At 45.5% G+C, this 70,654-nt stretch overlaps 5 protein-coding genes and 3 non-coding genes across 8 annotated transcripts; 3 read left to right on the plus strand and 5 right to left on the minus strand.

Moving 5' to 3' along the window:
- Positions 1–942: 942 nt before the first annotated feature.
- LOC4345777 (zinc finger protein 8) lies at positions 943–2,336 on the plus strand. Its single transcript, XM_015794870.3, has one exon. The coding sequence runs from the start codon at positions 1,163–1,165 to the stop codon at positions 2,063–2,065; it is 903 nt and encodes a 300-aa protein (XP_015650356.1). The 5' UTR covers positions 943–1,162; the 3' UTR covers positions 2,066–2,336.
- Positions 2,337–8,158: 5,822 nt separating this feature from the next.
- Positions 8,159–12,645, minus strand: LOC136351598 (uncharacterized). The gene is made up of 2 exons (XM_066303785.1): positions 11,848–12,645; positions 8,159–8,374 (listed from the first exon to the last, which is right to left on the minus strand). Exons 1-2 carry the CDS (start codon positions 12,643–12,645, stop codon positions 8,159–8,161), a joined length of 1,014 nt encoding a protein of 337 aa, XP_066159882.1.
- Positions 12,646–19,145: 6,500 nt separating this feature from the next.
- LOC4345779 (protein PHOTOSYSTEM I ASSEMBLY 2, chloroplastic-like) lies at positions 19,146–21,229 on the plus strand. The gene is made up of 5 exons (XM_015794871.3): positions 19,146–19,311; positions 19,551–19,630; positions 20,282–20,450; positions 20,727–20,819; positions 20,939–21,229. Exons 1-5 carry the CDS (start codon positions 19,221–19,223, stop codon positions 21,067–21,069), a joined length of 564 nt encoding a protein of 187 aa, XP_015650357.1. The 5' UTR covers positions 19,146–19,220; the 3' UTR covers positions 21,070–21,229.
- A 361-nt stretch (positions 21,230–21,590) lies between these two features.
- LOC112936235 (small nucleolar RNA U31b) lies at positions 21,591–21,676 on the minus strand. The gene has a single exon (XR_003238363.1). It is a non-coding gene; the product is annotated as a small nucleolar RNA U31b (small nucleolar RNA).
- Positions 21,677–22,073: 397 nt separating this feature from the next.
- LOC112936238 (small nucleolar RNA snoR117) lies at positions 22,074–22,156 on the minus strand. Its single transcript, XR_003238365.1, has one exon. It is a non-coding gene; the product is annotated as a small nucleolar RNA snoR117 (small nucleolar RNA).
- Positions 22,157–23,318: 1,162 nt separating this feature from the next.
- LOC4345780 (uncharacterized) lies at positions 23,319–27,290 on the minus strand. The gene is made up of 3 exons (XM_015794872.3): positions 26,372–27,290; positions 23,722–23,801; positions 23,319–23,627 (listed from the first exon to the last, which is right to left on the minus strand). Exons 1-3 carry the CDS (start codon positions 27,266–27,268, stop codon positions 23,534–23,536), a joined length of 1,071 nt encoding a protein of 356 aa, XP_015650358.1. The 5' UTR covers positions 27,269–27,290; the 3' UTR covers positions 23,319–23,533.
- Positions 27,291–40,853: 13,563 nt separating this feature from the next.
- Positions 40,854–40,935, minus strand: TRNAS-GCU (transfer RNA serine (anticodon GCU)). Its single transcript has one exon. It is a non-coding gene; the product is annotated as a tRNA-Ser (tRNA).
- A 13,917-nt stretch (positions 40,936–54,852) lies between these two features.
- On the plus strand, positions 54,853–60,583 carry LOC4345782 (E3 ubiquitin-protein ligase SIRP1-like). The gene is made up of 2 exons (XM_015795468.3): positions 54,853–55,902; positions 60,236–60,583. Exon 1 carries the CDS (start codon positions 54,947–54,949, stop codon positions 55,880–55,882), a length of 936 nt encoding a protein of 311 aa, XP_015650954.1. The 5' UTR covers positions 54,853–54,946; the 3' UTR covers positions 55,883–55,902; positions 60,236–60,583.
- The last annotated feature ends 10,071 nt before the right edge of the window (positions 60,584–70,654 follow it).

Genomic DNA, 70,654 nt, shown 5'->3' on the forward strand with positions numbered 1-70,654 from the left:
TATCACATTTGTCTAAGCTTAGTTATGATAAACACCCCTAGCATCATAGATAAAAGGTACATTGTATTCGCGGTAATGCAGTCACAAATGTATGCATTAGCGGTTTGCGATGGGAGGTATCGCCTAAGGATAAGACGCTATCGACTTTATCCGGTATCGACTAAAGATATAACAGTATTTAACTTTATTCGGATGGACCATCAATAGTTTTATAAATAATGCAAAACCTAGTTGGTTAGATTTCTTAAAGTGAAACTTGCCCACCCAAATTCAAGTCCTAGATTTAGCATTGGTGATCATATTTACGGATAATTTTTCAATCTCTCGGTGATAGATGGCATACCCATTAGCGATGTGTTGTGGTGACTTCATTAATATTAAGATATGAACGTATGCTTTTGTACCATGTTTGAAAAAATGTTTTCTAAATATTTAGTTTGAAAATTTTAAAAATCATATGAATATTTTTTATATGTAATTTTTACAATGTTATAATTTTATTATATATGTTATAATTTAGTATATTTTAATAGGAAAAAATGGTCAAAGTTGCTAAGCAAACTTTAAGAGTCCTATATAATTTAGTATATTTTTGAAGACCAACCTTTTTTACTAAGCAAACTTTAGAGCCCTATATATAGGCAATTAAAGCAGATATCTCAATAATCAATTGGGCTGATTTTCGGGGATGGATAACATAGAATTATTTGAAATTTGAAGCATACCCCCCAGATGCGCAAAATTAACACGCCCTACATGCTACGCATAAGTACATGGCAAACACCGAAACTGACGCAAGTGAATAGGCCCAAGAAACAAACACCTTCCTTGTCAACCCTACATCCCAAAAACAGCTGGTCCCAATTACACGTCCCCACTGCCCACATCCAAAGTTAAACCGCTTCAGCTCCAATACATCACGCTGCGTTTGCTCCATATCCCATTCTACTCTAACCCTTACTGCCATCATCACATCACAAGCGCATAACCAAAAGAAAGAAAGAAAAATCTTCAATAGTGGAGAGAGAGAGAGAGAGAGAGAGAGAGCGCTTCTCCTCCTCTCTTCTCTTCTCTTCTCCCCCTTCGCTTCTCTTTCCCCCCACTCAATCAAACCCTAACCCTACTGCGTACGCCGCGCCATCGACGACGACGCGCTCGCGCGATGAGCGTTGAGCGAGATGGGCGCGACCAGCCCAACATCGACTCGTTCTCGCAGCTGCCGTTCATCCGCCAGGCGGCCCGCGAGAAGCCGCCGTCGTCGTCGTCCGGCGGCTCCGTCGTCGTCCCTCCTGCGCCCATCCGGCTGTTCGGCTTCGACGTGCCGCCGGACGCGTCCACCACCGCCGATGTGCTAGGAGAGAACAAGGAGAGCGCCGCCGCCGTCGTCGCCGCTGAGGGGAGTAAACAAACGGCGTCCGGTCTGGACGCAATCGGCGGCGGCGGCGGGAGCCGGAAGTTCGAGTGCCACTACTGCTGCCGGAACTTCCCGACGTCGCAGGCGCTGGGCGGGCACCAGAACGCGCACAAGCGGGAGCGGCAGCGCGCGAAGCACGCGCAGTTCCAGACGGCCATGGCCATGCACCACGGCCACGGTCAGTACTACCCGCTCCCGGACCCCTACGCGGCGGCGTTCGCGGCGTACCCCGGCCACCACCACCACCACCGCTTCGCCGCCACCGCCGCCGCCGCCATGCCTCCGCCGCCGCACTACCCGTCGTGGGCTGCAGGCTCCAGGTACTACAGCGGTCCAGGATCCATCTCGCAGCCGATCAACGGGAGCCCGGTGGCGCCGGCCGGGATGTGGCGGCTCCCTGCCGCCGCCAGCTGCGTCGGCTTGGCGACGACGACGACTACGGCGGCGCCGCTGCCCGCGCGGCGCCAAGAGCGGCCGGCGGCGACAATTCCTTCGCTGCTCGGAGGCGGCGAGGAGCCCGTGGTGCTGGGAGGAGCTGGCTCCACCTCGTTCTCGCCGTCGACGTCCTCCTCCTCGTCGTCGGCGTCGCCGCACGAGCGGCGCGCGCAGCCAGCGCGTAAAGAGAATGTGAGTTTGGATCTGAGCTTGTAGCAGCGGAGGAATGATGGCCGGTGTCAGCCTCATAATTGTTTCTTAATTACAAAACAAAATCAAGTGCCTTTTCATTTCACGTTTGGATTTATTTTCAGCTCGTTGAGCTAATACCAATGGTACTAGAGATCAGCTACTAATTAAGATAGTAGTATCATCTCTTTCTCTGCCCTTCCATTTGACTGCAACTCCTAAATTTGTTCGAATTCTTCAAATTTTGCTCGAACAATTATGTTAATTTGTTTCTGGAATTTCTTTAGTTTTGGTGAAAGGAATTGTAGATAGTTTTTAAATCTGTTGTTCTTACTCTTTTTATATCATTTTTCTTTCTCAAAGTGTTCAAATTTGCGGTCAATTTGCTCAGTTTTAGTTTTTCAATTTTTGCAAGGCAATGGATTTGGCGTTCTTCTATATTTTTCTTGAAAGGGAATTAATTTTATGTGTGTACCGTGTCTCCTGTTCCCCAAAATTCCTCTCTCCTTCTCTACATGCAGTATAGAATGTTAACCAAGCTTTTGTTAGTGTCTTTTAGAATCCCTTTTATTTGTATAATTGCCTCCTTCCAAAATTGTGTAAACTTTAGGGAACCAAATTAAATTGTACACCATCATATCTAACCGCATATTAACTTATTGCTTCTATCACAGCAAAATTGCAGTGCATAAATCCTTTTCTAGTTGGATGATTTCGAAAGTACTACTAACTAGCGTTTTGCAGCATCACAAATTAATATCAAAGAATTAATCAGCTTCTTTTCTAGAGATAATCGTAGACCCATTAATTAATTCGCAGTGTACTAGTATTCTGCATTTTAAATATGCATGTAAAGATTTCCAAAGTTCATTCATGTATTCAAATTTGAAAAAAAAAATCATGGCTTTGGGATTGGTTCTGATCAATATGTAGGTGGTTCTTTCTACTAGCACTAGTACTTTGTAGTAGCATGTACTATATATCTAACACTTGCATCTCTCAAAAATGCATTTAACGCAGACTGTACGCTCACCCTGCCAATGCCAGCCGTTTGTATCATTCCCTGTATTCTTATGTTATCGATCTCTCTGCTGGTCATGTTAACCATTCAGATGAGAGCCCACCCCCATAATTGCCTATATTTTCCTTCCTAGTTATTTTTTGATTCATTATATATAAGCAACTCTAATATAATATACTGCTAGCTTCAGTTAACTGCCACTTCCTGAGGATCTGGACATTTTTCTTTGTTTCCACTTTATTTCTTCCAAAATGTGCTAAAAATAATCTGATTGATTATCTTCTGGATGGAAATAAAGGGGACCACACTGATGAAAAATGTACATAAATATGAAGGATAATGCATGCGTGCATTCTACAGATCTGTTTTTTTCCTGATGCATTATTTTGGTGACCACCAGCTAGCTAGGAACATTAACTGTTGGCATACCGGCCTGCTAAAATGCACAAAGCAACCGGCCTGCTAAAATTGTCAGCAGTACTGTTTTTCATAAGCTAATTTAATTTTCTAGTAATGTGTCAACCGGCCTAACCATTTTTCTCTAATTAAAATACTTATTTCCCATTTAAATTGGATATATACTCAATTTGAATACACACACATACATACATACTTTTTCCTTGTAGTCCTTTTATGGATTAACTTAATTTGTCAACTTCTCTGACTCTGTTGTCCAAACGTACTCCAAAGTGTATTTTTAGAGGTTCTGCAAAGTATTGAAGAGAAATCGCAAAGTTATTCTCCCTGTTTAATCATGAAATGAAGAACCTTTACACATGGGAAAATATACATATATACATGCTGCAATGCATATAGCAACAAAAACTGCAATCTGACTTTTAATAGGAAAAGGCTGGAAAGCTGTTCTTCAATAATTGCATATTCCTTAAAAAAAGTGTGTGTGGTACTACTATAGTAGAATAATCATACCATCCATCATTATAAAAAGGTTAGGGAGACAACTTTAAAGTGATTTGAAATCATAATACTGTATGTTAGTACATCATACTAGGTATCAACTACTTAAACAATTATATCTATTTATTCCATAATTTATACAGAATTCTAGCAAGCTATAGCTAGGAGGGACATGCACTTTGGATCAATTTGTTTTTAATTTGTTTTCAATTTCTAGTGTACTGATTGCTTCAATCTGTCCAGAGAGATGAGATTATTAGGTCAGGTTTAACAGTAAAACTAACTACTAATCTTAAGCCCATCAGAAAATGGTATTAGAACTAACATACATGTACAATAAATAAGCTATATAAGGTCGACTCCACCTTTTTCTCCTCCCTCCATTTATATTAGAGCATATGTAAAACTATCTCTGCAATTAGAGCCAACAGTCCTTTGCCTCTCACTTTTATGTGTGCTTGTAGCCGGTTTATAGTTTGTTATTGTACTTGCTATTAGAGTTTGTTAATTATAAATAGATGGGATTCGTGATGCATAGAACAGCTGGCTGATTCTAATCGGTATACAGGAAAAATAGTGGTACTAATTAACTACTCCCTCCGTCCTATAATATAAGGGATTTTGACATCTCGCTTGCACTGTATGACCACTCATCTTATTCAAAAAATTTGTACAGATATAAAAAACGAAAAGTTGTGCTTAAAGTACTTTGGATAATAAAGTAAATCAAAAAAAATAAATAATAATTCTAATTCTTTTTAATAAGATGAATGGTCAAACATGACAAGCAAAATATCAAAATCACTTATATTAGGGGACGGAGGGAGTACATAGTTAGAAATACTTATATTTTAGAATGAAGAAAGTATTTATATACATAGTAACGGTTTGTTAATTGTTGTTGAGCTACTCCAGTTTGGATGCAAAAATATGGAAGTAGAAGAGATAATTTATGAGGAAAAGGGAAGAATTAATCTCTTCTAATATTCATCAAGATATTCATTTTTATGTTGAGCCTCCATGCACTGGCATACAGTCCTGTCTTAGCTTATAGCTAGTGTATGCAAATTGCAAAGGTGGACAATAATTCTGGTACAGGAGGGACCTACACTGTCATTCATGGATCAACTCTAGCCCCTCACCCTGCCTGCTAGCACGCCAATCTATTAAGGCCGAGTTTAGATATAAAGTTTTTCTTCAAACTTTTAACTTTTTCATTACATCAAAACTTTTCTACACACACAAACTTTCAACTTTTCCGTTACATCGTTCCAACTTTAACCAAACTTCTAATTTTAGCGTGAACTAAACAACCCTAATCCAGTTAGAACTTCCCTGCTTATAATCGTACGTCCATCTTTTGTAACCGAGTTATATGGCCCATTTAGACAGGGTCACAGGGAATGAATGCCTTTTCCGATCGATCTCAACAAGAAACCCGATCATATATAGCACTTGCATCTCGATCAATAATTCGATATGTAAATCTGTGTTTGTGTTAATGCGAAAGAGAAAAGACTCTCTCTGAGCTGAGTCATCAGCTCTGCACCGTCACGCTGCTAGCTATAGCTAGTTCTGCATGATGATGGCATGCAGGAATCGCCCATGCAAACCACCAAAAGTTGTTGAAACATATGCACACGCAGACACACAGAGCTAGCCTTACTCAGCTCATCAGCTGCATGCTAGCTAGACTGCTGCTACTACTAGTCGCATACTACGGCCTTAGATAAAAAAATTTTGGCAAAAAACGTCACATCAAATATTTAATATATGCATCGGTATTAAATATAGGAAAAAAATAATTATACAGTTTGCATGTAAATTGCGAAACGAATTTTTTAAGTCTAATTACACCATAATTTGATAATATGATGCTACAGTAAATATTTGCTAATGACAAATTAATTAGGCTTAATAAATTCATCTCTCAGTTTACAGGCGGAATCTATAATTTGTTCTGTTATTAGTTATATTTAATACTTTAAATGTGTTGATATACTTAAAAAAAACTTTACACAAAAAAAACTAATCACACCCTACCACTCCGGTCAGAAACGGCAGCAAGCATCGTTAGCACCGCGCACACAGTACCGCGAGCTCAATGACCGAAGTAGCACTGTACATGGTAGCTCTACTGCTCTAGCAAATATACTCCGTCCGTCTAAAATAATAATAAAAAAACCAACCTAAGAAGGGACTTAACCCTTCACAGTAAAACGAATCTAAGACTGTCCAGATTCGTTTTACTAGAAATGGCCACATCTCCTCTTAATTTGGCTTTGTTTGGGATGGATGGAATATACTCCTACATGCCATTATTTTTCTATATATGTATTTGTTCATATTTTTAAGAGGAAAACTATTTTGATTTCTCGAGAGGATGTCCTATCATTTGCTTTAAAACCATCTAAATAGTTATGATAAATTCTAGAAAAATTTGACAACATATCTATACCCCACAACATCTTAAATCTAAATTCAACTCACACATCGAGATATAAAAAGGACAAATTAAACATATAAATAGTAACGTACTATTCATATATAAATTTGTCTTTATTTTGTTTCTCGATTTGTAGGTCAAATTTAAACTTAATTTTTGGTAAACTAGTAGATATCACTATACTCTACGTTGTTATATTTTAAAATATTTTATAACTATTTACATCAAACTTAAAAGAAAAAGATACACAATAAAATATTCTCTCCAGAGATTTGAATCTACTGAAAAAAAGTTGGAGGAGTCGTATGCGTGGACTGGCAGTGCCTGCAGTATCTTGCTGCCATATGTCTCCTGCAGGGCTCGGCTGTGCTGCAACTGCACATCACTGCTGTGTCTTTGCTGCCTGCATCGGCCGCATGCACGCATGCATGGCAGGGGCAACCGGGCAAACGGATCGGTGGAATCGTCAGGGATGTGCTTCTGTAGGGGACTTATCCACACATCAGCGTGTGCAGCATCCTTTATATATTCGCTAGTCGCTGCGAGTGATTTACAAGAGCTGTTCGTATATACGAATGCAGGGCAGCGGCCGGGCTTTGGAAAGGGAGCTTGAAAATATTGGGAATAAGTTCACTTTAGGTCCCTCTATTTATCGCTCAGTCTGATTTTCGTCCTTAAACCGCAAAACCGGGTACCGTCCCCCAACTTACGAAAAACGGGCAAAGGAGGTCCCTCGGCTGTTTTGATAGCGGTTTTGGCTGACGTGGCGCCTACGTGGCTAATTTGACTCGGTCGTCATCTGACGTGGCATTGACGTGGCGCTTACGTGGTAATTCGAACCGGAAAAATAATAAAAAACGATGGGACCCACGTGGGCCCCACATGCCATCTTCACACCTCCCTTCTTCCCTCTTCCCTCTCCCCTCTCTCTCTCTCATCTTCTTCTTCCCTCTCCCTCTCTTCATCTCCTCTTCCGCAAGCGAGCGCCGAGCGAAGCGGAGGAGCGACGACGCCGTGTGCCGCGACTGGCGCTGCTTGGCCACCTTCCTCGACTTCCTCCTCGCCCACCACCGCCACCAGCTGCCGCACCTGCTCATCTTCGGCTGCACGAGGTGGAGGAGCAACGCCGCCGCCGCCACCGATGCCGCCGTGGATTCCGTCGACCTCGGCCACCACCTTGATAAGCTAGTGCGTGACGGGGACCTCGCCGACGGGGGATGGACCACCGGAGGAGCGGTACCGCGGGCGGTCATCATCGCCAGAGTTGGCGCGGTAGAGCTTCTTGATGAGCTCTTCTTCTTCTCCTTCCCGCCGGAGCTGGAGACGACGGCGTACCTCTCCATCTTGCACGCGAACAGCCCCATGAAGGCGTGCTCCACCGGCCTGTCCCAGTACTCCGTCTTCTCCCCCATCAGCGCCGGCGACGTCGCCACGCACCGAAAGCCGCAGGACGCGAGCACAGCGCCACCACTGGTGCCAACAGCAATGCCGCCGCCATTGTCGTCCTAGCACAGCTCAGCCTCATGCCCTCAGCTACGACGATGCACGTCCAAATGCGGCACCTCCTTCTCCCCCAACTCGCCACCGCTGCCGCCTTGGTCTGGTGTTCCTACTCCACTAATTCCTTTACCATCACAAACAACCGAATGAAGTCAATTGAACAAAGAGAAAAACCGGTCATAGTACTAATCAATCCCTCAAAACAAGCGATTTAGAGTGGAACTACGAACTAAAACTACCATTCATCAATCACCCAGACCGAAATCAGAGAAAGGGGGAAAGGTGGGACCTGGACGGGGAGGGCGTCCATGTCAGTGCGGAGCGCGACGATGGGGGGAAGGCTGGAGCCGACGTTGGCGATGACGCCGATGCCGGCGACCGCGCGGGCGGTGAGGCCGAGCCGCTCCAGCTCGTGGCGGACGAGGGCGCTGGTTGTAACGTCCCGCCTTTCCTAGGCCGAGCCCGCTTACATCTGGCAGCTTTCATAGGTCATAGACTGCCCTCACAGACCAACACAAGTCTTTTCTGCACACTTTGTCCTCACTCGTGTGCACCCAGGAAGAATTTTCCGATCGGTCACCCATCACAAATTGCTCCAGGCCAAGCACGCTTAACCCTGGAGTTCTTTGGACATCGGCTTACGGAAAAGAAGTTGCAACTTGTTTAATCCTATTAAGCCCTGGGCCGGGATGTTACACCCTCACCCCCTTAAGAGAGATCGACGCCCCTGTCGATCAACCCCAAGCCAGGAACGTCCCCTCTTGGCCACGTCCGTGTGTCCAGTGCCAGCGCATGTGCCATGCTGTGTGACCACTCCCGGTTCACACCAGCCATGCGCACCATGCCTGCACAACTGCAAAAAAAAAGAGGATTTTCAAGGGATTATTTATTGCGGTTTAATTTTTTTAATTGGTTAAAATAATTTATTGAGCTCTGAAAATTCCACTAAAAATCCTGTTAGCATATTTTGACATGTAGAATCCAACAAAAATTTCACATGCCGATTCTGATTATTATTTGCATTTATTAATTTAGGGATTCATCTCTAGGTTAACTTAAACAATTTCTTTGGGCGATTTATTTAACAAATTTTAAAGCAAGGAGGGGAACTTCAGGGCGTGACAAACCTACCCCCTTAAACGGAATCTCGACCCCGAGATTCGGAAGAGCCGGCAAAGAGGTGCGGATGGGCGGCCTTCAACTCATCTTCCCTTTCCCATGTTGCTTCTTCGTCAGAGTGATGGCTCCACTGAACTTTGCAAAACCTGATCACCTTGTTTCTGGTCCTTCTCTCACTGGTTTCGAGGATACAAATCGGCTTCTCCACATATGTCAGATCCTCTTGAATGTCGATGTGCTTTGAGCTAGCTTGTTCCTCAGGTACCCTCAAACACTTCTTCAGTTGAGACACGTGAAACACATCATGAATACCAGCCATATTGGATAGAAGCTCAAGCTGGTATGCAACTTCACCTCTGCGTTCCAAGATTCTGTATGGTCCCACAAAACGTGGTGCCAACTTGCCTTTCGTCTGGAAGCGGTGTACTCCCCGGAGCGGAGTGACACGAAGGTACACATAATCTCCTGCTTCGAAAGTGAGCTCCCTTCGGCAGTTATCAGCATAACTCTTCTGCCGAGACTGGGCGATTCGCAGTCTTTCCCTGACGGTCCTAACTTTCTCCTATGCTTCGGTTAGCACTTCTGTCCCAAATAGTTGACGTTCTCCGGTTTGATCCCAGAAGAGCGGAATGCGGCACTTCCGTCTGTACAATGCTTCAAACGATGCCATTTGCAAACTGGCCTGATAACTGTTGTTGTAAGAGAATTCCGCATAAGGCAGACTTTTATCCCAAGCTCCGCCAAAGTCAAGTGCACACGCTCGCAACATATCTTCCAATATTTGATCGACTCGCTCGGTCTGACCATCAGTTTGCGGATGATAAGCCGTGCTGAAATTCAAACGAGTCCCCAATTCTTCTTGCAGTTTCTGCCAGAACTTTGAAGTAATCTGACTCCCTCGATCAGATACAATCTTTTTAGGTACCCCATGCAAACACATGATTCTTGAAAGGTAGAGTTCTGCCAATCTTTTCCCAGTATAGGTAGTGTGCACTGGAATGAAATGAGCAACTTTCGTGAGGCGATCCACAACTACCCAAATTGAATCATGCCCTGATGAAGTCCTGGGCAGACCAATGATGAAATCCATTCCGATTTCTTCCCATTTCCATTCTGGGATCTGAAGGGGCTGGAGCAATCCAGCGGGTCGCTATGTTCTGCTTTGACTCGCTGACAAACATCTCAGAGTGCGACGAATTCGGCTATTTCTCTTCTCATGCTGGCCCACCAGAATTTCTCTTTGAGGTCCTGGTACATTTTGGTACTGCCGGGATGAATTGAATACTGAGTTTGATGAGTTTCGGTGAGTATCAGATCCTTCAGTTCTTTGTCGTCAGGTACACACAATCTTTCTCCCAACCAGATTGTGCCATGCTCATCCTCATGAAAATCTCGGGCTTTTCCAACCCTCATATTCTTTTTCAGCTCAGCTATATCAGGATCATTTACCTGAGCTGCTCTGACTTGATCCACGAGTGTAGGCCGTGACTCTAGGGTAGCTACGTACCCGTGTTCCACGATGCCCAAATTTAGGTGCTCAAGATCTTGCTGCAATTTGTCACATATGCCTTCAGTACATACTAAATTGCAATAGCTCTTTCTGCTCAGAGCGTCTGCCACCACATTTGCTTTGCCTGGATGATAATGTATCCCCATGTCATAATCTTTTATCAACTCCAGCCACCTTCGCTGTCGGAGATTCAAGTCAGGCTGGGTGAAGATATACTTCAGGCTCTTGTGATCAGTGTAGACTTCACAGCGGTTGCCAATAAGATAGTGCCGCCAGATTTTCAGAGCGTGAACCACTGCTGCCAACTCAAGATCATGAGTAGGGTAATTGGTCTCGTGTGGACGCAACTGTCGCGAAGCATATGCGACCACTCTGCCTTCCTGCATCAGTACACATCCCAGCCCTTGGCGAGATGCATCACAATAGACCTGGAAGTCTTTCATCTGGTCGGGCAGAATTAGAACGGGTGCAGATACTAGCTTCTTCTTAAGTTCTTCAAAACTTTGGTTGCACTCAGCTGACCACTTGAACTTTTCATCTTTCTTAAGCAACTGAGTCATGGGTCTGGCAATCTTAGAGAAGTTTTCAATGAACTGACGGTAATAACCCGCAAGTCCAAGAAAACTCCGGATCTGAGAAATTGTCTTAGGTGGGGTCCACTTGGTAACTGACTCCACATTCGATGGATCCACTGCCACACCTTGAGCAGTAATGACGTGACCAAGAAACTTGACTTCCGACAACCAGAAGTCACACTTGCTAAACTTGGCATATAACTGGTGCTCCTTCAATTTCTCGAGTACCAGACAAAGATGTTGCTCATGTTGTTCTTCAGACTTTGAATAGATAAGTATGTCGTCAATGAACACCACGACAAACTTGTCAAGAAACTCCATAAACACTTTGTTCATCAAGTTCATGAAGAAGGCCGGTGCATTGGTGAGTCCGAATGACATAACCGTGCACTCAAACAACCCATACCGAGTGGTGAAGGCTGTCTTGGGAAGATCCTCTTCCTGAATTCTCAACTGGTGATAGCTTGATCGCAGATCTATCTTGGAAAACACTTTAGCTCCCTTTAACTGATCAAACAGGTCATCAATCCTTGGCAAGGGATACTTGTTCTTGATAGTGACCTCATTGAGGGCGCGATAATCAACGCACATCCTCTTAGTCTTGTCTTTCTTCTCCACAAAGATGACCGGAGCACCCCAAGGTGAAGTACTCGGTCGGATGTATCCTTTCTGCAGCTGTTCATCAACTTGCTTCTTGACCTCTGCTAGCTCATTAGTTGCCATTCTGTACGGCCTCTTGTAAATTGGAGCGGTTCCGGGTGCCAAATCAATCCGGAACTCGATTTCTCTCTTTGGTGGCATTGTAGTGAGGTCTTCAGGAAACACCTTAGGATACTCTTGTACTTTAGGAATATCCTCCAATTCCTTTAGACTTTTCTTCACTATTTCTGTCTGATCCTCAATAGCAGCCTGATTCAGACTTACTACGGACTTCTGCGACACTGGAGAACGGAAGGTGATCTTCTCCCCTTTGTCGTTGGTGAGGGTGATGGTGCGACTTGCGCAGTCAATCACTCCCTTGTGCCTGGTCAACCAATCCATTCCGAGAATGACGTCTAGGTCTTTGGATTCAAGAAGGATGAGGTTGGATAGAAACTGTGATCTCTTGATCTCTATAGTCACTGAGGGACAATAGTGTGCTGTCTTCATGTTATTTCCAGGGGTATGAACCCGCATCGGTATTTTAAGTTCCACTACTGATAATCCATGTGTCCCAGCAAATCTCTTGGAAATGAAAGAATGCGAGGCACCCGAATCAAAAAGTACTGTTGCCAGATATGAGTTCACTGGAAACGTGCCCAGCACGACCTCTGGTGCTGCCTGTGCCTCCTCTGCAGACGCATGATTGACGCGGGCCTGGATGAACCTAGGTCCAGCGCGCTTCAGCTTCGGACACTTGCCAGCAAAGTGGCCGTGCTTGCCACAGCTGAAGCAGGGTCCTGGCTTTCCTGCAGACTCCTTCTTGAGCTGTTCTGACTGAGCTAACACAGCTGGTAAATCTAACTGAGCTGGTGCCATTAGTGGCGGTAGAGTTGAGTTGTGGTTGTGCTGCTCAGTACTGTTGTGACTGACACTGTTGTTGTCGTTGTTGAAGTTACTCGGGTGGTAGGGACGGTGCTAACGGACGATCAGGGTGGAAGGCCCACCTTGTTGTCCCGTCATGAAGCGAGGCTTCTGATTGTTCCCCTGAGGAGCCCTGAATTGAGTTGCCTTTCTTTTACGGTCCATTTTGTTGTGTTGCTCTTCCTGGCAGATAGCCTTGTCCACAAGCTTCTCAAAGTCCTCATAGACTCCCGAGATTAGCTGGTTGGTCAACTCATCATCAAGACCAAACAAAAACTTCTCCTGCTTCTCAGCATCGGTGCGCACGTCCTCAGGAGCGTAGCGCGCAAGGCGGTTGAACTCATGCAGGTATTCTGTAACTGACATGGTTCCTTGTTGGAGTGCACGGAACTCTCTCTTCCTTTGTGCCATAATCCCCTCGGGAATTTGTGCCTTCCTGAAGCTTTGACAAAACTCTGCCCAAGTAACTTCCGTTGCATCTGGACGGGTTACCACATAGTTGTCCCACCAGGTAGAAGCGGGACCTTGCAACTGATGTGTAGCAAAAGCAACCTTCTCCTGGTCGTTGCATTGCAGAAGGTTCAGCTTCTTCTCAATAGCACGGAGCCAGTCGTTGGCCTCCATTGGATTGGTGGTGCTTGAGAAAGTGGGTGGCTTGATGCGGAGAAAGTCTAACAGTTTGGACAAGTGGGATGGTGGGGGACCAAACTGTTGGTTCTGTTGCGCCTGCTGCAACATTTGATGGTAATGTTGCTGCATCTGTTGCATCATCATTGTCATCATCTGAGTGACCGTTGGGTTCTCGGGCAGTGGAGATGGAATGTTGCTAGATGCACCACTGGTATGAGCTCCATCGATCTGCTCTTCGCTGCCACTGGCGTCATTGGAGTCACGGGGATCATTCCTTGTCTTCACCATCTAGATGAGGATAGGTAGAAATAAGAGAAAGGAAGAAAACAGATGGCTCGGAAACTAATATTTCGTATAAATTAAAGTGCAATTATCTTAATCTTGATTAAAACACTTAAAAGGAAGCAAACAACTCCTAATTAAGGCAGCCATACCACTAACACATGATATCGACCGCCGATTAACCCACAAGCAACAAACCTAAACATAGAAACTAGCAAGCAAACAAGCTAAGAAGACGATAAAGCTAAGGGCGGCGACTCAGAAGCTTGGAGCGACGCTTGCGATCGGAGAACAGGTCTGACACCCAAGGTAGACAAGGGATAGGAACCAATACGTGCTCAAATCCAAATTAAACAAAGCAACAAATGACTCAAGTAACTAGCCAAGCATGATGATTTTTATGCACGGAACACTTTTCATGGACCCAAACAAAAGATACTAATGACACTGACTAAGCAATAACTTAATGCATAAAATAGATGCATAGTCATAATGATACGCATAAAATCTCCCCATCGAACCTAGACACGACTTAGTGCATATCACCCAACAATTCCCGACTGACTGCCGAATAAATTTCGAATAAACTTTTACTAAAAACCCTAGACTGCCTCTAGCCGAGAAATCCGATTAAATAGCGATCAAGACTTTTCCCACAAATCAAAAGAGCAAACCCCAAAATTTTCCCGAAACAAATCCAAGTGCAAAAGGCATATGCAGATGAAACGGTTTCAGAGGGCTCTTAGGGTTTCCAGTTGGCTTGTCCTACGGTCAAGGTCGGCTCTGATATCAACTTGTCATGCCCAGAAATTCACGAACCAGAATTTCTAAGCCGAATGTGCATTAAACCCCTGTCCAGGACCAGCCAGGGTACACAAACGACAATTGCTGACATACAGATCCACGTCTTACAAAAATATAAAAGATTACAAATGCAGCGGAAAAAGATAAAAGTGAGCTAAGCCTAAAGACTTGACTCCTGCAGCCGGGAGATTCCACTCCACAGGCATCCTTGACGGCAGCGACGAAACCAACTTCTTCGAGACATCTTCAACTGAAATGAACTTCAACTCTGGTGTGGGGGAAAAGAGAGCAAGACTGAGTACTACCCACTGTACTCAGCAAGTCATACCGGAAGAGGAGGTATGATGCAGGATATATCCAAGGGAGGCTAAAGGCTCATTTGCATAAAGCTAGCATTTAACAGCAGTAGTTGAAAGCAGTAAAACAGGGTAGTAATTAATCAATATTAACCAATCACTGTCCAACGCTACACCACGTTGCAACAGGCCCAACCAACCACCTGAACTACACCAGTTCATTAGCTAACTAGGGTGAGACTAATCACGGTGAATCTGGTCGACCGCCCATAACCGCGGGCACGGCTATTCGAATAGTTTTACTCTGATCAGAGGTGTACAACTGTACCCACAAGACACAGCCCCACGACACGTTATCGTGCGCCGACATGCCACCATGACAAACCGGAAAGAGGCCGTGACAGGACCCTTCGCATAACCCCCTCTAACCGATCGCACCACACCTTAGGGTTCGCCCTCGTCCCCAGCAAGCAACGGGCAGCCCCCCTTTCGTGCCGCGGTGAATCCGGAAGCCGATCAACCGGACACCTCGGCCGACCCAACTCCATCACGCCCACCCTCGCCTGGGTACGTCGGTTAGAGTAAAGCTACACTACAAGCTCAGTCGTTGCCCACGCTGACTTGTGGTAGCCGTTGCCCACGCTGACTTGTGGTAAGTACGATAAATTCTTCCAGGGCATCCCGCGAACCGGTCCTTAATCGCCATGGGGACGACTAGAAAAACCATGCACCCACAGCCCACCATGTAGTGTATTTTAATTAACTAACACCCTTGCGGTGGCACTAATCCAAAGCTATTGCCAATAATCAAAGTCTATGCATTAATGTGATTCCCCCATTGTGTACTAGTTGAACTAAGCATGGCTAAGCATTCCCAAAACCAACATCTAAGCATTTTAATACCCAAATTATCAATGGCATAAGGTAAACAAGATATGGCTGAGTAGTAGGACCCATCCCACATGATATTGTAAAACAATGCAATATTTAATAGAAATGCGGGACATTTGTAAATTGGGTACAATATGATCAATCGTAATGCATGACTTGCCTTGCTCTCACACTGATGAGACCACAGCAACGTCTTCGAGGAACCGCGGATCGACGAAACGGCCGAAATCTACGCAACAAACAAAGCACACAAGCAAAACACACTATAAGTCAACTGTAACAGGAAACAAAACCATTTTAATGGATTTTAAGCATTTTTATGAATTTATTGAGATTTGAATGGACTTAATCGGAGCTCGGATGAATTAGATATGATTTTTAAAAGATTCTCTATGTTTTTACTATTAAAAAAAGTCCTTAATGAATTATTGCGCAATAAAGCATCCCAGGGCTGACGTCATCAGGGGGGGCGCCGACAAGCGGGCCCCACTCGGCAGCGGCTCAAGGGACCGGTCCACCGCAAGGGACCGGTCCACCGCCGGTCCACGGGACCGACGGCCCAGATCGGCCCCGAGCCGATTGGGCGGTGGCGATAGAAGCGGCCGCCGGGCGCGGCTCGGCTCCAAAGCCGGCCGGCCGGCCATAGCTAGCGGCGGCTGCATGCGGTCGCCGGCGACGGCAACCGGCGGCGCGGGAGGCTGCAGCGGCGGCCGAAGGCGACGGCGCACGGCCGAAGCGGTGGCTCGGCCCGGTTCGGCGCTAGGAAGGAGAGGAAGGGGAAAAGAGGGGAGGAGTGCCTCACCGCGAGTTGGCCGGCGTGGGGGAAGACGACGGCGAACGGCAACGGCAAGCGACCGGGGAACGGCGACGATGGGCGGACGAGCTCCGAGACCTCCTAGGGAACAAGATGGGAGGGATTAGAGGGAGAGGGGTGGTCCATGGCGGGCGGAAACCATGGCCGAAGGCGGCGGTAGTGGTGCTCACCGGCGCGAGGTGGACAGTGATCTCCGGCGATGGATTGCGATGGGCGAGGGGTTGACGAGGCGGACCTCGGCCGCGCGAACCCGATGACGACGGCGGCGTGGTGCGGCGGTGGCCCTAGCGACTGCTAGAGGCGGCCGGAACGGTGGAGATGGCGATGGCGAGTGGGCGCACGGTGCGGGCGCGGTGGAGAGCTCGGGAGCGGTCGATGGAAAAAGGAAAAAGGAGGAGAATACGGGGATAGTTTATATGGGCTCGGGAGGGGTGGACGAGGCCGGGAGGCGGTCGGATTTCTCGCCGACGTGGGGGAGGTGGGAGAGAGTGTGGGGAGAGGATTCGAATCGAATCCTACCCCTTCTCTGGTGCGCGCGACGGCGGGAAACGGCGGGACGTGGGCGGCGACGTGGGGAGAGGCGTGCGGCGCGGAGTGGGCGCGGGAGGAGCGGGGAAAGCGGCGGCGGCGCGGCGGTTTCGGCGGCGGTTGCCACCGCCGGCTGGAGGTGGAAGAAGGGGCCGATAGGTGGGCCCCACCTGTCGGTGACCCGGAGAAAGGAGGGAGGGAGTGGGCCGGCCCAGCAAGGAGGAAGGGCGCGGGAAGAAGTGGGCCGACGGCCCAACAAGAGGAAAAAGGGAGGAAAAAGGAAGAAAAAGAAGAGAAAAGGAAAAAAAAAGGATTTTCCAGGATTATTTATTGCGGTTTAATGTTTTTAATTGGTTAAAATTATTTATTGAGCTCTGAAAATTCCACTAAAAATCCTGTTAGCATATTTTGACATGTAGAATCCAAGAAAAATTCCACATGCCGATTCTGATTATTATTTGCATTTATTAATTTAGGGATTCATCTCTTGGTTAATTTAAACAATTTCTTCGGGCGATTTATTTAACAAATTTTAAAGCAAGGAGGGAAACTTCAGGGCGTGACACTGGTGCGGTGCTCCTGGAGGTGGATGCGGCGCCGGAGGTGGAGCGCCTCTCCCTCCCACCCGCTTCTCCTCTCCCGTCGGCCGGCCCGACAAGCTCGCGTTGGTCGCCCTCTCCACCGGCGCGGCGCTCTCGCCGGCCGCCGGATGCCATCTACAGAAGCAAAAGAAGAAAAAGAATGAAAAAGAAAAGAAAACGATAGATAGAGAGAAGAGAGTAGGGAGGGTGACATGTGGGGCCACGTGGGTCCCACCATTTATTTTTTTAACTGACGTGGGTCCCACGTATTTTATTATTATTTTATTGAATTGCCATGTAAGCGCCACGTCAGTGCCACGTGGGATAAAGACATAGTCAATAGAGTGCCACGTAGGCGCCACATCAGCCAAAACCGGAGACAATACTGCCGAGGGACTTTGTTTATACGGTTTTGTAAGTTGAAGGATGGGTCGTATCTGGTTTTGCGGTTCAGGGAAGAAAATCAGACTGGGCGACAAATAGAGGGACCTAAAGTGAACTTATTCCAAAATATTGCGTGTCGACCGGTATGGGCCGCACTGTCAGGTTCGAGAAAGCCTGAACGTTGGCAGGCCCTGGGTGTCGTTCTATCTCTACATTAACGGGCCGATTTATGTGGGCCAGGTCAATTTGGACAAGGCCGGTCCTGGAGTTTTGGGGCCCCAGGGCAAAAACTTATATGGAGGCCCTTATTAACATGAGCGTGGCTATTGGCGAGCCACGATTTGCCGTGTCCACTTGCCGTTTCCATTAACGAGACACCGAGAAGGCGCCGCGAGCGCATGAGCAGCGAGTGGCGTAATGTGATCGAGGCGGCACGACACGAGTGGCGTGATGTGATCGAGACGAAGCGACGGGAGTCAGATGAATATCGCTTCGGCTTCGCTGAAACATGCCTGGCGATGGACTAAAATTCATTTTCTGAATTGGGCTATTCAGCTGTCTAACTTAATATAGGCACATGGCCCATAGATTAAAATTATACAGTACGTAGTATATATATACTATATGTGGTGCCCATGGATTAAAATTATATAATATGTAGTATGGCCTCGGGCGGCCGCACGGCCTGACCCCCCTAGGGCCGGCCCTGAATTTGGATCGCTACCAGACGGATCCGGTTCATGCGCCGCAGCTAGTGTGACTGCAAGTTAAAAAAGATACAAATATTAGGGAATGATCTAATATCAAATAATTAGAAGATGTGAGGCTTCGAACTCAGGACGTCTAGCCCACCACCTTGTGAAGCTAGCTGAAAAACCCTAAGCTTTTCTCATATGACTGCAAGTTAAGCGGTCACATGGTTATACCAGCACCACTAAATTCGAAACGAATGACGCAGATGCATCGAATACTCTAGCAAAATACCGTAGCACTTACGGTAAAACAAGTAAAGGTTCGAATTCACTGTAGCAAGCAATTTTGGCCGCAACTGCACTGGATCTCAATCCCTATCAGACTATCAAGCCGCACCAGTTGATGGCGCAATTTGATCAAGGGAGAGACAATAGACTTATCCCTTTCCTCTCTGCTACATTTCGTGGGCCGTTTTATCCGTACTCCAGTGGGCCAGTATGCGCAGCAAATGGCCAGATAGATATTTCTGGCTAACCCCAATCTCCCAAAAGCACACGGAGCCGGGTGTCGCCTCGCTCCCCCTCCTCTCGTCCTCACAAGTCGCGAGGAGTCGAGAGGTGAGCGGCAATGGCGGGCGTCGGCTGCCACTTCCTCCTCTCCCTCTCCCCGCCGCTCTACTCCATACGCCGTCCCGCCGCCGCCCACCGCCCGGCCAAAGGTGAGTTCGTTCTTCTCCAACTCCGAGCTTATAATTAGTTAGTTCCAGCGATGCCCCTTTCGTGATGAGGGAAGTTCGCGAGCTTCAGCATCGTCCTTCCTCGTGCCGTGCTCTTTGTTCGGATTCACAAAGAGTCGAGCTCAATTTTGTGATGGATTTCTTGGAGAAACTGTCTCCCTGGGATTTGGGCCAGTGAGCTAATTTACCCTCTTTCTGCTTGGTGTGTGGCTATGTTTCAGCGCGATCCCATATCAGCTGTTGCTCGAGGCACGACGACGCAGAGGCATGTTCAACAAGCAAGCCCTTGACCAATGGCAAGGTTGTCATATTACCTGCTCTTTCCGAATCCAACTCTCCTCATTGCACAATTGAGCATACAGTATTCATTCTTTTTGCACTAGCGAGCACGGTGCATTCATACAGCTGTTTACCTTCGATTCTGGCGGTATGGTGACTGTGGTATCATGTTGAGCTCGTTGGTAGTGGTAGATACTAGCTGGATGAGAGTGTGATCTCTTTTTTAGCTGGATGAGAGTGGTAGATACTAGCTCGTTGGTAGGCAATAGACAGTGTTGTGACATCCTTTCTAATCTGGTTGTCTTAGCTTTTCTTGCAGGGAAAAAATATGATGGAAGAGTAGAAATCTATATATGATTGCTGATGAATTATACAGAAAAAGAAAAGCACTGAAATATTTGTTGTGCAAATGTTAAACTTTCAGAAGGCTTAAAACTTGGCTGCCCTATATCATAATGTCACTGTTGGACTAGCGATGGTCATTACTTTGCCTTTTAGTTGTGAGAAACGACATTTTAGTGAGATATTGATAGTTTTCTAATCTTGAAACGAAATCTTCGAGCTAGTAGGTGCATGATAACTAGAGTAGCAATTTTGTGTTGTGACACTTGGAAACAATCTTTCATTAGTACATTTTGCTTCCATGTGTTCTGATTCATCGTTTCTCAAGCAGGAAGAAGAAAAAACCACTCCTTCCAGACGAAAATGCCTTGCTTGCCTATGTGCTGTGACATTAATCAGTGCATCAGGTCCAACAATGCTTACACCAAACGGACTCGCTTCGGATATGATGAGCAAGCCTGCTGTATGCCGGAATTGCAACGGTAGCGGTGCTGTATTATGTAAGAATTTTGCTCGGCTCGTTTTTCTTGCCATGTCTTTGTTACAATGTGCAATGGTTTTCACCCGTCTTAAGAACTCATGGGATATAAGTGATTTGAAAATGGACAACCGTCTAGCTGATTTTTACTCAATTATGACCAGTTATCGATGTCTGATTAGGTTTGATTTGTCATTTACTAACATTCATAGTAAATCAGAAGATATTAGTAGTAGTGCAGCATAGTGCTGCATCTTTCAACATCTTGGAGCCATAATTCAACTCCAGCTCGATATAGGTGACATGTGCGGCGGCACTGGAAAATGGAAGGCCCTCAACCGAAAGAGAGCAAAAGATGTCTATCTATTCACAGAGTGCCCAAACTGCTACGGTAAAGCTTTTCACTGATGTTCTGCGATGATATATCTATCAATCGAACTTCCATTCCCACTTTCATAGCAGAGCTTTGTTTTTCAATGTCACGCTTCTGATCATCTAATGCCAATGCAGGCCGAGGGAAATTGGTGTGTCCAGTTTGTCTAGGAACAGGACTGCCAAACAACAAGGGGCTTCTCCGGCGACCAGACGCCAAGAAGCTGCTCGACAAGATGTACAACGGCAAGATATTGCCAGACTCGTAGATCGTCTCTACAGAATACATGTGAGATATAGTAATTGATAGGATTCGTATGAGATATATAGTCAGGCTCGGGATGTTGCTCAACATTCTCTCCTTTCTCCTGTAGTTCAAATCAACGTTCTAAACTTAATAGATTCATCACAGGAGCATTACATTATTTATTATTTCATCTCAATCATAAGAGCATTGTAGCAATTTTGCACGTTTCAGCAACATAATAACCGTTCTGAAGTCGTTCAAAACATCTCTCCTGCAGTCCAAACTTCACAGATTTGTCGTAAGAGCATTATTGTGATTGTGCAGCTTTCTACAATAGCTCTGAAGTTTTTCAATGTTGGAACAGTAGATATAATCAGTTTTTATATATTTTTAGGTTACAGTATTAAGTTGTGCAAATATTTGTCCAACTCTGGGTAGAACAGTGCTACGGCCTCAGTCGAAATAGCAGAGAATAACAAGCAAAAAAGAATCAAAACGAAAGCAAATCAAAACAAAAACGAAGATTTGATAACATTGCTCATGGAGTCAGATTTGATAACATGTCAATCAGCACAGATCCGTAATTCGGATCCTAAGACTGGGGCGACAAAATCATACTCATCATGCTCCAACGCAGTGCACGGCATGTTTCGTTTCCTGAACTGCTATTAGATGAATTCGGCTTAATTTTTTTGATACCGTAAGAACTGCGACTGTCTCGAGCAAAAAAACATAAAAAAAGATAAAGATTTAACGGAGGAAGTGTAGGACATCGGGATGCACACGCCGCACATGAAACGGCGGATGCATGATAACTTATTCCGGGATCGTTCTCGGCAACGTACAGCGCTGAAGACGCTACGGGATTTAGCGCATCAGAGACTCTAATTTGTTGCCTGAAATCTCATCTCTATCACAGCATTATTATTAGCTAGCGCAATCAAAACCAAACCAAAAAGAAAAAAAAACAGAGAGAAACAGTTCGAAATCAGGACAAAAAGAACGGGATAAAGAACACCAAATCGAGGGCCTCATAGATAAATAATTTGGCAATTGTGAAACATCAAGAGTATCAGATGGTACGGACAATTGATCTCAAATCACAGGCCCCAAAAGAGCAAAGAGATGGAAACCATGCGGCGCAGGGAAGAACAACCTCGATCGATCTCACCTCGCTTAGCATGGCGGCGGCTGATGGAGTTGGAGGGGCGGATGGGAAGCCAGGTGTGGATGGACCGGGATTTATATAGGGGTGGCCTCTAACCCTAGGTCTCCCCCGTCTGTGGGCTTTCTGGGAAGGAGGCCCAGGTGGCCACAAATAGGACATCAAAGGCACAAAGCCCAGTCAGCCCACAGATAGAATCAACGGGATATATGCATATCACTGTACTTGATTTTTCCAACGGGATATAGTATAAGTTTGTGTTTCAACATAAAAAATCAACGCGATATACATATCATTATACTTGATTTTTTTTCAAAGATAAAATCAGCGGGATATACATATCATTGTGGAGTGATAAAATCAACTGGATTACACATCACTGAAGTGATTTTTCAACGGGATATAAGCTTGTGTTTCATGATATCCGAAAAAAATATCAACGGGATGTATTCTGTGTTTCATGACATACCGACAGTCATACTGCCTTTTTAACGGGGAAAGCTGAGATGATTATACTAAGCTTTTCTTAGGCACTGTTTGATTCAGCTTAGCATTATTATAATCTAGCTTATTAGGAGTAAGCTAAAACAAACAAGTAGATTATTATAGCAGATTATTATAATCTATAAGCCAGATTATTATAATCTAATAAGCTGCTCTAGAAGAGTTTTTTTCAGATTATTGAGTGGCTAAAGACCCACTACCCCTACATACTTGAAAAAAATTACCCACCTACGCCATCAACCAAACAGATAGCTAAGGGCATTATAGACTTTAGCCTTTCAAACCAAATAATCCATGCCTCCAATAATCCAGACAAACAAACAACTCACAGATTATTTTATTTTATGTCAGTTTATTATAATCCAACTTATAATAATCTGGTTTAATAATCTAGATTATAATAATTATAAGCCGAAACAAACAGAGCCTTAAACGAGAAAAGCAAACAAATTTTCCTGAAGCAAGTGCGAGTTTTAGGGCAGCACAGTGCGGCTGCACGGATGAAAACTTTGCGTAATTTGGTCTCATCAACCGCAGCAAGACAACACTTAAAAGTTCAGGAAATTGCAGAACAATCAACGATCAACCAACACAACACAAGGTTACTCAACCATCAGTTGCAGATTAACACTTGGCAAACATTGCAGACGCATTCCAGCGTGATGAATAACAGATGTTTTTTCCGACTTCCCCGTAATATGCAAAGTTTCTGTCTAACATCGAATAAACTGCGACAGCAAAGACAGGGATAACTGTGACATGGTAACGCTCGACTTCCTGAAAAGCAGAAATCCAGCTCAAGAGTCAAAGTACTGCTTTAGATCCCAAAACCAAACACTCCGCGTATCCTCTGGAAGATGAGTTCTCTCCAGCCTCGCTCCGTGTTCTCCACCACAGTTGAATTTCCATATCTGAAGTCAAGAGATGACCACACATATTTAGTTAGGTGCCTGAGCCAAAATTATGGTTTAATTAACAGGAAGTTCGTAGGATGAGATAGAATACCTGTCTTCCTCTGGCACATCAGTTTGTTTGAGGCTTATGACTGTAACTCCCGACTCAGGCTCATCAAATACCAACCTAACCTGCACAGTTCGATTTTCGCATTTTTGAGGACCTTATTCAACATTTATATATAAGCAGTACCTACAAATTACAGACGTTGACTTCACATGGCTAGATGAGTATATCTATCTCTCAAGTAACTTACTACAGAAACTCACTGGAAGCAGAAAATTAACAAGATGCAAATACCACATAGCTAATCACATTAGGCTGCCAGGAATGACAGTGGTCTGATTAATCACCAGAGTTACTATAGCAAGGAAATAAATATGCACATGACTTGGGCCTCCAAAAACATGTCAAAATTAAAAGCCAGGATCTTATTTGGTCAAGGGATTGTTTGCAAAACACAAAAAACTCATTGTACTGTGAAGACATTCTGCTAGCTAGAACTAGGGGTGATAATGAATTGGACTGAGATGGGTGGAAGGGGTCAGATTTAAGAGCGCGTCCTAAACTACGCTTCAACTTGCTTCTTCAATTTTGGTTAGCACGCTTTTTAACCTGTTAAACGGTGTGTTTTGCACGAAAACTTTCAATATATAAGTTGCTTTAAAAATAAAAAAAATCATTTTTCAAGTTTTTAATAATTAATACTCAATTAATCATATGTAATCATGTTTCTCGTTTTGTGTGCAGCTAATCATCCATTTCAAACCATACTTTAGAACAGGCCCTAAGAATGTATTTGTTTTGGGTGGGTTCAAATGTTTGATAATTGGAGTGGACTGGTTTGGGTATGTAAGTGAGAAGGTTTGGGTTGGATTGGTTTTGGGCAGGAGTTTCCTTGGTTTTAAATGAACGAACCCAATCCATTTCCTTGACCATGGTAGGACCATTGGTTCCTCTTCCACGCACTGCATCCAGGCAGCTGCAGGAGGCGCCACCGCAGCCACACTGGGTATGTCAAGCAGCGATCAACTGCTTCATCTTGGATCCGTGCACAAGCAGCAAGATGGCAAGAAGCATCAAGCTGCTGCCCCTTGATTCCTGCCCTGCCTTCACCTTGGGCAACACCGCTGGTGCAGTGAAAGCAGCGAGTTGCTGCTACGGATCTACTCCTTGCTCAGGCAGTTAGGCAAGACGGAGAGGTCATGCAGTGAGAGCTTGAAGGACACCTCGCCGCTATGAGCGCGGAGGAGAGGGAGGCGCAGAGAGAGGCGGCATTCACAGACACCACCGACAGGAGCAGCTCCAGCTCCAACGCCGTCCATCGACAAGTGGCAAGTGAAAATGGAGCCACCCAAGAAGACGGTGGCATAGTGCCATGTTCCCGGTGCAGAGTCACCGACCATGAAAACAGCGCCCCACTGCCGTGTTCCCAATGCAGAGGTGGTGCATGCTGCCACCGTGCCACCCCCACAAGGTCAATTTGCACGGATTTGTCCATTGGCACCCCTAGCTAGAATTTATAATCTAACTAGATCTCAGTTCGCCCAAGGATTACATGGGCAAAAATACCCGCATCCAGGTAAAACTTGTGTCCGACAACAAGTAGAGTAATACTCCCTACGTTTCATTTTATAACTCATTTTGGGTTTATCCTAAGCCAAACTTATAGTCTGAATAAGCTTACAGAAAAATATAGCTACATTTTCAACATTTAATGAAACTGATTGGGGTTACAATGTTGTTACATTTTTCTATAAACTTGGTCAAGCTTAAAGTAGTTTGATTAAGAACAAACCTAAAATGACTTGTAACATGGAATGGAGGGAGAAAGTCGTATTCACTTGATCAGACACAACATATGGATATGGCTAGCAGTCTAATTGGGTAACAAGGTGGGAAGCAATTCCTTAAATGGACTCTGCACTTGTACCAGTTTTTAGAACAAGGGATAGAACTGTGAAGGTCAGTCTTATAGCTCCATGCTACCAAATGAAAATACTGGTACCAGCCTAGAACTACAATCACATGCTTCCATAGATATAACCCGCTGCCTGAAATGCTGCAAAATCACAGCAACCTCCAAATGCTAAATCAGGGATGACATGGTCAGAAAGGGAATTTGACGAAGTCAGTTCCAACCTCTGATGTTTCAAATTTTAGAGTTCAAATGGAATCAGGAAGAGAACTAACAAATTCACCCCCTAAAAATTTCATATTGTAAGAGTTCAAATGGAATTAGGAAGAGAACTAACAAATCCACTGCCTATGAATTATAATTTTGGGATAGGACTCTCAAGGGAGGAATTAAGTATTATCATAGACAAACGCAAAATGAAATTTTGACAGAAGATAGTTCTGAGTTCTGACCTGCGATGTTTCATATTTAGGGGTTCAAATGGAATTACGAGAGAACAAAGGAATTCACTACTCTTACCTAATAATAACAATTTTTGGGATGGCACTCTCAAGGAGAGGTAAATTACTACTATTATTCATTCCCTCACCAAACAGACCAATAGCCCCTACCTCTATGCCTAATTTTATTGAGTTTTCAATGTTAATCAAACTTTTGTGTAGATAACGTTCAACATTTGTCATGGTTTTCACTTCTAACAATTATACATAGCGGAATAATATGAAATAGATTTAGTCTCAAGATCAAGTGATCACATAGATCATAAGTGCAGTAGGCTCTTACCGTCGAGTGCACGCCGTCTGGCCAGCTACCGAACCGCCACTTCTGCACGATCAGCTTCCCTTCCTGCAACTCCTCATTGACGCCGCTGATTGACCCATCGAAGAGGCTGAACTGCCCTCCGACCTCTCTGCTTATCCTCGCATTGCTCTGCGTGAACCCCTTCCATCTGTTCTCATCCATCAAGATCTCATACATGTCCTTCGCACGGCAGTAGAATTTCTCCGTCATCTCGATCGTCTTGAATCCTTCCTTGTCCTTCGCCTTCGCCTTCTTCTCCTTCACGGCCGGCGCCTCCTCCTTCTTCTCCGCCGCAGGGGCAGGCGCGGTGGCCGCGCCACCGGCCTCTACCGCCGCGGCCTTGGTGGGGGTCTTCTTGGAATCCAGCTCGTCCTTAGCCGGGCCGCCCTTCGCCATGGCGGCGACGTACTCCCGGATCTTCTCGAGGACCAGAGGCTTGCCCTTGGTGAGGAAGGCGTCCTTGGCGCGGCGGGCGACGGGGCCATCGTCGCCGCGGACGGTGACGCGGAGCTCCGGGTCCTCGTCGGCGTTCTCGTCGGCGAGGTAGGGCACCTCGGCGGCGCCGGAGACCTTGACGACGCCGGACTCGGTGGTGGCCTCGGCCTCCCAGGCGAGGGTGAGGGAGAGCTCGTACCCCGGGATGACCTTCCCCTTGCGGATGTTGACGTAGGCCTCGCCGTCGAGCTTGTCGAGCGCGGTGGTGCGGAGGGCGAGGCCGCCCTCGCCGGAGAGGACGGGGAGGCCGGCGAGGAGGGAGGTGAGGCGGGAGCGGGACCACTCGAGGCAGTCGCGCTCCGCCCAGTGCCAGTTGTGGACGTTGGTGCCGTCGGCGCGCTCCTGCACGATCCACCGCGCGTCGCCCTCTCCGTACTTCGCCATGGGAGGGGGGGGAAGGAGGATTAGGGTTTGGTGGGGGGGCTTGGTGCGCTTGTCTCCGTCGGATCTGCGGGTGGAGATCGGAGATGGGTGGGGGGGAGATGCTTTAGAATTGGGGCGGCGGCTGCTTCTGGATGGTTCGGTTCGGTCCGACGGTCGTGGACTGGAATAGTCTGGAAGTTGAGGGGCAAAAGAGAGCGAGGGCTTTATTTCCTTTTTTAAGAAAGAGCGAGGGCTTCTCGGAGGTTCCACTTCTATGGTTCTACCGGTAAGTCGTTCTCCTTTTCCATCGCCGGTACACGAACTTGTTAGATGGATGTAATATATTGTACGAACTTGTAAAATACTCGTTTTGGTGCATGAACTTGTCTAGTGCGTGCGAAGGAAGGCAAAACGTACACAACATGGATAATCTTATTAATTTAGGAGCTCATTAGGATGCTATGTAAACATATATCCGAGAAAGTTTGTTATTAGACATACACATCTTCAATAAAAATAGAATGGATATAGTGATCGTAGAAAAATATAAAAAGAAACCTTTAGAAATATATGAAATTCATCACTTCCAATGAAGGATAAAGTAGAGACCACATTTATAAATATTGCATGTCTTATGTACCCTACTACACGTATGCACGTCACATCCTAATCAACATCAGCTTCGTAAAATTAACATTGTCAGGCTATTTTGGTCCTTGTTCGCACGAACTAGTCAAGTTTGTGTACTAAAACAAGCATTTCACAAGTTTATATACTAAGTTGCACACACCTAACAAGTTTGTGTACTACCAATGCAATATACTCTTTTTTTTACGCATACACACACATAAACACTATACACGGAACACTGTATTTACATCCATATGAATATGCTCTCTAAAATATGTTCCGCAAGTGATAGAGCGACGTATTTTCTTATGATTAATTAAGTACTCCTCCAACAATGTTACACTATCAATTTTCAACTTCTACTTTAATCCAATCGCAAAAATAGAAATTGTCAATTAATTGTGTCTTTATTTAGTTATTTTGGGCAATAACTAAATAAACCTAAAATTATAATAGAAATGTTCATTTGTGGGAATATATAGCATGCCACTCTATATGCATGATTGGTGCGATTGCATAGTCGTAGCATTGCAGCCGCTCTCACATAAAATTTGTTTTCGATACTTTAGATGCAGCACAGACGTACCAAAACCATACCGATCAAGCCTAGCTATAGTGACTTTTCTGCACCGGTGTAAAATGTGTGAACTATGAGCTAATTTGCCGCAATTGGCAGTCGAGGAGTGTTGACGATCCTTAAATGTTGAATCTGCTCATCAACTCCTGCATAAAACTAAATAAAATGAGACACCGATCATAGTGATAAGATTTATTTTAACTATTTCACGAGTGTTGATGAAAAATTTGTACGCATGTAATTTTGTATGAAAATGTTGGAATTAATAGATGGGCTAAGGTCCATTCGAAGATTAATTCTTTGAAAAATCACAAAAGCCTACCTCATGGGATGGCATGTATGTGGAGTTTAGTACCACCTTACTTATTCTAGGAGAGGGTGACCTCCTTAAAAGGGAGGATGCCCTCCTAGTCACTTCAAGCATGTGTGGTGGAGAGAAGAGGGGGAACACGCGCGTGCTCGCCTCGCAGGGCAGATGCAGCCTCCTTTTGCAGTTTTGTTTTGCTGCAGGAAAATTCGGATTTGTTTTGTTTTGGAAACATTCCGAAAAATCCGGTGCGTAAAAACGGCGTGGAGTCCGGATAAGTTACTTGCGACTTATCCGGTTCGGTTACGCAGAGTGGAGATCGTGCGGGCGCCCTGATCAAGCGACCTATCTCTATATAAACCGTGCCGCTGCCTTCTCGCAACACACACGAAATCAATCTAGGGTTTGCCTCCTCCTCTGTGCTGCGCCGTCGCTCGTAGACTACTCCATCCCGCTCGCCAGCGTGCACCAGCGATCGGGAGAGCAGGTCTCCGGAACCTCTGCCTTCGACGTCCTGCACCGGGAGAAGGCGGCAATAAGGTTTTTGGGAAGCGCTTCGCGCGACTGCTCCCTGTTCGTCCGCGACGGCTCGCCTTCCTCTCCACTCGCATGCTGCGCGCCTTCGTCGACGCTCGCAACCACGAGTAGTTCCTGCCGAGCAACCGGTCTTTCCGCCACCTCGGTACGTGTTCGACATGTTGCGTATATTTGATCTGTTCATGTTTTACTGCTTAGTTTACATGTGTAGATCTAATGATGTGTTAATGCTAGTATACATCTGTAATGTCATGATTTATTTATGAAATATATTAAATCATTATATGCCTATATTCTCAACAATCCAAAAACTTTATTATAGGCGCTGTAATTTTACTATGGCTGGTTTTGCCGATGCACTAAGGCCGGATAAATTTACCGGTGTGCACTTTAAGAGATGGCAGATCAGGGTCACTCTGTGGCTGACAGCTATGAAATGCTTCTGGGTAAGTACTGGCAAGCCTATGGGCGTTCTTAATGCTGACCAGCAGAAAGAATTTGATGAGGCCACTACTCTCTTTGTGGAATGCATTCTTAGCGTGCTTGGCGATCATCTGGTCGAGGTGTATATGCATATGACCGACGCTAAGGAGTTGTGGGATGCACTGAATACTAAATTCAGTGCTACTGATGCTAGCAATGATCTGTATATCATGGAGTTATTTCATGACTACAAGATGGCTGACAACCGTTCTGTAGTCAAACAGGCTCATGAGATACAAACCATGGCTAAGGAACTCGAACTCCTTAAGTGTGTCTTACCCGATAAATTTGTGGCCGGGTGCATTATTGCGAAACTACCTCCATCTTGGAGAGGTGCCGGTACTGCACTCAAACACAAGAGACAAGAATACTCCGTTGAGGGGTTGATAGCGTCTCTTGATGTTGAGGAGAAAGCTCGGGAAAAAGATGTCGCGTCTAAGGGCGATGGTGGGCAGTCCACTGCCAATGTTGTACACAAGGCCCAGAACAAGAGCAAGGGGAAATACAAAGCTCAGCAGATCACCAACTTCAAGAAGAAGAAGAAGAACAACAATCCTAATCAGGATGAGAGGACTTGCTTTGTGTGTGGTCAACCTGGCCATCTGGCCAGGAAGTGTCCACAACACAAGGGGATGAAGGCACCTGTAGGGCAGACCTCTAAGTCTGCTAATGTGACCATTGGCAACACTGGAGATGGAAGCGGGTATGGTAATTTACCTACTGTTTTTTTAGTTAATCAGTCTACTAATTGGTGGGTTGATACAGGGGCCAATGTACATGTTTGTGCTGACATCTCATTGTTTTCTTCTTATCAGGTCGCACGGGGTTCCACCGTCCTAATGGGGAATGGGTCACATGCTTTTGTTCATGGTGTTGGCACGGTAGATCTGAAGTTTACTTCGGGAAAGATCGTGCAGCTGAAGAACGTGCAACATGTCCCTTCTATCGACAGGAATCTTGTTAGTGGCTCCCGTCTGACTAGAGATGGATTTAAGTTGGTTTTTGAGTCTAATAAAGTAGTCGTGTCTAAACATGGATATTTTATTGGTAAAGGTTATGAGTGCGGAGGCCTGTTCCGCTTTTCCCTTTTTGATTTCTGCAATAAGTCTGTGAACCATATTTGTGGCAGTGTGGATGATGAGGCTAATGTATGTCACTCACGTTTATGTCATATTAATTTTGGCTTGATGTCTCGGCTTTCCAGCATGTGTTTAATTCCTAAGTTTTCCATTGTCAAAGGTTCTAAGTGCCATAGTTGTGTGCAATCAAAGCAACCTCGCAAGCCTCACAAGGCTGCTGAGGAGAGAAACTTGGCACCTCTAGAACTCCTACACTCAGATCTCTGTGAAATGAATGGGGTGTTGACGAAGGGTGGAAAACGATATTTCATGACGTTGATTGATGATGCTACTAGATTTTGCTATGTGTACTTGTTGAAAACGAAAGACGAGGCTCTAGACTATTTTAAAATTTATAAGACAGAAGTTGAAAATCAACTTGACAGAAAGATAAAAAGACTTAGGTCTGATCGTGGTGGAGAGTTTTTCTCAAACGAGTTTGACTTATTCTGTGAGGAACATGGCATTATACATGAGAGGACGCCTCCTTATTCTCCCGAGTCTAATGGGATTGCTAAAAGGAAGAACCGCACACTGACCTACTTGGTGAATGACTTTATTACAGGTCGCCGTTTTCCTCTTCTCTTGCCGCCGGTGGCCGCCGCCGCAAATCGCCGCCGTCGAGCATCCTCCGGCGAATCCAAGCCATTGGCTCGCTCCCTCTCGTTCCCCCTTGTCATTCCGGTGTACACCCTGTCGCCCCTCGTCGTCGCACGACGTCCCAGAGAAACCGCCGCCGCCCGCCGTCCATTCGCGACCGGCGCCTTCGTCTTCCTCCAGCCGGCCCGCGTGGCAGCCACGTAGGCGCCACGTCGGCGCCACCTCGCCACAACCGAGTCGGCTGACCCGGTCAGCTGCTCCCTCCGTTCCACCCTCCCCGTGCGCGTGGTCCACGGTGGGCCGTGAGGCTGCGCGTGGGCCCGCCGCACCCGCGTCCTCCGCAAGCCGCGCGCGTGCGCCGCGTCCCGCCCAAACCCTAGCGCCGCGTCGCGTGCTCCTTGCTCACGGTGAGCCGAGCCGCCGACAAGCGGGTCCCACTCGGGACCACGCGGGATGGACCCGGCCCACCAGCTCCCTCTCTCCTCCCCTCCCGCGCGTGCCTTGGGCCGCCTTCTCGGGCCGGCCGGCCCATTAATCTCGGCCGCGCCGCCCCTTTTTCTCTCGGGCCGCGCCCTAGCCGCCCGAGGGAAGTCTATTTCCCCTCCCTTTTTCTTTTCTTTTTCAAAAGGGTTTAATTAAATCATTTTTCCTTTAGATCAAAAATCCAATAATCTTAGAAATTCAATATCTTCCAAACCGTAAGTCCGTTTGACTCCGTTCAACTTCCAAAATTCCTCAAATCTCGAGATCTATCTAATGGCATGCTTAGAGATCAATAATAGGGCTTTATTTTCGCCGTTTGTTGAGTTGTCCCATTTTGCGTGTAGTTTCGGAGCCCGAAGACCCGCAGTGCGAGGATTTCAAGGATCAAGCTCAAGGTCTTGAGCAAGGCAAGTCACCTTTGATCATCTTGCACCTATAATTTAAATCTAAGTATTTCTTTTCCGCAAATATTGCATGAATAGGATTTACACAAGTAATTCGGCCGCAGCTTGAGAGATAGCTTGACGGCCCCCAATCCTAATTGCTGCAATTACCCTCCTCTTGAATTATTGAACACTTAAACCTCCTTTGTCAACTGTTGTGCTTCGATCCACGGGCCTTCGGGTATGCGCATCGGAACACCCCCCATCAAAATATAAAATATCCAACGATGGGTAAAACTTGGGTTTTACAAAAGACTTGGAAAACCCGACACCTAGGTCGGTGCTTGGGAACTAAATGAATTTCCAAAATCGCGGACCGGGGAACGTACCGGGAGTACGGTTTCCTGCTCTTGCACTTAAGGACCGTTTCCTTGGAATTTCATCCGAATACAAGACAAGTGCGACCACATGGGTGGAATGGGATGCCCCTGGCTGAGTAAATAGCTAATCAGGGGAGCCTTGATGCCAAGAGACATGTGGATTCAACGGGGTGGTGTCGGGGAGAACCCCCGGGCTTCCTGGCCTAACCTGTTGTTGGTCTGGGACCCCTCTCGTTGGCATATGGCAACCCTGTGTCGGCTTTGGAAATGCCTTGTCGTGAAAGCCTCAAAGTCGCCAGACGTGGCTGTTCTGCACGGGCTGGGTGACCCGGGTTAGTAACGTCATGTGGGTAAAGTGTACCCTCTCTGCAGAGGTTAACAAACTGTTCGAACAGCCGTGCCCACGGTCATGGTGTGAGGTGATTCCTAGCGTAGTTTTGTTTGACTTCATCTTTGTGCAATTGCTGTTGTGGAATGGGTTCAATGTTTGAAAAATCTGCGGTTGATGGGATCAGCCAGGCCCGGGTGGCCGTTTGAAAGCCGTTGGTCGGGTGCCAACCCTGATCAATTCAAACACCGATACATTGCACATACTCCGACCGGACGAGACACACTGTCTCATCCGTGTCGTTTGAGAAGCACTCACTTAGTTGTTTCAGAAAGGAGTTTAAATAAAATCAATTGCAAAAACAACAGCCTTTCCTTTGAAGCCTGCATTAAACACTTAATTCCCATGGCTTGCTGAGTACTCCTGTACTCACCCTTGCTCTATATAAATAATCCCCCCCAGTTGCTGAAGAAGATGATGTGGATCCCGCTGACGAGGAGTTCTTCCAGGAGCAAATCGGTTACGATGAGTTTTAGGGTTTCGGCCTAGTTCCCAAGTCGCGCCTGTGATGATTGGTCCAAGTCTTGGCTTCCACTTTCCCTTTTGTAATGCAGTTGTGAGCTAAGGATCTGTCCGCAGCCCAACATGACTGTACTCCTACTCTGTAATAAAGAGACCACTGTTGCTGTGATATTCTGTCTTCCTGTGATACCAGCACTGTTTCCTGGGACTGGTATCAATTAACAGGTTAATTTGGAGCATCACGGGCTAGTTCCGTTCGGGGCTAGTTCGGGGCGTGACAAGAAGGGATACATCCGCCCGAGCACGTCGCCTTGGGGTGCTCCGGTTATTTTTGTGGAAAAGAAAGACAAAACCAAGAGGATGTGCGTCGACTACCGCGCACTCAATGAGGTCACTATTAAGAACAAGTATCCGTTGCCAAGAATTGATGATCTCTTTGATCAGTTGAAAGGAGCTACTGTGTTTTCTAAGATAGACCTACGATCAGGCTATCACCAGTTGAGAATCCGAGAGGAGGACATTCCAAAGACAACATTCATCACTCGTTACGGGTTGTTCGAATGCACAGTTATGTCTTTCGGACTCACTAATGCACCTGCCTTCTTCATGAATTTGATGAACAAGGTGTTTATGGAATTTCTGGACAAGTTTGTCATGGTTTTCATCGATGATATACTAATTTACTCCAAGTCCGAGGAAGAACATGAGCAGCATCTTCGGTTGGTACTTGAAAAATTAACAAAGCACCAGCTATATGCCAAGTTCAGCAAGTATGACTTCTGGCTTAAGGAAGTTTAGTTTCTCGGTCACATCGTGAATGCTCAAGGAGTAGCTGTGGATCCAGCAAATGTGGAGTCAGTTACCAAGTGGACCCCACCAAGGACAGTCACTCAGATTCGGAGTTTCTTAGGACTTGCGGGCTATTACCGCCGGTTCATTGAGAACTTCTCTAAAATTGCCAAGCCAATGACACAACTATTGAAGAAGAAAAGTTTATCTGGTCTGCTGAATGCAATAGGAGTTTTGAAGAACTCAAACGACGGTTGGTGTCTGCACCAGTGTTAATTCTGCCTGATCAGACGAAATATTTCTAGGTTTATTGTGATGCATCTCGCCAGGGGCTAGGATGTGTGTTGATGCAAGATGGCAAAGTGGTTTCTTATGCTTCACGGCAGTTGCGTCCGCATGAAGGCAACTATTCGACCCACGATTTGGAATTGGCCGCAGTTGTTCATGCTTTAAAGATATGGCAGCACTACCTCATCGGTAGCCGTTGTGAGGTATATACAGATCACAAAAGTCTAAAGTACATCTTCACCCAACCTGATCTGAATCTCCGACAGAGAAGATGGTTGGAGCTAATTAAAGATTATGATATGGGTATACACTATCATCCCGGCAAGGCTAATGTGGTAGCAGATGCCTTGAGCAGGAAGAGTTACTGCAACGTCGCATGGGTAGAGGAACTATGCTATGAGGTTCAACGTGATTTGGAACATCTGAACCTTGGTATAGTTGAGCATGGATTCGTGGCTGCCCTAGAGGCATGACCCACACTGGTGGAGCAGGTTCGCATAGCTCAGGCAAGCGATCCTGAGATAGCAGGACTCAAAATGAACATGAGGGTTGGAAAAGCCTGAGGTTTTGTTGAGGACGAACAAGGAACAATCTGGATGGGAGAAAGATTGTGTGTACCCGAAAACAAGGAGTTAAAAGACCTGATACTGACAGAAGCTCATCAAACCCAATATTCAATCCATCCCGGCAGTACTAAAATGTACCAAGACCTCAAAGAAAAATTCTGGTGGGTCAGCATGAGAAGGGAAATAGCAGAATTCGTCACACTCTGTAACGTTTGCCAACGAGTAAAGGCAGAACACCAAAGACCAGCAGGTTTGCTCAACCCCTTCAGATTCCAGAATGGAAATGGGAAGAAATCGGAATGGATTTCATTATGGGTTTGTCCAGGACGTCATCGGGGCACGATTCTATTTGGGTAGTCGTTGACCGACTCACCAAAGTGGCTCACTTCATTCCGGTGCACACTACCTACTCAGGGAAGAAGTTAGCAGAACTTTATCTGGCAAGAATCATGTGTTTACATGGGGTACCCAAGAAGATCGTATCTGATTGAGGGAGCCAATTCACTTCAAAGTTCTGGTAGAAATTGCAAGAGGAATTGGGAACCCGTCTGAACTTCAGCACAGCCTACCATGCGCAGACTGATAGTCATACCGAGGGAGTCAATCAAATATTGGAGGATATGTTGAGGGGGTAGGTTTGTCACGCCCGGAAGTTTCCCCCTTTTGCTTGCTTTAAAAAAATGGTTAAATAAATTGCCCGAAGAAATTGTTTAATTAACCTAGAGTTGAATCCCTAATTAATAAATGCAATTGATAATTGGAATTGGCATTGTGGGATTTTTCTTGGGTTCCACATGTCGCAATTGATTAACGGGATTTTTAGTGGAATTTTCAGAGCTCTATAAATAATTTTAACCCATTAAAATTCATAAACTGCAATATTTAAATCCCAGGGAAATTCCTTTTTCCTTTTCTTTTTCTTTCCCTTCTTTTTCTTTGTTGGGCCGTCGGCCCAACCTCCCTCCCGCGCACCCTCTTTGCTGGGCCGGCCCGCTCCTCCCTTTCCTTCCCCGAAGTCTTCCCTCCCTCCCTCTCTCCTTCGGGCGCCGACAGGTGGGGCCCACCTGTCGGTTATCTCCCACCTCCAGCCGTTGAAGCTGGAGCTCCAACCGACGCTGCCGAAACCGCTGCTCCCACGTCGTCGTCCGCGTCTCCCGCGCCCACTCCGCGTCCACGCGCCGCGCCCACGTCGTCGCCCGCCGCTCCTCCGCCTTTCCCGCTCGCGCGCGCGCCCGCAAATCGGCGGGATTCGATTTGAATCCCGTCCCCTCTCTCTCTCTCTCTCCACTCTTCCACGTCTCCGGCCAAATAGGGGCCATCCCCGGCCGTTTCTGCCCCTCCCGTGCCCTATAAATCGCTCTCTCGAGCCTCCTCTCCCCCTTTCCGCTCTCGCCGCCCTCTCACGTGCCTCCTATCGCGCACGCGCCGCTCGCCGCTAGCGCCGCCGCGCGCCGCCGCCGCCGCTAGAGTCGCCGCCGCCGTTAGCTTCGCCGCCGTAAGAGCTTTCCCAGCCGCCGCCTCGCGTTGCCGGAATCCCATTGGAACACCTCTCCCCTCGTGAGCCGGTGAGTTTTTCCCTCCCCTTCGCCCCCGGCCGTCAATGGCGTCCGCCGTGGCCGTTTTCCCTACTCCTAACTCCTCTCCTCTCCTCCTCTAGGTGTCGCCGCCGCTCGTCCGCCCCTCCTCTCGCCAGGTCGTCGTTGCCGCCTTCGCCTTCCGCTCCGGCCGCCGTGTCGCCAGTGAGGCCTCCCGCCTCCTTTTTTCCCCTTTCCTCTCCTTCCTCCCGCTACCGCCGCGCCGCCGCTTCCGCGTCGGTCGCCGCCGTCTGCGCTGTCGCCGGCCGCCGCCGTGTGCCATGCCCGGGCCGGCCTTGGCGCCGCCCGTCCCCAACCGCCCGATCGGCCCTCGGCCAATCGTGGCCGTCCATCCCATGGCCCGCGTGGCCAGCCACGTGGTGCCACGTCGGCGCCACGTGGTACACCACCACCCCGGCCCTGTGGACCCGGTCCACGGTGGACCACCCCCTTTGAGCCGTTGACCCGTGGGCCCCACCTATCGGCACCGCCCCCCCCCCTTCGCTGACGTCAGTCCTAGGCAATATTGCACAATAAATTGATTAAGGACTTTTTCTTTATTAGTAAAAACACAGTTTATCTTCTAAAATTCATATGTAATTCATCCGAGCTCCGTTTAAGTCCATTCAAGTCTCAGTAAATTCATAAAAATCCCTAGAATCTATTAAAAATGATTTTGTTTCCTGTTTCAGTAGTCTTATAGCATGTTTTGCTTGTGTGCTTTGTTCGTCGCGTAGATTTCGGCCGTTTCATCGATCCGCGGTTTCTCGAAGACGTTGCTGAGGTCTCATCAGTGCGAGAGCAAGGCAAGTCATGCATTACAATTGATCATATTGTACCCAATTTACAAATATCCCGCATTTCTATTAAATGTTGCATTCTTTTACAATGTCATGTGGGATGGGTCCTATTACTCAGCCATATATTGTTTACCTTATGCCATTGATAACTTGGGTATCAAAATGACTAGATGTTGGTTTAGAAAATGGTTAGCCATGCTTAGCTCAACTAGTACACAAATGGGGATCACATTATTATAGACTTTGACTATTAGCATAGTTTTGGTTTGGTGCCACCGCAATAGTGTTAGTTAATTAAAATACACTGAATGGTGGGCTGTGGGTGCATGGTTTTGCTGGTCGCACTCATGACAATTAAGGACCTGTTCACGGGAAACCCTGGGAGACTTACCATGCTTACCACAAGCGGGAATGGGTAACTGCTTGATCTGAAGTATAGCTCGACCCTTTCCTAGGCAACGGTGGCAAGGGTTTGCGTGATGGAGTTGGGTCAGCTGGGGTGTCCGGTTGTCCAGCTGCCGGATTCACCGCGGCGCAAGAGAGGACCACCCACTGCCCGTTGGGGGTGGGGGTGAAACCTTAGCGTGGTGTGGATGTTTAGGGGAGGGTTATGCGGAGGGTCTTATCACGATTTCCCCCTTTGCAGTATCATGGTGATACTTTGGGGCATGGCGACATGTGTGGAATCGTGTCTTGTAGGTACAGTTTTACACCTCTGGCCAGAGTAAAACTATTCGAATAGCCGTGCCCGCGGTTATGGGCGATCAACCAGATTCACCGTGATTAGTCTTACCCTAGTTTAGCTTAATGAACTGGTGTAGTTCAGGTGGTTGGTTGGGCCTGTTGCAACGTGGTGTAGCGTTGGACAGTGATTGGTTAATTTTGCTTAATTACTACAACTGTTTTACTGCTTTCAACTTCTGCTTTTTAATGCCTGTTTTATGCAAAAGAACCTTTAGCCTCCTTTGGATATATCCTGCATCATACCTCCTCTTCCAGTATGACTTGCTGAGTACAGTGGGTAGTACTCAGTCTTGCTTTCTTTTCCCCCACACCAAAGTTGAAGATCTTCCTAGTGGGAGCTGTCCTGTTGAAGTTGGTTTCGTCACTGCCGTCAAGGATTGCCTGTGGAGTGGAGTCGCCCAGCTGCAGAAGTCAAGCTTCCAAGTTTAGCTCGCTTTTATCTTTTCCACTGCATTTGTAATCTTTTCTATTTTTGTAAGACGTGGATCTGTATGTCAACAATTGTCGTTTGTGTACCCTGGCTGGTCCTGGACAGGGATTTAATGCACATTCAGCTTAGAAATTCTGGTTCGTGAATTTCTGGGCGTGACAGCAGGGCAGGGCAGGCGGCGCGCGTGCATGACGTACGCGTCGAATGGTCCGTAAAATTGGCTCCTCACCCTTGCGCAGATGCAGCCTCCTTTTGCAGTTTTGTTTTGCTGCAGGAAAATTCGGATTTGTTTTGTTTTGGAAACATTCCAAAAAATCCGGTGCGTGAAAACGGCGTGGAGTCCGGATAAGTTACGCGCGACTTATCCGATTCGGTTACGCAGAGTGGAGATCGTGCAGGCGCCCTGATCAAGCGACCTATCTCTATAAAAATCGTGCCGCCGCCTTCTCGCAACACACACAAAATCAATCTAGGGTTTGCCTCCTCCTCTCTGCTGCGCCGTCGCTCGTAGACTACTCCATCCCGCTCGCCAACGTGCACCGGCGATTGGGAGAGCAGGTCTCCGGAACCTCTGCCTTCGACGTCCTGCACCGGGAGAAGGCGGCAATATGGTTTTTGGGAAGCGCTTTGCATGACTGCTCCCTGTTCGTCCGCGACGGCTCGCCTTCCTCGCCTTTGTCGACGCTCGCAACCTCGAGTAGTTCCTGCCGAGCAACCGGTCTTTCCGCCACCTCGGTACGCGTTCGACATGTTGCACATATTTGATCTGTTCATATTTTACTGCTTAGTTTACATGTGTAGATCTAATGATCCGTTAATGCTAGTATACATCTGAAATGTCATGATTTATTTATGGAATATATTAAATCATTATATGCCTATATTCTCAACAGAAAATACACTGCTATGTGAAGAAACACACTTTTAGCTAACTAGACGTAAATACATGGATTGGAGGGCCCATAAATTAGAACAAGACCAACATATTTTTTAGATCAATATACCGTGTACCGTCATAATGACGCTAGAACAAGTTCGGTCATCTGTAACGGGCCTAAAGCCTCATCTCTATCGGGTAGCACCTCCGTCACTAAGCAAAGGTCACTGATGTGAGAAAATATCTCAATCGGGCATCCAGCCGTCACGGATGACATATATCTCAATCAGGCCAACACTATAGCCCGCCGGGCGCTAACTTGGGGCCCGATTGAGATATGGAATATTATCTCAATCGGGTCTAAACTATGGCACGTCACTGATATGTGTTATCCGTGACGGGCCTGAGTTATCTCAATCGGACGCTTTTTTGGCCCAATTGAGATAACTTCCTTGTGACGGCCATTAATTTTAAGCATGTTAGAGGCCGTCACAGATAGAAGGTTCTATACTAGTGTGACCCACAAGCCAATCTCACAAGAAAGGTCGGTGGCTAAAAATGGTTTGCCTGGCTCAGCCGAACCAGGGTTATAGCACCCTGAGCCACCAGCTTCCACGTGGAGGATGCCCATTGGCTCCCATGGATATTATGAGTGCTAACCGACTTAACTACCAACCTAGTAACCATCATTTGACAGCTATAAAAGGAGTTTCTCATTTCAGTCTCGACACAGCTCAAACGGAGCAGTGTGCACCACTCATACTACACACTAGACATGTCCGAAGCGAGATGAACTCCGACCTCTTTCCCATTAGGTTTGTCTAGGTGACATTTGAATAAGTACAAGCAATTAATTGTGAACCCAATTCATACTTTTCTGAAAATGTAAGACTTTCGATTATCTTAGGGGAAAAAAGCCTCACGTTGTGAAGAGCTCTTTCCATTTTTTTCTAATTTTAAGGATCATGCACCGTTTGGTTATATAACGATCAAATAACTGTTTAGTGGTGGAATGGTAATAGGGGTTATGTAACAATCAAACAACTAGTTTAGTAGTCGAATGATAAAATGTAAAAGAAAAAAACTCTTTAAGAATTACAATGTCCCAAAATCTGATCAGCGGGAAAAAAAAAAGCATCCATTTCTAACGGACAAAACATCCATTTTTTCCCAAAAGAAAAAAAAAGAAGCGACGCCTGAGAGATTCGAACTCTCGCGGGGAAACCCCATGTACTTAGCAGGCACACGCCTTAACCACTCGGCCAAAGCGTCAGTTATGGCATATGGTGACGAAAGAACAAGCAAGTATGGAGTAACTTCGTAGTAGTACGCAGGACGCCCGGGTGCGTTTAGTGCTGAGTCTGTTCCGCGCTCATCCCACGTCTAGGATTCCAATCCAAAGCCTCCAGTATTCCAGTCCTGCTAGTGTTAAGTGCTAAGTAAACCTTGTACTGCAAGCAAAACTCAAAGGGATCGTCGTATTTTGCAAACCGTCAGAACATTACGTTACATCGTATTTTACACAGCCACACAAGCCTACCAAGCTGAGAGAGAGGGGGGAGGAGGGAGGGGGTGACTTCTTACAGAATCAAGCTCCCTAAGTTCAGCTTTTAGTACAGATTATGAGAAACTGTAGTTGTAAAATCTATAAACTAAACTTTTTTTAAGATAGGAAATAGATTACATATTTAGACTCTACCTATGGGCACACAACTAACAAGTGGAGGACTTCTTCCATAATCAGAAGCTCCCCAAACAGTTCGGCTTTTGGTTCAGATTCTAAGAAACTGTAATGGTAGAATCTAGAAACTAAACTTTTTTAAGATAGGAAATGCATTACATACCCAGACTCTGCCCAATGACACACAGGTAACAAGTTTAAGAAGAATTTAAAATGGATGTGATGGGACAAACCCCCAACTTCCACCAATAAAAAGGTCAACTAAAATAACTTTTTTAAAATCACATAGATTCTAGCACAAAATACTTTAGGTACCACGTCATCCAAATTGGAATAAAAACTCCTTTGCTACCAATTCCAAGCGTGAAACACATAGTATCATGTTATTTCTATGTAAGCACCATACATCAAGAGAGGAGCCAATTGGAACACATGAAAATAACATGCATAATGTTAGACAATTTCTTATGGTTCAACAAAGCGCATTAGCTACAAATAAAATCATTTTTTTGGGCCTAGGCACTCCCTTAGCCGTTTACCCAAAGTATCTTTTGCATTACATGGAGGGGGAATATTAAAGGCAAAAAAAGACATATCGCCAAGCAAAACGTGAAATATGGCTATCAAAAAAAAGATGTTGGATGATCTCTTGTGTATTAAAAAATAATATTGCTTGCCCCCCTTCTCTTTGTGAGGTTATCTTTCGTTAAGACTATTTTCTTTTTAGCTGAAACCATATAAATACTTTGATTTTTAGTGGTACATTTACCTTCCGTAAATCCTATAGTAGAAAATGAACTAGAAGCCAGAAGCTGAAAAATCCAGCTTTTCCAGATTCTTAGAATCTAGCTACCAATTAGCTGCTTCTCATAATAATGTTAAGCTCCTTCAAATATGCTCTTATACTCACACTCGAGTGAGGAACAAGTATTCATCTCTCTGGATACAGTCTGAGCTATGAGAAATGCCCATTGTTTATGGTCAGTTGAGTTGGCATTGAAGTTTTTACATTTCTGCGTTTATAACACTGCGAGAGCCTGACTCAACATAAGTTCTCTGTTGTAATGGGGAGAATCACTGTGGCAACAGTAAAGTGATCCTGCTACAGCGAGTCAACGCACATGACAGTACCGGTTTATCGTAGTTAACTACTTGTAGCGTATACTTGGTCCGGTTCCATAATTATTTACATTTTAAACAATGATACGGTTTCTAAAATATATATTTGCTATGCTTTTTTTATTATAATAGCCTTTAAACTATAAGGAAAATTATAAAAGTTTGATTTTAGTTAACCTTTAACAAAACGTCAAAAAAATTATGGAATTTGTGAGAGTACTACTTTAAAGTAATAGTAACATAAAGTAACACAAAACGTCAATAGTAATAGTAACATAAAGTAATGTATCATTTTACTGTAGCTATTTGATCTGACCCGTTCCATTCCAAATCTAATGCTGAAAGTAGATATCTGCCGGGATCCCAGTCTGTATAGCTTGTAGGATTCGGACAAGAGAGCGAAGAGAGAAGGATCTTTGGCTAGCTATGCCAAAGTGACAAGAAGTTCTAAAAGTTGAAACAAAGAAAACTTTGGATGCTGTTAGAGACAGAGTGAGTTTGGCCTGCTAGTTTGAGCTACTCAGCTTATCCTGAGAAACGATTACGGCCCTATTTAGTTCGTACCAAACTTCCCCCAAACTTCTAACTTTCTATTACATTATATTACATCTAAAACTTTCCTACACACATAAACTCCTAAGGTTGTGTTTAGTTCACGCTAAAATTGAAAGTTTGGTTGAAATTAGAACGATGTGACGGAAAAGTTAGAAGTTTGTGTGTAGGAAAGTTTTGATGTGATGGAAAAGTTAGAAGTTTGAAGAAAAACTTTAGATCTAAACACGGCCTAACTTTTTTTTCCAAACTACCAACTTTCCTCAAACTTCTTCCCAATTTCAGAAACTAAAGACAACCTACATACGTCCGCTTAATTGTCCAATAAAGATATTTCCCCAACGTACAGATGAGCACGATGGTAACCAAGTCAACAAAGGATTTGTCAATAAATAGGCTATTATATTGTCTAGTAGCTTTTTTTTTTTGTATGATCTTTGCACATGCAAAAGCAGGTAATTGTGAGTCACTAGTCAATTTTGATGATAAGTTTAGCATGTACGGAGTACAAGCGTTGGCCCGCTCTTTTTGCTATAAGAAAGCATCAAAAATGCTTTTGCACGCATTGTGCCATATTTCACGCATCGTTAATATTATATATTGTGATGCAACATTAATTTTTAAATAAGATAGTCATGTAGAGAAAAGATCGTCAAATATAAGCTATATATTATGACCAGAATAATAATTTTCTTTCCTGAGAAAAAATAACAGAAGATCACCAAAGTTTCAACTTGATCTCATTCAGCTCATATTTTTCACTTTAAATCTCCTTTTCTCACCTTTTTGTTTCACTTTGGACTCTATTTCGTCATATTAATTTCATCCTCAGGTAAACGGAGAACATCAATCTATTTCTCCAAAAAAAAAAACATCAATCTGGTGGTGGAGAAAAGAAGATCGTGGGCCTAGAGAAGATCACGGAGGCATATGCTGAGCCTAACATGTAGGAAAAGAGTAAACAAGCTTTAATGTGAAACTAAAAGGAAAAATATAGAATAAAGAGGATCCAAAGTAAAAATTTGATGAACACAGAGTACAATGTGTAATTCAGTAAGCCAACAGGTAATAAACATGATATTTATGATTGATAATAGTCACTTGTAATGCACGATCATCTTAAGGATAATCATCGGACAAAAAGGAGTACCATTTATGTTCTTCTATTTTAAGAAAAGAAACAACGTTAGCGTGTCATATCTACACAATCTTTTTTTAACTGATATATATACACAATCTTGGACATATATTGCAGTTATTAATAACCCTTTAATACACCCATTCAAAGTATGGCTCCTAGTGAGTCGCGCAATTTATTCATGGCAAAAAAAAAAAAAAACATGGTGTCTACAAAACTCTTTTGATGACTCGGTATTATTTGGCATTAAAAGTATATATACAAGTTTTTTCTTACAGACTCAAAAAAAGGTCGATGTGATAAACTGTAATTGAATCTAGATTTTTTTAACTCGCATAGTGAAAATCAAATTATTAATAGTTTTATAATAATTTCTTAGGTTCCGTTTGAGTTCACTGAAGATGAAGTTTTAATCCGAGCATGCAAAACGAGAAAAGCATTAGCACAAAATTAATTGAATTTTAATTATTTTAAACATGGAAAATAGATTTAGCTGATATGTTAAAAAACTTTATATAAAAAGTTTTCATAGGAAATATATCATTAGTTTGAAAAGCAATGCTAACGAAAACCGAGATAAAATATGTATCTTAGTTATTATTATAGAACATGACCTTAGTATGTCAAGCAATGTTTTAACTACTTTTAGATGATGGATTGAAATCCAGTCCCCACATCCATGGCCAGCGCCCAGCAATGCTGTATCTGACAATACTTTACAACCATACGAATAATCGAATGTATCTAAATCATACAGATACTTGCATAAATCATCCTGAATTCGTGATTACCCAACCAATATGCCACACGCCTATAACTTACTAAGCACCCCCCCTTTCTAAATTATAGGGCGCCCCTTTTTAAAACAAATCAATCTTGATAGTTTTTACTAATAATCATACTAACAATATCTATACTAAGTATTATACATATTATATCATTATATTCATGTTATGCTAATTTCACCGGATGTCACACCCCAATCCGGCACCGCCATACAACGGCACCTGACAGGAGCGTGTCATAGGAAAAACGGCGTGAACCGCTTTCTACGAAACCGCGATCTCAGTACCAGTCCCAGGACATAGCGCTGGTACCCACAGTGACAAATATGGATCATTGCAATCCTTAAAATAAATAGAGGCCTTATTTATGTTAACTTAGGTTGCAGCTCAGAACAGCCTGAGAATAAAACCGACAACGCGGACGAGGAAACACCAACAACAGCAGCAGCAGCGGAACCAACGGACTAACACCCAACACCACAGGCGACGGCTGGGAACCAGGACGAAACCCTATTCTTCACTTCACTTCATCTTCACTTCAGAGCGGAGGAACTATATATATTTATATAGAGCAAGGGTGAGTACTTTCGTACTCAGCAAGTCACGGGAATTTAGGTGTTTAATGCAAGCTTGGAAGAGAGACAAGGTTGTTTTGCAAATCTTTTGTTTGAAATCATTTTGGAATTGCTAAGTGATTTATTTCTTTTTAAGTTTAGGTCGAAAAGAGACTTGCGTCTCGAATCGACTTAAGAGATGCTTTTTCAACAGCTCAATTGGTAATGTACCGACCTCCCGAGTCAGATCATTACCTCTCGGCTCCCAGAGCCATTTCACTTGATTAGGCGGCGCCAAGAGCCTTTTTCATTTTCTCGGACTCCCAGAGTCCAGCTGCCCAGCAGCACAACAATCCGCTTCCACTCGGGAAGCCTAGTCTATGATGCCCGTAGACATCCCGAATCACACAGATTCGTTCCTTGACCACTCAGGTCATCCATCTGCCACATAGGCTGATTCTGGTAACGATTCCCAAACCACAACAACTTTTCACAAAGCACTGGCAAACAAATCTACGCTACAGGAAACACCTCACATCCACCCATAACCATGGGCACGGCTGTTCGAACAGTTAGTTAACCTCTGCAGAGGGGGTACACTTTACCCACACGACATTACTAACCCGGATCACCCAGCCCACGAGATCAGCCACGTCGGGAGACCTTAAGGCTTTCATGACAAGGCATTTCGAGAGCCGACACAGGTTTACCATATGCCGACGAGAGGGGTCCTAGACCAACAACAGGTTAGGTCCCAGACCATACTATGCCAGGAAGCCCAGGGGTCCTACCCGACACCACCTTAGAGAATCCACTTGTCTCTCGGCATCAAGGCTCCCCCGATTGGCTAATTACTCAGCCAAGGGCGTCCCATTGCACCCGTGTGGTCGCACTTGTTATATGCTCGGATGAATTTCCCACAGGAATCGGTCCTTATATGCGAATATGGGACAGTGCCACATAGGCATAACCCCCGCATCGCGAGTTTTCATAATTTATTTTATTTTTAAACACGCCTACATGTCGGGTTTTCAAGGCTTCTCAAACCCATTTCCCAAGTTTTCGACAAGCAACGGTGTATGTGGGATATTTGGTATACATGCTCAGAGAGCACGGATACCGAGGTACCACAAGGGTGGAGCGACAAGGAATCAGGGTAGCACAGTCTACAGGAATTAGTGCGATTACTGGGTAGGTCCGTCGGATTGGCACGCAAACCGAGGTCAAGCAAGTTAAACGTGAGTGATTCTAATAATGCAAGTTGCAAACAAAATAGTAATGATTTTCCAATTATAGGAGCAATTGGTCAATGGGTGACTTGCCTTGCTCAAGGTCTTCATGAAGCTTCACGAATCTTCGAGAAAACCCGCGATCGATGAAAATCCGGTAACCGCAACTATACGCAAACAATTAAAAACCTACACAAGACCCAAAATAAAGATCCTATTTAGACTAAATAATAGTGCCATTAGATAGATCTCAATTTTACGGAATTACTGGAAGTGGAACGGAGTCAATCGGAGTTACGGCTCGGGAGATATGGATTTTCTAAGGTTTAAGGATTTTCTAATCAAAGGAAAAAGGATTTAATAATTTATTAAACCCTTTTTGGAAAGAAATTGAAGGAGGGAGGAAAATCAGACTGCCTCGGGGTGGCTAGGATGCGGCCCGAGGGGTTTTGCGCGGCTCGGCCGAGCTATTGGGCCGGTCGCGGGCGCGAGGAGGCGGCCCATTAGGGGCGCGTGGGGGAGAGGGAGAGGTCCGGTGGACCGGGTGCACCTCGTGGGGTCCCGGGTGGGGCCCGCTTGTCGGTGACGCGGCTCACGGAGGGATGGGCGCACGCAAGGGCGGTGCTAGGGTTCGGTGGGGATGGCAAACGGGCGGTGCACTGGATGGACTAGGAGACGGCGGGCCCACGCACAGCCGGCGGGCTCTTCGTGGACCACGCGTGCACGGGAGAACGGATCGGAGGAGCGGCTGACCGAGGTCAAACTGACCTGGCCTGTGGCCGAGTTGGCGCCCACGTGGCACCTTCGTGGCTGCCACGTGGGCCGGCTGGAGGAGGACGAAGGGAGGCCGACCGAGAACGGACGGCGGGCGACGGCGGTGCTCATCGGAGCTCGTCGGGACATCTTCGGCCAAGGGGAGATGCACCGGTGTGACGAAAAGAACGAGAGGGATCGAGCCATCGGCTCTGATTTCGCCGGACGGGCTTGATGACGACGGATTCTGACGGTGCTCGTTAACGGCGGCAGAAGGGGGAAAAGGCGACGAGGTAACGAGAGACCGATTCCTTGGAGCTAAAGCATCTACACGACCTCGGGATTGCATTCCTAGCACCGTATTGGACGGAGCTATGCCAAGAGAAGCTGGCGATGAGCGGCGGCTTGCGGCGGCGAACGATGTAACGCTCCGCTTTTCTTGAGTCGTTAAAAACTAATTCGGCAAAATCCTATATGTGAAAATTCCGTTCTTTGTGTGAGAGTCTAAGTTGTGCCAAGATCTCAATTCAAATCTCCATTGTTGTTCCCTCTCGTCGCCATCAAAATCCTCCACCTCGAGATTTCCTCCTTCCAATTCAAGTCTCTGAAATCTAATTCCAAAAATTCAATCCCTCTCTTTTGAATCCTCGCCAAATAATTGTCCCCGTCCTAAAAATATCAAATTCCCCTTTTGAATCCCTTCGTCGACTCCTCCCTCTCATCCAAATCCCAATTCCGAAAGTCAATCTCTCCCTTGAACTCGTTGCCAAATCTTTCTCTCGATTTCGAGAGAATCAATCATCATCCGAATCATTTCCTTGGCTCCTCCCTGTTTCCCTGAGTCCAAGTAATCAAATTCGAAATTCAAATTCCAAATCTCAAAACCTTGCCAAATATTCGCCGGACTCCAAAGATATCCAAATTCCATTTCCAAGCTCCAATTCCCTCCAATTCAATTTCTCTGTCAAAGTCTATTTCGCCTCCCTTGTCGATGGGCTGTTCCTCTCTCCCGGCCTATCCCCTCCTCTCGGCCCACCTCTCTCCTGCACGTGCGCCGCACGTGCTTGGAGCGAGAGAGAGAGCGCCGTCTTCTCTTTCCCCTCTCTCTCTCGCTCGTTCTATCTCCTCTCTCACACCGGTGCCGATTTCCGGCCGCCGCCATCCGAACCTCCACCACCTTCGTCACTCCGGCGCCAAATCCCCCGCCCGTCGCCATTCAATTTTCGGCCGTGCCAGCCGCTCCGCGCGCGCGCGCCATGCCGCCTGGTCGCCGCCGCGTCAGCCGTGACGCCGCCCATGCCCTGTTGCCACGTCGCCCCCACCCCTGTGCGCTCGCGTCCAAATCCCGGAGGCAGAGCCTCTCTCTCCCTCCCTCTTTCTCCCAAGATGGCAAGGGCAAGCCCTCCTTTATCTCTTCCTTTTCACCTTTACCTCAACCTCAGCCACTGTCATGCTCTGCCGCCGCATGGCCGCTAGCTCCGAGCACGGCTGCCAGCTCTCGCTCCTTGACCGCGCCAGCCCGCGCTCACGACTCGAAAATTCGGCCGTCCGATCCACCGCCTTCGCCGCCCAATCCATCCACACCGTCGCCATGTTTCGCGCCGCCCATGAAAACGCCGATCCCGCTCGCGGCCGCCAGCCAAGCACCAGCTCACCCCCTCCTCCCAAACCGACATCGCCTCCACTATAAAACCCAAGCCGCCCCACACTCCCTTCCTCTCTCGTTTTCGCTCGCCTCACACCCACCACGCCATTGCCGCCGAACCACCGTCGCCGCCTTGTTGCCGCTCGTCTCGCTCTCGTCATCACCGTCCGTCGCCGAGCACCGGAGGAGTCGGTGCAAGCGTGAACGCGTGACGAGGAGCTCCGGGCGCCACCTCTCCCTCCCTCCTTCCCTGGCCGCGCCCTCTCGATGCCGTGCCGCCCTGCCGCCGCGAAAACCACCTCGCTGCCTCCTTCTCCTCGGCCGCGCTCCGCCGCCGGCTTCCTGTTTCCTCGCCACCGATGCCGTCCGTCGCCATCGGTGAGCTCTCCGCCTAATTCCTCTCGTTGTCGTCCTCCTTGATCCCCGTGGAAGACCCCCGAGCCGCTGCTCGCCGCCCTTGCGCCGCGCGCTAGCTCGCCGGCCGCCATGCTCTGTCCCGGAGGCCACCTCTCGTCGCCAGCCATTCTCGGTGCCGCTCCACCCAAACCGACGCCGGAAACGGATTCCTTGAACCCCAAAGATGCTCACACCCCTTTGAATCGAACCCTCGTCGTCTCATCGTGTTTTCCCCTTTTGCTCACCAGTGATTGCCCCCGCCACAATACACCGCCGTCGGCTCCTCTCGTGCCGATTTCTCTCGCCGCCACGCTCCCGGGGATCCCCTTGACCTTCCCCTGGCTGTCCCTAGTCCGCCGGCCTCCCCTCTCGCTCTCGCGTCGCGTCGCCCGTTTCGCCGCTGCCGCGCTCGGCCATGCCCCGCGACCCGCCACCTCCGCTGTGCCTCCCCAGCCGTCGGCCTCCCTCCTCTCCTTGATTCCCGGCGCTGCCACCATCCCCGAGCCCCCTCGAACCTCCCCGGCGCACCGCCGCGGCGGCCCGCCTCGCTGGTCGCGCCCGCGCCGTGCCACCCATCCCGCCGCCGCACGGCCGCCGTCGCGTCTCCTCTCCCACATCCGAGCCGGTGGATGGAACCTCCTTGACCCCCTCTCGCTTCCGGTGCCCGGTGCCCACTCCGGTTCGTCGCTGTTCGCCGGATTCCGCCGCATGCTGTCGGCCGTCCGATGCGCCGCCCGGCCTCCTCTCCCTCCCCATCCGACGTGGCAGCCACGTCGGCTAGACCAAGTCAAGTTGACTGGTCGTGCCTGCCCCTGTCAGCGCCCAGTCAGCCACCCCCCCACTCTCCTCTGGCTTGTGGGCTTGGCCCATCGGCCCACCTTCCCCTCGGCCCCTTAAAGTGAATAAAGTCTACAGTTACTCCCTTCTTCAAACCAGCCATATAACCAAAGATCATCTCTCCTTCCTTACCCCTTTGATGGCCCCATTTTTCAGTGACTATCAAAGAATATTCTTGAGAATATTCTTTTTCATAAAATTTAATAAATCTTTTCTTCAATCCAGAAATTCCATAAATCCTTTTTCCCTTTTCCATAAATCAATTCCTTACTCCCAAAATTCCATAAATCATTTCCTTTGGTCCCGCACGTCAGTGACGATCAATAATATTCTTGAGAATATTATTTCTATAAATTTCATAAATGAATTTCCCCTTGTTCCACAAATATCTTCCTTCGCCTAGAAATTCCAATTAAACTTCCAAAATTCATATCTCACAATCCGCAACTCCGATGGACTCCGTTCAACTTCCAGTAACTCCGTAAAATTGAGATCTATTTAATGGCACTATTAATTAGGCTAAATAGGATCTTACTTTTGGTCTTTTGTTTAGGTTTTGATTGTTTGCGTATAGTTGCGGTTACCGGATTTTCACCAATCGCGAGTTTTCTCGAAGATTCGTGAAGCTTCATGAAGACCTTGAGCAAGGCAAGTCACCTTTGATCATCTTGCACCTATAATTTAAATCTAAGTATTTCTTTTCCGCAAATATTGCATGAATAGGATTAACATGAGTAATTCGGCCACGGCTTGCGAGATAGCCTACCGGCCCCCAAATCCTAATTGTTGCAATTACCCTCCTTGAATTATTGAACACTTAAACCTCCTTTGTCAACTGTTGTGCTTCGATGCATGGGCCCTCAGGCACGCACATCGGAACACCTCCCCTCAAATTTAAAATATCCAACGATGGGTAAAACTTGGGGTTTTACAAAAGACTTGGAAAAAAAACCCGACACCTGGGTCGGTGCTTGCGAACTAAAATGAATTTCCAAAATCGCAGACCGGGGGACGTACTGGGAGTACGGTTTCCCGCTCTTGCACTTAAGGACCGTTTCCTTGGAATTTCATCCAAACATAAGGCAAGTGCGACCACATGGGTGGAATGGGACGCCCCTGGCTGAGTAATTAGCTAATCGGGGGAGCCATGATGCCAAGAGACATGTGGATTCAACGGGGTGGTGCCGGGGAGAACCCCCGGGCTTCCTGGCACAGTACGGTCTGGGACCTAACCTGATGTCGGTCTGGGATCCCTCTTGTTGGCATATGGTGAACCTGTGTCGGCTTTCGAAATGCCTTGTCATAAAAGCCTCAAGGTCTCCAGACGTGGCCGTTCTACACGGGCTGGGTGATCCGGGTTAGTAATGTCGTGTGGGTAAAGTGTACCCCCTCTGCAGAGGTTATTAAACTATTCGAACAGCCGTGCCCACGGTCATGGGCGGATGTGAGGTGATTCCTAACGTAGTTTTGTTTGACTACTGCTTTGTGAAACTGCTGTCGCGGAAAGGGTTCGATGTTGGGAAAATCTGCGGCTAATAGGATCAGCTAGGCCCGGGTGGCCATTTGAAAGCTGTTGGCCGGGTGCCAACCTTGATATATTCAAAGACTGATACATTGCACATACTCTGACTGGACGAGACGCACTGTCTCATCTGTGTCGTTTGAGAAGCACTCACTTAGTTGTTTCAAAAAGGAGTTTAAATAAAATCAATTGCAAAAACAACAGCCTTTCCTTTGAAGCCTGCAATAAACACTTAATTCCCGTGACTTGCTGAGTACGAAAGTACTCACCCTTGCTCTATATAAATATATATATAGTTCCTCCGCCTTGAAGCTGATGACGAAGTGAAGTGAAGAATAGGGTTTCGTCTTGGTTCCCAGCCGTCGCCTGTGGTGTTGAGTGTTAGACCGTTGGTTCCGCCGCCGCTGCTGCTGTTGTTGGTGTTTCCTCGTCCGCGTCGTCGGTTGCATTCTCGGGCTGTTCTGAGCTGCAACCTAAGTTAAGGTAAATAAGTCCTCTATTTAATTTAAGGATTGCAATGATTCATATTTGTCACCGTGGGTACCAGCGCTATGTCCTGGGACTGGTACTGTGATCGTGGTTTCATAGGAAGCGGTTCGCGCCGTTTTTCCTACGATACACTCCTATCAGGTGCCGTTGTACGGCGGTGCCAGATTGGGGTGTGACAAACGGCAACGGTGGCGATGCCGCGCCGGGCAGCGCCTGCGAGCTTCTAGGGGTACTACGAGTGCTACCACATAATCTAAGGGAGAGGAGGAGGAGCGGGGAGGGAGAACGGAGGGATGCTCTACTGAGATGAGACGGGGCGCTGTGACGAGAGGCCGACGGCACGGGAGTGATCTCTCCAGCCTCGGGCCGGGGAAGAGGAAGAAGACGAGCGCCCGGAGTCCCCTTCCGATCCTAGCACGCACCGGCTCCTCCGGCACACGCGACGGCGAAGGGTGACGGCGAACAGGGCACGGGGCGAGGCGGCAATGGTGGGAGGCGAAATCGAGGGAGATGGGTTTGGGGGAGGGGCTCGGGTTTATAGGGCGGCTATGTCGGTTCGGAAACCGACCTTGGGCGGTCAAGGAGCGAGCTGGCGCTCCGATGCTTGCGGCCAAAACAGTGGCAGAGGGCATGACGCCGGCGAGGGAGAAAAAGAAGAAAAGAAGGAGGGAAAGGAGGCTTGCCTCTTGCCACTTTGGGAAAAGAAGGAAGGAGAGAAAGGGCGACGAGGCAGTAGGAGGAGGAGCTCTGCCTCCAATTCTTGGAAGCAAGCGCGGTAGTGGTGGGGCCAGGTCGTGACGACGGTGATGACGGCGGGGGCGGTTTGGAAGGGCGTGGCTACAGGGCGGCAGGCGCGGGCTCAGGCGCGTCAGGCGCTGACGGCGGCGGCGACTGGCCGGTCGGCCACCACGGCGCGCGCGCGGGAAGCAACGGGTGGTGCGGCGTTTTGAGCGGCGTCGGCGGGAAGCGGCAGCGAGAGCAGAGAGGGAGGGGGAAGAGAAAGAGAGAGAGCGAGCTCTCTCTCGCTCAGCGCCTGAGCGGCGCACGTGCCTCGCACGTGCGGGCAAGGATGGAGGGGGAGGGAGAGATGGGCTGAGAGGGAATGGGCCAGGGGGAGGGGGATCCGGCCCATCCAAAATTAGAAGGAGGCAAAATAGACTTCTGCCAAAGGCTAATTTGAAGGAAAAAGGAGTTTGGAAATGGAATTTGACTTCGAAATGGGAATTTGGATATTTTTGGAGCCGGGCGAATATTTGGCAAGGTTTTCAAGAGAGGATTTGAATTTTGGAATTTGATTTGGAGACTTGAATTGGAAGAGGAATTTCGATGAGGGGGAACAACGGGATTTGAATTGAGATCCACGACACGACTTAGACTCAGCACTCAAAGAACGAAAATTTTCGCAATTAGGATTTTGCCGAATTAGTTTTTAACGTCTCACGAAAAGCGGAGCGTTACACCGGATTTGCTATAAATGTGTTGCCATATTTTTTTTTATAAAAACATAGTCAGCATGTATTTACATTGCAAGTCCCTAAAATTCATATGTAGTTTTAGTATATTTATAATATAAGTTACTAAATTACATACGTTAGTTCCTAAATTATTAATACATATATAATTACACTAATTACATATGCAACTACAATAGATTTATACTATAATTACATTTGATATATTTTTACTTCGCAATATTTTTAGGTAGACCTTTTCTTAATTTAAAAATCGTTTGACTTTTAAGGCGTTTGACTTTTAAATATGTTGCTATAACTCCCGATATACACACCACTTCCTCCATCTCATATTATAAGTCGTTTGATTTTTTTTCTAATCAAATTTCTTTAAGTTTAACAAAGTTTTAAAAAATATAGTAATATTTTCAACCCAAAACAAATATATTATCAAAATATATTCAATGTTAGATTTATTAAAACTAATTTAATATTTGAGATATTGTTATTTTTTTATAAATTTTATTAAACTATTAAAGTTTAACTAGAAAAAAAAATCAGACGACTTTAAAAATGAAACGTAATGAGTATTAATGTATTATACAGATTGTTTTTAGGACAGCCACCGATTAAGCCCGGGCGGTCGATACACGACGGATTTTGCCGGCCGTCCTGCAAATCGGCTGCCCCCTGCACGGGGCACGGCTTGCACCACAGCACCACTCATCCAGCTTCCAGCCGCCTTCGCGCACCACGGCACCACGCAGTTGTACACAGTTGTACGCGTCGTCGTGCGCAGAAAGTGGAAAAAACTCACCAGGAAAAAGCCCGAAAACCAATCCTCTCCATCCGCGCCGCAGCAGAGCACAGCCGCGGACATTCAGGTCCGCGAATTTCCCCGAATTCAACACCCGCCGCCGCGGAGCGGGGCGCGTTTAGCCTGTAGCGCCGCAGGCAGCAGCAGCAAAGGGGGGTCCCGCGCGGCGGCCGAAAGGGAAGACGAGGCGCAACAAATCCCCCCAAAAAGCAGAGATCCGAGAGAGCGACGAAGCGACGACCCGCGGACTGGAGGCAGGCAGGGCAGGCAAGCGGGCGGAGGCCTCCAAGCGGAGAGAGAGCGCGAGGAGGAGCCATGTCCGCGTCTTCCCCTCCTCCTCCTCCTGCCCCCGCCGACGCGGAGGCGGTTCCGCTCTTCTACTGCTACGAGTGCGAGTCCACCGTGTCGCTGCCCCCGCCTCCCCCGCCGCCGTCCCGCCCGCTCTTCTGCCCGCGCTGCCGCGGCGAGTTCCTCGAGGAGGAGAACCCTAACCCTCCTCCGGAGCCGGAGGAGGAGGAGGAGGTGTCGTCCCCTCCCCCGCCCCCGCCTCCTCCCCCCGGCTTCCTCTCCGACTCCTCCTCCGATGACGAGGAGGGCGGGGACCTCGACCTCGGGATGGGGGGCATGGACGCCGCCGCCGCCCGCGCCTACCTCAGCCGCCTCGTCCACCACCACCTCTACGACGACGAGCCCATCGACGTCGCGGCCGCCGCGGTGTCCCTGCTGCAGCGGAGCGGCCTCCACCAGGGCGGCGGCGGCGGCGAGAGCGCCCCGGCCGCCGCCGCGTCCATCGCCGCGCTGCCCACGGTCGAGGTGTCCGAGCCCGCCACGGCCTGCGCCATCTGCAAGGACGACCTCCCCCTCGCTGCCCCCGCCCGGAGGCTCCCCTGCGGCCACCTCTACCACTCCGAATGCATCGTGCAGTGGCTGGAGATGCGCAACTCCTGCCCCGTCTGCCGCTCCCGCCTCCCGTCCGACGAGCCCCAGGACGCGGCGGCGCCGTCTGACCCGGGCCCCGCGCCCATGCGGATCACGATCAGGCTCAGCACCAACCGACGACGCGTCCGCACCAGCAGCGATGCGGCTCCGCCCGTCGCGGCGTCGCCCACCCAGCTCGCGCAGGCCGTGACCGGGGAAGGAGGTGGTGGACCTGCGAATAGCACGGAGACTGTGTCGTCTGAGTGGCCACCGCCCTCTGAGTCCGATGCCGTCATGTCAGACGCCCGTGAGGGCCAGAGATTCTTCGATTGAACCAGAGCTTAGAGATGCAGGTATGTTTCAGTTGCAACATTTGTGTTTTAGCCTTGATGTTTGATTTTTGTTCTTGTAGTATGAATTGGATTGCTTAGTGAACAAACCACTTGTAGTGAAGCTGACTAGAGTATTCTAGCAAGGCTGTTGCAAAATTTCTATGAATGTTGGTGCTTCACATGTGTCCCTGAAGCATGAATTGAATTACTTAGGGAACTGCTAAATTGTAGTGGATCCTGTTATACATTCGGTAGCTCCTATTACAACTTACAACTTGTTCTTCTAGTGTGGATTTTCTGCTAGTAACGATTGGCAATAAGCTTGAATAACTTACTTCTACAATTTTTTGTACATTCAACCATAATAAACCGAATTTCAAGTATACTTTCGAAAATGGAGTTATCATAAGTGAGGTGATTTGTTTTTTTCTTATTGTTGATTATATAAGCCATGTACCTTTACCGTGGCTCATGTAAGCATTTAGCTGGAATTGCTGTTACTTTTGGCCTGTTAGTTATGTTGTTCTTAGTTGCATTCAAGATCTTCTTTATACATCATGTTGATTATATGTTTCATTCCCATATTTATCCAGAGTGCAATTGATTAGTGATCACTGAGTTTTAGACTTTGCACATTGAAACATAATGTAATAGCCACGTTTGCTTAGTTCCACACTACTAACTGGCTCATAGAAGAGGGTTAAAGAAATACACTGACTCTTTGAGTGGGTGGCAAAGATTTTTTTGAGTCATAAACCCACATCTTATAATACGAATTCAATGCCAAAAATCGGAAGGAGAATCATGCCACGTGGCAACCCATGTTTCGCGGAAGAGAGGCTCGTAAAACGATCTTGCGTGTGTGTGCACCCGCGTCCAGACTCCAGAAGTTTCTCTGCAAATGTATCGATCAATCAATTAGGCCCATGGGCCATGGCTCAGCAGGCCGCGTGAACTACGCCGTGGCACAAGAAAATGCTGGGTTGTTCTTTTCTATAGAGATTCAACCATACAGGGATGAAACTAGATATTGTAGTCATGCAAACATCTGGTACACGCTCATGGATGCATGAACAAGCATATTCAGTAATATGTTTACTCACTACTTTTACGCACAACCATATAGGCTCTCGTCGTTAGTCTTATATGAAATTAGCTACTGTCAAAATTTAAATTTTAGAAGCTAATTTTGATGTTGATTTTTAAGTTTTTTTTCATCAAAATTTATTTTTAACATTGGTTTTTAAATCGCTAAGAATATATAAAAAAATACCCATAAATTATTATAATTTTTACTGATATGCCGTACGGTGTATTATTATCCGCATATGCCCAACCTATATGGAGGCCAGAATACGTACAGCACAGGAGAAATAAAGAAATAATGATCGATCATCCATTAATGATGAACATAAAACGATATATATAATTAATTAGAAGTATATATATGTAGCGATATCCTCTAGAGGTGCTCCAACCGTGGATCCGGTGTACAGAAGGCGATAAAAGGTTACGGGAGAGAATGTGCTAAGACGGTGGAGTGAGAGGAAGAGCGGACAAGACCGCCATAGCTGAAAACCCTATCGACACTGGTACGAACTGCCCCAAAATCACTTCACCCCAACCATTCTTAGGGCTCATTTGGATTATTGATAGAAAAAAAAGATAGAAAAAGTATATAAATAGAAATGGATTATAAGTGTACAACAGAGAAATGAAAAACAAAAGAATTCATCAGTCGAGGGCATTCAGATTACAAGAATTTGATAGCATAGGACTTGTGTGTATGCAAGAAGAAAAAAGAATGAGCTCGAGGGATTTTTCCTGTGAAATCAGCATCAAAGAAAACTTTCCTTTGATTTTTCTGCAATTGGTTTCCACGTATTCCCGTTCACAATATTTCTTGAAAATCGTGTGAAAATTCTCTAATCCGAAGAAGCCGTTTGGCCTTGTTTGGATCGAAGAAAATATAGAGGAAAAAAAATCAAAGGATTCCAAAACCTTTAAAAAAATAATTCACTGTAGCAGTGTTTGGAATGGAGGAATTGAGAAAAAGAAAAGTGCAATAAAAGGTTCCCATTCCTATGATTTGGAGCAAAATCACAGGAAATCAAACATCCAATGAAATCTCTCTCTCTCTTTTTCCTATGAAACACAGCAGTCCAGACTCGCTTGAATTATTGCATTGCCACTGTACGTCTGGCAAAGCTCAGGCAGCTATTGCTGCCTGCCTGCCTCTTACCAGAGGAGTAAAGAGCTAACAATGCATACTTTGTTAGGGATTAAAAGAGAATAAACAGGATGCAATCAAATCACCAACTAAAATTTCATATGTTCGTCCAAACATCTATCCTTTTACAGTTCATGTGTTTTATACTTTGTATTCTTCTGTTACGTACGTATCCGCAGTCCTATGTTCATATTCCTACATGTTTTCTTTATGTGTTTTCCTCCGCAGAAAAGAAGAAACTTTTCCTCTCGTCGTCCCTCTATTTTAAATTGTTACCACCCATTAGACCCAATGGGCCAGGCTCATAGTACAACGGGTGGCAAAGCCACACGCTTTTTCTAGTAGTGTTAGTCAAGAAATGCAAAATGTTGCTTGGACGTTTTTATCAGGTATTTTAATATTTTAATATTTCAGGTTAATAGTGTCTTAGATTTGATATTGATACTTGTAAGTCATAATTGTTCTCTGATTTGTAATTACTGACTTACCATGACTGGGAAAGCAAGTTATTTGTTTGGAATCTTTATTTTATCTACTCTCGCAGTGTATAAGACAAAAGATGGACTTCTCTTTTCCATTCTTTGCCACGTAATACACGGTGTTTTAATATATCAAAGACTTAAAACGGTAGAGTCCACTATTGGTCTATAAACTCTTTGTTGACTTCAATTTTGGTCCTATACTCGAGACCATTTCCTATACATTTTCCAAGTGCCGAAAGTCAGGGCACATGATCCCATCCATGAATACAGCCTGGTTCTGTCCTACTTGACTGCAACCTTGGGGTCTTTGTGGCTCCTTGTTCTCTCTGCTGCCATGAGACACACACCTGTCAGTCAATGTTTTCTTTGTAAATAGTATACAAATGGTTTGGAGTTTGGGATGAAAATTGAACTTAGAATTGAGGGACAGAATTTGTTTTTGGAGAAAAAAAACCTTTTTCTTGTCAATCTTCTCTCTTTGATGTAGCATTATTTGAAAATGTAGAGAAGTTGCATTTCTTGCAGGAAATATATCTGAAACAAAGCAAAGCTAACAAAGTTGATTAGGATGAAATTGTTAGTAGAACAATGTGATTAAGAGCCTATAGAAGTTGGCATATTGCTATTAGAATGTTGATTATTTATTTGGCTTACACTCAGTTTGCATAAGCTAATCAACTTTAATCTGGGGGCATTTAGCTCTTGGCTACCCTGCAAGTCTGCATCTGAAAATTTTAAAAACTGCTAATAATTAGGTTTGAAAGGTGTGTTCTGTATGTACCGTGCACGTTGGTAGCTACTGGGGTTCTATGGATTGCGTGGCATAATTATCTATTATTTGGTTAGTGTCATTATCAACAAGGCTGAAGAGGTAGATTTTGCAGGGCTGACTTGAGGTTTGACCTATGTTCTTTTATAAGGAACTAGCTTGAGCTAACCCTTACATTCAACTATCCTTGTTACTTTTGTTTGTTAGTTTGTTCTCACCTACATCCTTTTTTTTCTTTCACATGCTTCCTGCACCCTAACATTTTTTCTCACACCATGCATTCAGCCACTCATACATGTGGTATTCTTTGGCTAAGAACTGGTATACCTTTTTTTTTTGCGGGAAATAAGAACTGGTATACCTGGTTGTTTAAACTATGCCATACTTGAGTTGTCGATCTATTAGGACCATGCAAGACCTAGATAGTCCTTGGCCAACTGCTTCAGGGGCATATGCATTATTCAACAATCAATGAGCATCTGTTTTTTGTTGTCCATGTCATATAAAGCATTCTTGTTCATCCAAGGATTTTTTAAAAAAATACTTGCATGTTCGATTCGATTCTATATGAAAAACATACTGCATTAGTTGTGCCATTAGCGATGTAAAATGTTAATAAAGTGCGGGGGGGGGGGGGGGGGGGTCATCAAGTTGTGAAACGAATAAGTTCTGTCTCGTTGGATTGAACTGATATAGAAAAGAATAAAGTGTATAAGTACTTGTTTCTTAAAGAACCATTTAGTGGCATATGTTTGACTCTCTCCAAAGAACCTCTTAGTGACCTTGCTGTACCGTATATAAATATTATTCCTTAAAGTTTACAAAGTTCTCCACTTGTGCTCATATTGTTCTGCCATTTCATGCCCATTTCAGGTGATAAGGAAGCTGTTGTTAGCTGTCAACCAAGAAGAGTAGAAAGAAGGCAACCATATGCCCTAGTTCTTTGAGGTTTCTGCTTTTGCTTGAGCTAGTTGCCTCAGCAAAAGCACCTTTCTCGCCGGATAAAGGCTTATTGATAGATGGTCGAATTAAGTTGTCCTATGAAGAGACCAAGGGCATCGTTGCATTGCTTCTCAATACCTTGTACATTGGTCAAACTTGTTTCTTTTAGCAATTAGCAATAAATATATGTATACATGGTTGTGTTTGTACTTTACCGGTTACTCTTCAACTTGAGGCAGGATATAGATGAGAACCTACTGGTGTCTCCATTGCACTCTACTTTGTTGATGAATGATGAAGCAGCCTTCTTGTCTGAATGCGTGGTAGGCTGAGATTGGCTAAACAAAGGTCTGATACCCGATGCATCCCTCACTGATTCTATAGACTATAGCTGTTTGGTTGAAGCTGTGGCTACATCTCATTGAATTACCCAGATTCCCAACAATCTATGGATCGGCAGAGCATGGTACTGCGACCAAATCACCATAGAATCAGGCATGCTGTCGATTGTTATCTTCTAGTAGTACTATTTCGTCTGGTGCCTAGTGAAAATGGGCAAGAAACAGTTGCAAAAGTGCTAGAGCAGGGGTACATCGACATGGCAATGCTTGAGAAGGTAGTGATGCTGTCTTGACAGTCTTGTGCTTCCCTGTACCCTGCAATTCAGTCATAGCCCCAGAGCTGAAACTGAGCAATTCATAGTCAGTCATAGCCTTGCCAGCAAATGTCATGCTCTGAAGCAGTTTCAACCAGTTACTGTACCAGAATTACACTTTCAGAAAATTGTTCTCATTGGCATGGTCGTGCTCCAAAGGCCTGTCTCGCGATCATGATGGCTGCTGACATACAGAATGTATTATTTTAGTACGTTTGATGGAATTTTCGTTTCAGCTCGATTCCTTAGTGATGTTACAACATGCAGATGCAGTAATGTTCAGTGCAGCTCCACAAGCAGAAGCAACCATGATGCTGCTTTCCTCTTTGAACCCCTTTTCTTTTCATCGACATATAAAGTGACGAGATGGATATCGCATGAACTCCAACTGCCACTAGAAATCTTTTTTATTGACTTCGTCTTCAGCATGCAAGATTCTTCAGACAACGGCAATGCAAAGGTATTAGAGGCTAAAAGAAATGCTGTATTGGAACTAGGCTTATCAGTTCCTATAAGTGGCATTGTTATTCACTTGAAACTTCCTATCGTGGAAACAACAGATTGGTTACCGATGCTTTGGCAAAATGTCCAAACTACGGGCTTGTTCACTTTGCTATCATTTTTAACGTTACCAAGTTTTGGTATTGCCAAATTTTGGTAAGGTTGCTAAAATTTTAGCAAGATTTTATATGTACTTACTAAAATTTAGCAACAAACTAAATGTAGCTATTTTTTTTTAACTTTGCTAAAAAAGGTAAGGTTGAAAATGGTAGCAAAGTGAACCAGCCCTACCAAAGCAAGCCACAAGTCCACAATTCCTTGCTAATTAAGTCAATCCTATCCGTCCATTACTTCAACCAGTAGTCGTTCTTCCGAGCGTCTTTCCAGGCTCATACGCTCTTAGTGGAAGGTAAGTTCATAGTAGCACTACTCCACTCTCCACACTCTCCTTATTCCTTAATATAATACTCCCTCTATTTTAAAATATTTGACACCGTTGACTTTTTAGCACATGTTTGACCGTTCGTCTTATTCAAAAATATTTGTGAAATATGTAAAACTATGTGTGTATATGAAAATATATTTAATAATGAATCAAATGATATGAAAGGAATAAATAATTACTTGATTTTTTTTAATAAGATGAATGGTCAAACATGTACTTAAAAATTAATAGTGTCAAACATTTTGAAACGGACGGATTATAATTATGACCAGCTTTCCAACTTGTTTGAGGAAAAAAAACACTATACTTCACACTGAATTCTAGCCTGTCCGTTTGCAAGCCAGATATTTCTTGGAATCTGTCAAGTGAAAGCTCACCTGCTGTTTGAAGTCGTCACTCCTCAACAACACGGCAATAATGTTGGCAGGCTAATCTCCTCAAATTTACACGAGTTTTTCCTGCGGTTGACTGAAGAAAAAAAAAAGCTTCGCTAAGTTACGATGTGTTTTCCGTGGACAAGAACGAGCGATGGGATTCTGCTGCACATCTATTGAATATTCACACTGATTCATAAGTGATTTTGCTTACTTTAATTTTCTGGAAGCCAGATGGTCGATGCAGCTGATTAATAGACTGACGCAACCTGTGTACTGTGTACACATGTACTCAAAATTTCACATCCCAAAGTTTCATTGTCTTGCACCTGCAGGCAAGAATTTCTGGAGCTGTGGTTTGATTATTTGTTGCCTGTATTTGGATTGTTACTAAAATTTTGGTGGGGTTTGCTGGAGTGTTATTAATCTGGTACCAAAAATGTGTGAAAATTTTGACATTACAAGTTTTTCAGTATAATAATGTTATGAGCAAACCAAAATTTGACAATTTCAATATTTGTTAATAGGCCATAAACCATCCTTTGTTAGCTGGAATTTTGCAGGAAGTCAATACAAATTTAATGGGCCAACCTGTTTTCCTACTGTTTCTGTGTGTTAACTGCTCAGATTTGGATAGGGAAACTATGCTACTAGAAAAGAATCGACTGCATGTTTGGATTGTGCCAATTTGTGCCCGACCCATATTTTGGTAGCTTCAATAGTAATTTATTAGTATTTGGATTGAAGCCAAATTTCACCTTAAATAGGCTATAGTTAAATGTATCCTATAGTTTTGGCATCACCGACATATTTGGTATGACTTCAAACCAAATAAGCCATGAAGCTTCATTTAGAATATGGTGACATTTTTTATTCCTAAATGAGACTGAATTGTTTGCTGCGATTTTTAGTATTGGCTAATAATACCCATGTAAAACGTAGTAATACCAATTTTATATTTGTTTGCATTATGTTTAGAGGCACTGGACTACTGTACTTGATACTATCACTGTTCCTAACTTTGCAGTGTAAAGGCACTTTAGTTTGTATGCATATGCAACTGCTCCAACACATCATGGGCACAGATTAGATGTGATACGAATCTCTGCGTCTTTTTATCTAAGGTTCTATAGCCTCTCACATGAGAGGGGCCCTGCCATAATTTTGTGATTGGCAAGTTGCCTGATTTGCACTGGCTACTGGGGACAAAAGGCTCGCTCATGGTCGGAATTCCTCTTTGCTAGTGTCATGATTGGTGGATGTTCCAATCATATCCCTTTCTTTTCTTTTCCTTCCATCTTCGTTTTCGCGAAGCACACACTGACATGGAATATGTTCACCGTACGCCATGGGTACACTGCACTTGGAAGATGGGACACACACACGTCGTTGTTGAGCAAAATTCTGTGCCCGTAAGTGCTTTTGAACTTTATTCACTGTTAGAGAAATCTTGGTTCTTCTTTGGGGTTAAAGCACTACATTTCTCTACTGAATTCTGATTATGGTTAAACGATTGCAACCGATGGGAACAGTTTCTCTACATGATAGGATGAAATTATCTCAGTCTTTGCATCATATGACTGACATAGCTGCTTTTTAGAATCGGTATGGTGCGTATTGCTTTCAACCACTGGAGAAATGGTGTCAAAAAGATTATTCCATATTTTCATTCATGCTTTCAACTGGGACAATAGGCAGTAATGCGACACCCTCCCACAGATAGTTCTTTTCCTCCATATGGTTACACTAAAAATAGCCCCTTGCATAATTATTTTTTTCTCTTCAAGTTTATCATTTTTCAAGAGTAGGATATTTATAACAAAAATTCATGTAAAATTATCACGAGAACTCTAAAAAAACTATAAAATCCGCATGTTCCAAACAAGCCCTAGACTTGCTACTTTTATAAAACCAAATCTTCCTCTAATATTTATAGTTTGACAAATATATTTATTCTACCTTGTTCCCAAGCCATCTTCTTCAGCTTGATTTTTCTCAACTGCATCATATAAAACACAATCACCTCTATTCACGGATTGCACTAATTTCGCTTAAATTCATTCAGCGGCAGAGCCTTGTATGGCCGCCTGAACTCCATCACTGCCATCTTCATTACCCATTAGCAAAAATACTTTAAAAATATTACCGAGGATCAAGAAATAGCCTTTGTCGCTCGGGTTTGATGGTGTCACTAACTCCGCAGCTGAACCAATTATTGATTATATACCATTATTGCTACTCCCAAGATAAGCGTCTACCCAATAAGGTAATTGCTCCATCTAATCTAACCCTAAATAATGGGCGAAAGGGACGTAAAGCGATTACAGAGAGGGACCAATTAAGACAAAGAGGACCAAAGCTCAGCAGCTATCTACTCCAACCACAGTCCCACAAGCGGATGCCCCCGAAAAACCACCAATAATCCAGCAGTTGGGGGCAGATGCGGGTGGTGACTAGATAGGATGGATGTAACGCAACAGAGAGGGTGGTCCGGTGCTCGTAAGCAGGGCACGCACGCACCGCCGGGAGGATCGACAGGCAGCATATGCAATCATTCATCAGACCCGCGGTGCCGGCCGGCGAGGTCCCCATGCTCAGCGCGCGTCTCCGCTGCTCATCACAATGCCGGGGTTGTGTGGTGGGTGTGGTGGCCACTACGGCCACCACATCTGATGGCAATGGCTGCTGCCCAATTCCTTGGCAGGCATGTGCATGTACAGCTGTCTGTCTCTCCTGGACATTAGAGCTTGCAGTAATTCACCTGGATCTTTACGGTATAGGAGTACTGCTCAAAGTATTGGAGTGTTTAGAATTATATCCCTGAGGTAGATTATGATCGGTTGTGATTTAATATGATTTGGTTTTTCCTTATCAACCGCAGAGAAAAATTAAATTATAAACCTTAATTTTAGAGTGAATTTTTGGGTTTATTGTAGTCTAGTTTTCAACACCGACTTTTAAACCGTGAGCAATATAAATATAAAATATTTAACCATAATTTTTTAATGCTATATTCATATTTCTACAACTTATCAATTGTAGCCCGACCAATCAGTGTGTTAGGGGAAATAAACATTGGGTTCTACTTGGTGAAATTTTTCCACTCTCTTAGAACATGACGTGGATTTGTCATGCATATACAATTTAGGTTGGCAATTGAAACAGTTTAAGGAGATAGAATTATGGCATTTGCTTACTCAGAACATATTTTATAGGCAACTTATATATCTTTGTACTATTATACATAATGTTATAGAATCAAATTATTATAAGATTGAATTGTATTTTGGACATTTCTTCTTGTCAACATTTCATTTTGGATCCTCTTTAGACTCTCTTTATAGAATCAAATTATTAAGATTGAATTGTATTCTTTTCAATTTTGACTCTCTTCCTCCCTTTCATTTTACTTTGGACTCTCTTTTCTCCTCTTCCCCAACTCAGGAGAGGCGGCAATAGTCTACCCTCCTTGCCCACATCCCTTTCGTGTCCATCACCATTTGTGGCGGTACTATTTGATGATGCAGAGACGTTTGTGATTTAAAGTGGAAAAAACAAATGACTAAATAGAGTCGAAAGTGAAATTGTCTTTAAAAAAGGGTCTAAGCAATTTGTACGATATATAGCTAAAGTTTTTTAGGTAATAGAGTTTATCTCAGTCTTTACTTCAAACAAGTTAAAACCAATTATTACATAGTTTGCAGCTTGGATGGTTATATACATATCACAGCTTGATGGGAAACAAGAAAACTAATTAGAACACTAGCTGAACAGTTATTTTGAGCAGCAGCCAGCAGGTTGCATGTATTCCTCATTCTCCTCAAAGAAGGTTCTTCAAAGCGATGCCCTCATGAAGGATGTGATGTGATTCACCGCCACCGCTCGTCCAAAAGCTGTCACAAGGTTTTAACTAGAATATTGGTACAGAGGATGAGAGAAGACACATTGATGATGCCCCGAAGGAGGGGAACAACGCTTAAGGGCGTTGCCGTCTTCGAAGTCGGCCAACGGCACGGTGCCGTGTCGTCGCATCATTCCTGGTGCTCCTTGCGACCACAACTCTGGTATGAGTAGAACGTGTTGAAGCCACCGCATAAAAGATGCCGTCAATCACTAGCCACCACATGCAAATATAGGATGTGGCTTCGGAGGCACTTAGCAACACCAGGTCACATGTGTAAGGTGTGCGCCACCCTCTCCCTTGCTTGCCTCTCCTAGCCATAGCTGGCTAGATCCGCCACATCGGCACTAAATCCGGTTGAGGTGGCGCTCAAGCCACTGGCGCCCTTGACCGCTTGCAAATGCCATTGCCATTGCTAGTCTATAGTCCGTTTGAAAACGTATAGCACGTACTTATAAGTATAACGTGGAAAGTTTATATAAATAGCAACTATCTAAATTGTTGTTTATGCCGTTAATAAAAACTCTTCTGTTTTTTCTTTTCTATGTGAGCTTTCATATGGCGTCTAGGAGCAATTATGGTAGCTCATATCAGTATCTAGCGGCACAAATCCACTGTAATTCAACTAGTTCAGTAGCTATCATATCATATTCTTGTTGATAGTTTCTCATACTTGTTCAACGAAAACAAAAAACAAAACTTGATGACCTGATCCGTTAGTCTGTGTATGTAGTACTATAAGGGATCGACAGTTCCAATTCCTTTCAGGATCAGAAACAAAATGATACTATCACCAGAAAGAGGAAGATAAGAACAGTTACTCTGTGCAGACTTGCAGAGTAGCAGGCAGGCTGCACAACGGCTGAAGCTTTCAAAAGTGATGAGCCATGGCCCCCCAAAAGGATAATACTCCGAAGGAATTCAGACAACTTGTGGGGGGCAAACTGTGCGTTTCTCTCGTCCGTAAGAAACAATAAATGGGACTCAGCAAGCTTTGTCTACTGGTCACTGGTCAGCCCAACTACACATGTCCAATTAATAACAATAATGTACAAACATGCTTAATTCTGTGTAGGCAGATCACATGTCACAGTTGCTTAAATCACCTTCTGGACTAGTAAAACACAGGTCATAGTTTGATTTATTTCTGCTTCATACTAAGTCAGAGCCATCCTTCACAGATGCAGCAGTAGAAAATAACTGGAGCTCTGATTGTTTGATTATGGCCGATAAACCGTGAAAAAAAAATTGTGAGCACATTTTTTTATATTTATGTTATTAACAGTTTAAAAGCCAGTTAATGTAAAATAAACTATTATGATGAAGTTAAATTTTAGCTGATAAGATAACAGAAGATGAGAGAAGTTGGAATGCTACTGTTTTCATTTCTAGGAATATTACTACATCGTAAGTTCAATCAAAATTTGTCTAAAATATACCAACAATTTCTTCACCTATATTTTTTTCAACAAGTCACCACTTAATTTTGTCTATTTTATTTATTACTGTATCTAACCTCAATATTTATATTTGGGATGAATATAACAGTGGTGTTACGGGAAAATAGGACAACGGAGATAGTGATACGGTGCTCAAATTAAATGAAGCCTTGAATTCTCCACCGTAATTAAATACTCCCTCTGTCCCGCAATATAGCGGATTTTGAGCCTACCGGTTTGTCCTGCAATATAGCGGATTTTGAGTTCCCGAGGAGCAGCAGCGACAGTTTTATCGTGCCCCACACTGTCCTATACAGAGAGAAAAAAAGGGAAAGATTCCCACCACCCATCCACCCACATACGGATAGAGGAAAAAAAAAACTCGCAACCACATCTCACGCTCTCCCCTCTCGTTCGCCATCGAAACAGAAGCGGGGAAATCGTTTCTCTCCTTCCTCTTGGCGCGATTTCCCTCATCCCTCCCGGCGCAATTCCACCCGTCCCTCTAGGCGCTAGCCGCCGCCCCCCTCCCTATTCCTCCCGGTGGAACATGTGGCGCTCCGACCCTCTCCACACCCCTCCCCGCGCCGGGATTCGCCGTGGCTTTCCTATGCCGTTCCCTTCCCAGGACAATCCTCCTGCAGCCAGATCCGGCGATTCTAGGCCGGTAGAGGCGGTGGGGGGTGGCGGTCCAGCTGAATGGATGCGGGGACCGGTGTTGGAGGGAAGCGGCTCGGATCCAATCGGCGACATGCAGCGGCTCCTCTTAGGGCTGCAGCCTAGTAAGAGTGAGAAGCGACGCAGGATGGCGTCGCGACCTGGCAGTAGCGAGAAGCGGCGCGGAACTTGGTGGAGTCGTGTTGGTCGGTACCCTGTTAAGGAAGGTGTAGATTTTGTCCCGAATTCACAAGGTGAGATCGGTGACGAATTCCTTTTCGTCCCTGACTCTGGATCCGATGAGGAAGAAGTGGTCGATGGGGATAGTTGCGAAGTCAGGGAAGTTGATTTTGTACCTGATTCGCAGCCGGAGGATGCAGACTCCGTGGAGAAGATTGGAGTAGGTGAGGACCAATCGAGAGGCGATGTGGCCATGCCAAATCCCCCATCCGATCCACATTGCCGGCGAAGGTTCGTCACCAACTCTGTCTTCAAAGGCCTGTTGAAAGATCTTGCGCAAGAGGAGAAGGCAAGAAGATCTTATTTTGAAAAAGCCACAAGACAGGAGGAGGATGATAAGGCAGCTAGAGAGAAGGATGATAAGACAACAAGGGAGGACAAGTCTATGAAGGCAAGCGACGATGACGAGAAGGACAGGGCAATCAGGGCAAGCGGTGATGACAAGGGTAATAGTCAATGTGTGGGCTTGGATTGGCGCGACCATGGGCAAGTCGACGACAGTGAATTATGGTAATGGACATGCTCAATCCCATGTGTTCATGCGTGCTTATGTTATTATGAATTAAATTAGTGATGAAATGGTAGTAATAGTACTTAGGATGCTAGCTGTTATGGTTAGTTCGTTTTGTTCAGCTTGTCCTAGTAACTTGCTTGGGTGAATGTTGGGTGTTCGACTTTTGGCAAAAACTCTAGCTAAAGCTATGTGCATGATAGGTTGGGTGTTGGCTTTTGGCAAAAACTCTAGCTGAAGCTATGTACATGATAGGTTGGGATGAAAACTGCGTTGAAGTGTTTGTAGATTAGCTGTTAGATTGGCCAAGGCAGGGCAAAAGTTTATTATGTGTATATTTAAACCATGTAATGCACTTCTTTTTTCTGTAAGTAATGGTAGCAGTCCATGGTGTCCTATTTGAGATGATGAATCAAATCATGCATGTGTGTAGAATGTGCAGTAAATCATTCTTCTTCTGTGTACAATGTGCATTAACACTACAAGAAATTTGATGTTCTAGCTGAGAGAAAAATCACTGAATATCTGATTTCATACATCTTCATCAATGCACTATAACCAAACTAATACTATTTTGTTGTAATATATACTACTAAGATGACAAGCTGTCAACACTGAAGCCAAAATATTTATCTACTATTTCAGGTTCCCTAATCTAAATATTTATCCACTATGATAGGTTCCCTAATCTAAATGTTAGTGGTATAATACAAAATTCTCATGGCTAGCTTGATTATCAAATGATATGTACTCCCTCCATCCCATGATATAAAGGATTTTGGGTGGATGTGACATCCTACTACAATGAATCTGGATAGACGTCTGTCCAGATTAATTGTACTAAGATGTGTCACATCCACCCAAATTTGATGTTGGGTCTGGTGCATTAGAGAGGATAAACAGATGACAATTATAGAAAGTACACTACATTGAGCCTCACGATCGAGGCGGTGAGGAGAAAGCGCATCACAGCGGTGACGGTGGTGGGAGAGAACGTGATAGCCATGAGAGGAAGGGATGCAGCGATGGGAGAGAGAGTTGCCGGTCGGTAGTGTAAGCATGTATAACACAATTAAAACAAATCTAATCTCTTCAAGTACTGAACAAGAAAGTATTGATGAGGTGCAACTACTCCAGATTTTGCATAACAGTGCTTGCAAAATATAATACAGCTCTATGTACATAAAGGCTGCATCACAACAAAATAAAATCCAAGCCTTTCTATGCAACCATTGTTCCAACTACTATTCATTTAACTTAAAGACCGCACCACACTTTGATAAAATTCAAGTTCACAAGTAAGTCTAGTAGGGAGCATGCCAAGCCTTTGTAAGCGATCCTTGTTCATATGGGGTATCTTGTACCCGTTGCCTCCATCAACTTTCATGACTTCTATGAAGTAAGATTGTAGGGTTAAGAAAACCCGATTAACCAAATCTTCGTCATACTCATTGTACTCTTTTTGCACGTTTTCTATAATCTCTTCCATGGATTTAGAATTCTTTAGGAATGTCTTGGATTGAACAGAAGCGAAAAATCCAAGGTCAAGCACATTCATGTCAGGGGAATTTGGGGGCTGATTTTTTATGCGTATGTCTAGTCCTGTTTGGGCAACCGCAAGGGCAAA

The sequence above is a fragment of the Oryza sativa genome, chromosome 8 (assembly GCF_034140825.1).
Source record: "Oryza sativa Japonica Group chromosome 8, ASM3414082v1".
Lineage (NCBI taxonomy): Eukaryota > Viridiplantae > Streptophyta > Magnoliopsida > Poales > Poaceae > Oryza > Oryza sativa.

What these genes read in the sequence shown, in the direction of transcription:
- LOC4345777 (XM_015794870.3), top strand. Translation starts at nt 1,163, where the DNA reads ATGAGCGTTGAGCGAGATGGGCGCGACCAGCCCAACATCGACTCGTTC.
- LOC136351598 (XM_066303785.1), bottom strand. Translation starts at nt 12,645, where the DNA reads ATGGCACCAGCTCAGTTAGATTTACCAGCTGTGTTAGCTCAGTCAGAA. An exon ending in ACAAGAGGCCGTACAGAATG is followed by an intron (nt 8,375 to 11,847) that starts GCAACTAATGAG and finishes GGCTCGGCCTAG; the next exon opens with GAAAGGCGGGACGTTACAAC.
- LOC4345779 (XM_015794871.3), top strand. Translation starts at nt 19,221, where the DNA reads ATGGCGGGCGTCGGCTGCCACTTCCTCCTCTCCCTCTCCCCGCCGCTC. An exon ending in CGCCCACCGCCCGGCCAAAG is followed by an intron (nt 19,312 to 19,550) that starts GTGAGTTCGTTC and finishes GCTATGTTTCAG; the next exon opens with CGCGATCCCATATCAGCTGT. An exon ending in AGAGTGCCCAAACTGCTACG is followed by an intron (nt 20,820 to 20,938) that starts GTAAAGCTTTTC and finishes ATGCCAATGCAG; the next exon opens with GCCGAGGGAAATTGGTGTGT.
- LOC4345780 (XM_015794872.3), bottom strand. Translation starts at nt 27,268, where the DNA reads ATGGCGAAGTACGGAGAGGGCGACGCGCGGTGGATCGTGCAGGAGCGC. An exon ending in CAGACGGCGTGCACTCGACG is followed by an intron (nt 23,802 to 26,371) that starts GTAAGAGCCTAC and finishes CGAACTGTGCAG; the next exon opens with GTTAGGTTGGTATTTGATGA. An exon ending in GATGTGCCAGAGGAAGACAG is followed by an intron (nt 23,628 to 23,721) that starts GTATTCTATCTC and finishes TCTTGACTTCAG; the next exon opens with ATATGGAAATTCAACTGTGG.
- LOC4345782 (XM_015795468.3), top strand. Translation starts at nt 54,947, where the DNA reads ATGTCCGCGTCTTCCCCTCCTCCTCCTCCTGCCCCCGCCGACGCGGAG.